Source organism: Pituophis catenifer, unplaced genomic scaffold (assembly GCF_029215685.1).
Source record: "Pituophis catenifer annectens isolate HBS135680 unplaced genomic scaffold, rPitCat1.0.hap2 SCAF_6, whole genome shotgun sequence".
NCBI classification, from domain to species: Eukaryota; Metazoa; Chordata; class Lepidosauria; order Squamata; family Colubridae; genus Pituophis; species Pituophis catenifer.
The window spans coordinates 55048107-55120195 of NW_027256886.1; the positions used below are offsets into that span (position 1 = coordinate 55048107).

The following is a 72089-nucleotide window of genomic DNA, read 5'->3' on the forward strand; positions in this document are numbered from 1 at the left end:
TATTATCATATCTTCAGAGTGGATGTTTCAGCCCTAGATCTTGCCAGATATGGTCCCTGAAGCTCTGTCGTTCTTGAATTTCTGTCTGCTTCACAACAGATAACAGCTAGACATGACTATTCACAGACCAGCCAACTGGGACATGATTAGTCCAGGAGAAAATTGTAGCTAATGCAACCTGAACAGCAGGATGTTTATTTTGTAAGAACTGAATAACATTCTACAAATGAGCCTGATCTGCCCTAAGGCTATTACATATGCTAGAAGCAAAAGTCAGTTGTACATTTGTAAATTATCTATGGTTTATTTCCCATTTTCCCCTCATGTGTTTTTGAAAGAAAAGCATTACATCTAGTTTTTTTTTATGTTTAAGGGGCGAAAGGCTGCATTGAGAAGTAACAAGCAGAAATTTTATATTACTCTAATAATGACTTTTTTTGTTGTTGGAATAATTTCTGAAGCTCTTTTTCTTTCTTTTTTAATTCTGTCTAAATTTCTTTACAAAAAGGTCTGTTAAATTCAGCAGATGGTAATGTTATTCAGTTCAGGAATGGATACAATTTACTAATTTGATATTATAAGAGTTAAGTCTTCATTTTTTATTTGTTATAATCCTAACGATTCCAGATTTTATTACAAAATATATATGATATATATATTCAATATATATATTCAATACCATCATTCCAGACATTCTTCTAACTAAACTAAACCAGCTAGTGGTAGCTGAAGACACTTGCAAGTAGATCATAAGCTTCCTAACAGACAGGAAGCTAAGCAGAACCACATCAGATACCTGTACAATTAGCACAAGGTTCCCCCAAGGATGTGTGCTCTTTCCACTTCTCTTCTCTCTATATACCAATGACTGCATCTCAAATTATTCCTCTATTAAAGTACTGACGTTTGCAGATATACAACAGTGATTGGTCTCATTTAAGAAAACAATGAATCTGCATACAGATGGGAGATTGAACAACTAGCCTCGTGGTGCAACCGGAACAATCTGGAACTGAACACAGTCAAAACCACAGAAATGGTGGTAGACTTTAGGAGAAACCCTCCCATACTACCACCTCTTACAATACTAGACAACACAGTATCAACAGTAGAGACCTTCAAATTTCTAGGTTCTATCATATCTCAAGACCTAAAATGGACACCTAACATCAACAACGTCATCAAAAAAGCACAACAAAGAATGTTCTTTCTGCACCAAGTCAGGAAGCTCAAACTGCCCAAGGACCTGCTGATACAGTTCTACAGAGGAATTATTGAGTCTGTCATCTGCACCTCTGTAACTGTCTGTTTTGGTTCTACAACACAACAAGACAGACACAGACTTCAGAGGATAATTAGAACTGCAGAAAAAACAATTGCTACCAACCTGCCTTCCATTGAGGACCTGTATACTGCACGAGTCAAAAAGAGGGCTGTGAAAATATTTACAAATGTATCTTTTCTTTTTATGTACACTGAGAGCATATGCACCAAAGACAAATTCCTTGTGTGTCCAATCACACTTGGCCAATAAAGAATTCTATTCTATTCTGTTCTGTTCTGTTCTGTTCTGTTCTGTTCTGTTCTATTCTATATTTCAAGATGTAACTTTATTTTGTCCTTTCTTATATTTACGTAATACTTTCTAATTCATTGAGGTCACTTATGGTTTGGGAATTGGGTATAAACTGATGGTATTCAGAAGTATGCCTTTTATGTCTGATTTAGGTAGACAGCATAAATCTCAATAAATTGAAATTTTATCCTGATGTAATAGAATATTGTTATCAATGCATTTTATATATAGTTGCATACTCCTTAAAAATAAGGGAGAGAGATTCCTATAGTTCAATTTAATATCTAGAAACTAAGTTGTCTCAGCTTCCTTCTCACACCAGCCACAATTATTACTAGACTGAGATAACCAGTCACTAGCTAGCCTATATGCAGTACAGTATAGACTCTATTTTGTACATTGGATGACTGAAACTTTCAAGATAATTCAGAAACTAATCTGTTTATGCAAAATGGTAGTTGTTCCTTAGGTGAAGCAAAAAGATTATATTATATTACACAAGTATATTATATTATGAAGCAAATAGTGTATTCTATATAGAAATATAAACTATAGCTACAAATTTATACAAACCTTAAGACAATTCAGTTCCACCCTTTCCTAACCATAGCTTTTCTTGCTCATATTTTCATGGAGTCAAGGGCCATATACTGAATTTAATAAACAAATAATTTCAACTTCTTATGAACTTTTTTTAAAGGGCAAATGTCTTCTATTATTTTATCTTTTTATATTGACTTTCAACCAGATAATCTACAAAAATGAAGCAAGCAAAATTATAAAAGCAGCACAAGACAAACTTATATCTAAAACCAAGGTTTAGAGGGTGGTGTGAGAAGACATATTTGCCAGGAATGTCAGAAACATGAAAAAAGTTACCCAGTGGCAGGCAATTTTTTCTACGGAAAGGTTGCTCATAACTTGTTTATCTGTGCAAAGAAACCTGCCTTTCTGTCAGCCACCTTTCTTACCTCAGCAAGTAGGGGCAGCAAGACTTATCAGAGGCATCTTATTGAATACAGTGAAGTCAGCTGGTCTTTCAAGTACCCTGATTTTATACTGTGAAAAGCTTTAAAGATCAATGTGGGGCCTTTGAACTGAACACAGATCGGGGGGGTCAAGATAACTGTGAAGGTTTAAAGACAATGTGGGATAAATCAATATCTTGGACAGGATTTCAGAGGGCAAGAAGCAAGGATCAATTCTTTGCTATGTTCAGTCATAGGCAGAAAAAAACAAAACTTGTGATGTATTTTTAAAAATGTGCTTGCAGACAACAACTCACTTTCCCTTGACACAGAATATAGATGTGTATGTTTGCATATACACACATCTATATTTATATACACACATCTACAAAGAAGTATGTTGGTTAGATTCTGTAAAACAGGGCTGCCTGCTGGCAATGGCCACATCTGCATTTAAGATATCAATTATTTCCAGAACTTAACATTGAAGCATTCCGTTGCAGGCTTGCTGCTTTCTTTAAAGTAATTAAAGAGGAGGCTTGTAGGAGCCTGCTGTCTGATGCATTTTGCTCAGTCTTGCACTTTTAGTTATTGTACACTGTGTAGGATGGGAGCTAATTTATTAGGAAATAGTTAGTCGTCTATGTGTATAATAGATGTTCCTGTGTTCATACTGTTTGTATTACTGTATCCCTGTAAATTCTTTTTCAACAGTACAAAACAATGTTTCTGCTCCCTCTGCTGATCAAGTGCAGGTACCTTTTGTCTCTTTTGGAACATGCCCTTTTCCAACTGATTCCTTGTCCTACCCTAGTAGATTGAAAATCCATCCTTACTTGCAGATTGATTACAAGGCCACTTTGTTTTAAGAATCCTGGAGCTGTCAAAAATACCATCCGATCAAGTGAGATATTTCCAAAGGTGTTAAGGGTTATATGTGCCTTCCTATTTCTGACATGTTTGTCCATTCTACTTTAGTTCTTCCTACAAATGAGGCTATACCTGCTGCTATCTCCAAATATCATATGGCTCGACAAGAAAGAAATAAAAACCTATCTAGGGTTGAAATTTCTAGAGGGATGATCTACTTGTAGTGATAAGGATAATGAAGATGACGATAACAATAACTTTTTTTCCTGTTCAATGATCACTTTTGGCTCCTACCTGTGACTTCTACCCAGAAGAAAACATAAATTATTATGCAATTTGCAAAGGCACTGAACTGATAGTATTTCTAAGCTCATTTCCATAACCTGCTTGCAGCTCATTTATCTTTTGACAAGAACACGAGCACATGTTCTCTTTCTGTTTTTCCATCCATCCACCCACCTGGAGGTGTACCAGGTTATTTGAAGGACTGACTTCCCAGTTACATCTACATGACCCCCTGTGTGTGGAAACAGGGGATATTATAAGTCTCGTCTTCTAAGGAGGTCCATTTAGTGGGATCAAGAAAAGGGACCTTCCTTGTGTTAGCTCCCTCCAGTGGTGGGTTGCCCCGGTTCACACCGATTCTATAGAACTGGTAGTAAAACCGGTGTGAGGCTCTGCCCACCAACCCCAACGTCATCAAAACGTCACACACGCAGAAGAGCATGCGAGCGAGCAAAGCCCCACTGCGAACCAGTAGTAAAGGTAAGTAGAACCCACCCCTGGCTCCCTCCCTATGGAACATCATCCATGTGGAAATAAGGGTAGTTCCCACCTTGATACTGTTTTGAAAGACCTTGAAGACATGATTTTTCCAGTGGATCTGGAGAATCCAGAATAATATGGAGCCCATCAAGTGACTGTCCCAAAGGTGCTTTTTCAGGACGTAACTGGATTTTTTTGTTTTTTCTTTTGAAGACATTTCGGTTCTCATCCAAGAAGTTTCTTCAGCTCTAACAGGATAGTGGGGAATGGAAGGATTTATATTCTTTGTAGATAGCTGGTCATTTGGATCCTTTTAGACGGTGGTTGAAGCACTTGGAAGTTTATCTGTGTCCTCAGGGTCACCTGAGTAGTGTCCTGGTTCCTGTGGTTTGCAAAAAGCACCTCTGGGACAACCATGACCTGGATGACTGAGACATCAAGTGGCTGGTTTGACTGTTTGGGGTGGGCAGAGATTTATTAGGTTTTGTATTAGGTTTTTATTTCTGTAAGCCATCTAGAATCACCATGAGTGAATTGGGCAGCCACATAAAGCTTCATAAATCAATCAATCAATCATTTATTTATTTATTTATTTGTTCAACTTTTATGCCACCTTTCTCCGAAGACTCAAGGCAGCTTACAATACATTTAAAAACCATATATAAAAACATTAAACCTTTAAAACATTAAAAACAATTAAAACCCATTCACACCATTCATGGCCAGATCTCGCCAGATCGCAACAGTGAGATCAACGGCCCCAGGCCTGCCGGAAAAGCGAGGTCACCGCTTTTCAGAAGGCCAATAGGGTGGGGATGGTCCGGATCTCAGGAGGTAACTGGTTCCAGAGAGCTGGGGCAGCCACAGAGAAGGCCCTCCCCCGTGGGCCTGCCAGCCGGCATTGTTTAGCTGATGGGACCTGGAGGAGACCAACTCTGTGGGATCTTACCAGTCGCTGGAAGCTATGCGGTAGAAGGCGGTCTCGAAGATAACCTGGCCCTGAGCCATGTAGGGCTTTAAAGGTAATAACCAACACCTTGAATTGTGACTGGAGACCAATAGGGAGCCTGTGCAGCTCACGGAGAATTGGTGTAATGTGGGTATACCTAGGTGCACCCACAACAGCTCGCACGGCTACATTCTGGACCAACTGTAATCTCCGAACACTTTTCAAGGGTAGCCCCATGTAGAGCGCGTATCAATTAATCAATCTACTCATCTTTCATTCATCCATGTCAAAATACATTTTTTATCAATTTTGGCAAGTATGCAATCTGTTTGCAGGGCTTCATTTTATTGTAGGCAATTCATCCATCCTAATTAGCTATTGTACGCTGTTGCAGGCATACCTCCTTTTCGACAATTAATGATAGCTGCCATTCATAATCATGAATCCTACACTTCTGGGCTGCCTGTTCTCTTCAGAAGGAACCTTCTTGTGTAATTGAAGGCTTTTTGTGACACCATCCTCAGGCCTTATGTGGATTGCTTATATATATATATGAAAACATTGACTTTTTGGAGTAGAATACCCATTTTGCCTTGTTATTGCGAAGGGGGAATAAGATTGGAAGTAAAGAAGAATTTTTTTAGCTGGCCTACTTTAAGATGGCTCTTGCATTGTGCTGGAAATTGCGCTGGAAATTGTGCTGGAAATACTTTTTTTACTAGGCAATAAACATGGCTTTAAGCCATCTACAAGAAACGACTACAAATTACTTCATTTTTTTTCACTCCTGTGATCAATTTTGTAGTCATTCTCATCTTAAAGGTTGCTATTACTAGATGGCATGCTATTAGCAATATTATAAATCACTTCTTATGTTCCAAAAAAAACCCTTACCACAATTGAAGGTCAGTTTTATTCTGTTAATGGGATTCCAAACATGTGATTGATTCTTGAAACATAAAGAAAATAGACAAATTGGAAGTTGCACCATAAGGTTATAAATTCTTGCAAGGAAAGAAAAAAATGACCAACTAATTTCTTTGCACATAACTCACTTTAATATATTGTTAAGGTGGCTCAATGATAAGTGGCTCAATTTATACAAGTTGACCATTTTTATTCTTTTTTTTAATTTAAAGAATTTTAGTGAATATCTAATTATTGTTAGAAATAATTACCAAATATTTTCCAGAAATGAATATGAGCCATTTTTAAATTTGTTATATTTGTAACCCCCTTATTGCAATGAATTTTTAGCAGGAAATCCAGCACTTCTATCCTATACCACTTCTTTTCATTTAAAATGAACATAGTCCATTTTTTCAGGGTTCTGAATACTGATGGTATATGTGCAACTTTTCTGAATTTAAGCTAAGAATAAGAAATGAAGATAGACATTTTGTAGGCTGTACAGTGATTCTATGGTGAATTTGAACAGTGTGGCTTTACAGAAGGTTATGATCTCTTCAACTTGATCCAGAGAATCTTCCTGTCCACTCCTCTGTATATTTGAACTGAATTAAGAATTAACTGAAAATTGTGCAACCTAGAGAAAAGCTTGCCACAACATGCAAATTCCCATCCACATGGCTTACTAATCAAACATGGTAGTAGTGTATAGGTAGTCCTTGATTTACAACTGTAATGGAGCCTGCCCATCATGGTTGTAGCTTGTGATGGATGAAAACCGGATCACCCACCAACCTGATTTGACAATCACTTTTGCAGCAATGGTTAAGTGAATGCCATGGTTGTTAAACAAACCAATGTTTTTCTATGGGTGCAATTTTGGCAAAAACTGGAAGTAAATGCTGGTTTTTAGTAAAAACATCATAAAATATGTGTCTGTGAGACGCTGCAAATGGTTTATTTGCTGACCACCCAAAGTGCAGTCATATGACCATAGGGGATGGCCACATGAGAACTTCGAATCCAGGACATAGGTACCCCAGGGAAGTCCACTGTAATTTTGAACGATTGCTAAGCAACTGTCAAAAGTCGTAAGATTACCTATATGCTGCTTCAAAAGAAAATCTGAGCAACACACAACCCATCATGCCAGCTGATGCAATGGTATCTTACCAAATTTCATATAGTATCAGAGTTTCCATGTTTTAAAAAAAGTTGTGATAACATAGTTTCTCCATAAGAAGCTAGTTCTCTTGATGTTACATTAACTGATTGTCCTGTGAATGTTAGGAAGAAAGTTCTTTTTCCATATAGTTGGAATAACTTGGAAAATCTTTCTGCTTTTTGGAAGCCTTCTGTTTAATAGTTTAATAGCCTTCTGTTTCACGGAGAAACCAAATTCTTACCTTTGAAGAAGGATTTTAAATTAACGTGGATTACTTTCTTTTTAAATTGCCTTTCATTGTTCTGGCTGCTTACCTGTGTTAAAAGTGGAGAGACACCTTGCACAAAACAAATGTCTAGGTGCATACAGTGTATAACACTTCTTAGAAGCTTATATAATAAGTCAACACAAAGGGCTGTGTATCTCTAGACAATAACATGTTGTCTAGGAAACAGAATAATCCTATATTTTTTCCAAAGCAGCATTTTGAAAATGTGTTGGTTTCTTTCCATCTAAAGGATTAAATCTGCCAATTACAGCAGTATAGTATAATTCCCCAAATGACTAAATTTTACAAAATTGCTGTCACCTTGTTTTACACTAGACTGTTGAAGTCCAACAAAACAGACCAGTCATCTTGATAAACAGCTTATTGAAACAAGACCAGAAGAGCAGTCTCTGGCTCACCACTAATGATTCATAGCACTGGCCAAAGATTGCCAAGAATCACACAGAAGCATAAGATTTCTTCTAAATCTTCCATAAAGCTGCTGTACTTTTCATCTGTCTGATCTTTTCATAATCTTCAATCAAAGATCAAACCAGCCTTTTCCTATTAGGAACAGATGATCTAATGTTAATTTTGAACTGGCTTTCAAATCATACAAACTTTGCTAAGTTATAAAAAAACTGGCAGAAACTAAGCAGAATTTTTTTTTAGAGTTTAGATATATGTCTCTTGCTTATTTTTTATATCAAACACAAAGTTAATAATGGCAGCTACATTCACATTATACTTGCTCTTAGTCTAGCAGGAGTATCAAACTAGTGGCCTGCAGGCCGGATATGTCACGTGCAGGCCACGCCCACCCCAGCTCCATGAAAACATCACAAAACATCACCTGACGGCAACATGATGCCACAAGTCTGACACCGGTGGTCTAAAGGCTGAGAAATGATAATGGCAGCTGACAGACCATTGTTGATAATCACTCAAGCCTCCAATGCCAATCACAGAAAAATGGCAAATATATGAAAAGTTCTCAGTTCAGAATAAGGGTAATGATTCAACTGTGAATTGATAGTGCATCTTAAGGATACTATGCAGAAATATTCATGACATTAAATTCTTTTTTTAAAAAACATTTTGAACTAACAAAAACTTTCATTTCAGTATTAAAAAATAGTATTAATCTTATTCTCATGACACTTTTCATGATATTAAAATACATATATATGTATTTTATATACATATGTATGTATTTTATATACATATAAAATACAATATTAAAATTAAAATACCCTCAAGGTTAGGTGGCATAATCAAGGATATTGTAGGGATTGTGAAAATGAATTGTGTGTGGTCTTGAGGCTGCAAGTTGCATACCTTTCTTATGGAAGAACAGATTTTAACACACATTTTCTGTTTAAAAACACAGATATGCATTTATCCCACCCCAGCAAATATTTGCTTTCACACTTTGCAAAATCTGTCTTTGCTTTGGCAACACTGAGAACCTCCACTATCTCAAGCTGCATTAGAAGCCAGTGGGAATTTACAAGCTTTTTTGTCAACATTTGCTTCAGCAATCATTTCAGGGGCTTAAATTTTCAGCCATTTGCATAATAGTCTTAATGTGAAGACCTCTCTTTTCACTGTCAGATGGAAATTCTTGGAATCTGTTCTTTATTGCATGTATTCATGTGCAATATGTTACTTATTTTATACTTATTTCATACTCAGGGAGTCCAAATAATAAATATGATCTTTCTTAATATATATCATGTCCTCCCCCCCCCCATTACCACAATCTACTGTACTTTATCTCATGATGGAAGATGAAATTATTTTCTGTATAATTTATGACTGTTTACTTGAAACATTTATACATAGTATGCATATATACATAAATATGAAACCACAGCAAATAAAACACATTGAACAGCATAGAAATAACCACTTGTTGTATTAAGCAGCATTCCACCAGACACACTTTAAATTGAACTTTAAATTGGTGATAACTACATTCCTTTTTGGAAAAGAGGTGACTTTTTGATAAAGTAATATTTCTCCTTTGGGAGAAAAAAAAATCAAGCTGAAAACCAATAAAAACATCTTTTTATATATACTTCTTGAAAACAATCTATGTTTATTAGTTTAGATTAATAAAATAGCTAGCAAATCCACTGCTTTTCTCCCAGGTAAACAAGACAGTTCTAATTAACTTCGAAATATGTTCACTGGGATTTATTCTAATTTGTGCATGATATGATTTTAGCTTGTTTGCCTGCCTGGATTCTCCAATACAGAGATAATAACAATCTTAATTGTACAGGTGTGGCAAATCATGTATTCCTTTTTTTCCCCTCTTGAGTAACGGAAAGCAAAGTTTGCATAAACACAATCCATCAACAGAAACAAGAGAAATACAACGCCTGGGAATAGTTCTTTCTGAGCATGCGCAAAAGAATGGATTCATGCGCCCGGACTGCCTCTCGCTGGTTTCGTTTCGTTTGGTTTCGTTTTTGTAAGCGCCGGCGGAACCAAAGTTCTGGAGCGACCGGGGCAAGTCGGACCAATTAGGGACAAGGATTAGCGGCGCTCCAACCAAGAGTGTGTTTCCTGGATTTCACCCTTTGGCCGTTTTAGTTCGCTCGTCCTTTTGTTTTCTTCTCGGCCATGCAGCCTTACATGGTAAACATCAAACTTTCGGCTCGGACCCTCACTGGGGCCCTTAACCCTCACAACAGAGGGGCGGCAGACTGGTAAGTAGAAAAAAAATAGGGAACGTCGGTGTGGGGTGGGGGGAACAGTAATTTTAGGGTATGCATGCAGACGAGCTGTGAGCGGAACTGGGTAGAAGATGATGCTTTGGAGAGTTAAGAGGCAGATTATGACTTGTTATCATTATCATCATAGAAGTCCCATAAAGCTTAGTGGGATGTACTTCCCTGCGTTTAGAAATTATTGTCCCTGTAATTATAGGGGAGACGTGACGTGTTAGAAATGTGATCAAAATATTGAGTATTATGTCTGTGGAGAGTCTCAGTCATCCAGATCATGGTTGTCCCAAAGGTGCTTTTTCAAGAGACAACTGGACTTTCTGGCTGTCTGCAAGGAGTATAAATCCTTCATATAAATCCACTCCCCACCATCCATTCAGAGCTGAAGAAGCTTCTTGGATGAGAAGTGAAATTTCTTCAAGAAAAAACAGAAAGTCCAGTTGCCTCTGGAAAAAACACCTTTGGGTTGACTTTATGGTTATTGTCTGAGTGTGACTTTAATTACGATAGAAGGAAAAAAGCCACCTGAATGATTTCATAAGCCTATTTTGAAGTGAGGCATATGCTTAAATAACACAGCACTCTGAAGTGAGGAAAACCAGAGACATGTACATTAGTGCTCTTAGAAGCTTTCCATGTGTAGGAAAAGAGAATAAGCATCCTATGTCTTAAGTTCGAGTGAAAACAAGAGAAATGTGGAATGGCAGCTGAGAGATCAAAATCTAGGAGAGGATATATTGCCCTTCACCAAAGTTGTTATTTGTAGTAGTATACAGTTCCTTTCTGGTGAAAATTTTGGGGAGGGGAGAGACATTGTGAAGATTTCATTTTAATTTGGTATCATATTTATATAGCAATCTAATAACGAAGCCCATGAGATGGGTTTTAAAAGCTTGGAGAAAATTAGTATAATGTTAATGATAATGCATGGTATTTACTTATTTATTATTTATTTCTAATATTATATATTATCCCAAACCTAGGTGTTGGGTACTGCATATCAACAAGAGATAAAAACAAAAGAAAAATTAAAAACTGTCTCAACTCAAAACAACTCAAAAACCTATCATATAGGTTCATTCCTAATATTGATCCACAAATATACTGCTTTATTTATATATACACACATATGTATATTTACAGTATTTTTTTTTAGTTTTCTTCACATATAAGCCTGCTTAAATTCTGCATCAGAATTTAAGATATCTTAAAAATGCCTTTATAAGAACAACAGTACCTTTAAGTTTGTAAGTCCTGCAATTAAAAGTGAAAGAGGGAAGGAGACTTTGGATAGGATATTGCAAGAACTGGTTTAGGGACTCTAAAATAGTTGGGATTATGTTTGATGAGACCAGTTATGAAATTTTGCAAAAATGGTAACCATTGGTTAAAGTACAGTATAGTGAAACACAATAAGGATGGAGAAAGAAAAGATTCTGTTCAATTGCCATGAAGCAAATGGTGTAAGATATTACTGCAAGAATAAGAAGAACGTTTATGAATAAGAACTATAGTTTATATACTTTTCCAGTTATTTTACCAGGATGTTTTCTGAGACTAGAAAAGGTGTATTTGAAACATATGAAGATATCCAAGAATTAAATACAATACAATAGAATATTCTTTATTGGCCAAGTGTGATTGGATACACACTTTATTTATGATTCAACATTTTAATAACTTCTCTGCCATTTCAGCAACATATATTTCTATGAAGATTCAGCAGAATGATTTTTTTTTGGTGTATATTTAATATTACAATTACTGTTTATGTAGGGGCTGGCAAGGACTGATTGCATATGGATGCCATTCTCTCATTCTGGTGATTGACTCCAAAACAGCTCAGACCTTACAGGTTTTGGAAAAGCACAAGGCTACTGTAGTCAAGGTACATTGAAAATAATAATTAGAATGCTGCAAAAGAAGGGTTCTTATACCAGCAAAATTAGTTAAGATACTTCATAAAAATGATTTATGAAATTTTAACCACATTTGCCTTTTACTATTTAACAAGAGTCCTTTAATAATTTGTATTTTACAGTCTGATTTTTTTAGAGGAGTATTCTTGATTCTAGTCAGCCATTCCATTCAAACTTTATTTCCACTCTTTAGATTTCTGTTTTCCAACAGATAAACATTATGTCGTTTTACTTAAACTTTGGTGGATTATTTGGCAAAGAGAGAAAGTTATACAAAAATATGTTTAAAAAATCAATTTTAGCAGGCATAGGTCTTATGAGTTGAGTACTGATATAGGTCATATTTGTGTCTAGTCAATATTTTAAGAAAGCAAAATTTTTATATTAAATTTATTTTATTTTTTAGTTTATTATATTTTCTGCATTAAAAATTTATAAATGCCGTAAATCAGTCTCTTTCAATTTGTAATGAACTTCACTATCTGAGATCCAAAAATGAATGCTATTAAGTGTCTTAAATGACTACTAGCTTTACTTACCTGTCTTAAGGTTAAATGGGCTAAAGAAAACTACCATCACAATGTTGGATCACCTTATGCTTTGCGTTTGGCTACTGCTGATGCTAGTGGAAAGATAATTGTTTGGGATGTAGCTACAGGAACTGCTCGCTGTGAAATCCAAGAGCATACAAAACCAATTCAAGGTAAGGAAATTTCCATATTGCATCATGTTCCAGTAATGAATAATTGTACTAGTTAGAAAAATATAATGCTAAATAGTTGATTTTTAAACTGTCATTTTCATCAAAAATGTTACATATGCAAATTCTTTCTAGTGTAGGAGATATACTTGGTATAAGGTCCCTATTTTTAATTTTTGTTCTGGAAACTTTTTTTTTAAATTAATATCAGTCACATATCATACTTTTTGTGGTTTTATTTCATATTATAAAAGGTTTTTAAAACTTTATGTAAAATATACCGTATTTTTCAGAGTATATGACGCACCTATTTCTCCCCAAAAAGAGAATGCAAATCCGGGTGCGTCTTATACTCTGAATGTAGCCCCACCCAGCTTCTCAAATAGAGGTTTCAGAGCAGTGGTGAAATGTAAAATTTGTTACTACCAGTTCTGTGGGTGTGGCTTGGTGGGAGGTAATGTGACTGGGTGGGTATGGCCAACTTTTTTTTTCTTTTAAAACCATTTTTTCTACAACCTCTTCAGCCGAAGAGATTGTAGAAAAAATGCTTTTAAAAGCCTCTGACGATCCCAGCTGAGCCCTGGGATCATCAGAGGCTTTTTTTTTTTTTTTTTACTTTTAAAAGCATTTTTTCGGCCAAAGAGGTTGCTGAAAAAATGCTTTTAAAAATAAAAAAAAAGCCTCTGATGCTTTTGAAAGCTCAACTGGGCATGGGGGGGCGGGGCGGCAGAGATTTTTGCTACCGGTTCTCTTATCCTGAAATAATACCTGCTAAAATAAACTTCTGAAATTATATTTGTACAATTTATAACTTTAAAAGTATTAAGCCTACTGAAAGTGCGTGTGGACATAAATGCTATTTTCTAAGAAGAAAGTATTATGTCTGTATAATAACTAGATTATGATCAAAGTTATGAATGTATCTTAAACCTGTCATTGCTACACTTAATCATTTCTCCTTCCAATATTAGTCTTATCTGTGTTCTCATAGCTTTGAGCTTATGGTCTCAAATAATTCAAATTCTGGACAATATAGCATACATAAACTATCCAGGATTTATTCCCTTGGAATATATTTTAGTAAATAAATTAATTGACTCAGTATTCTTCACTTTAAGGAAAGAAGCATTAAATTGTGAGGTGATTATAATGAGCTTTACTCAGTGGTGAAATCCATTTTTTTTTACTATCAGTTCTGTGAGCTTGGTGGGCGTGGCTTGGTGGGTGTGACAGGGAAGGATAGTGTAAAATCTCCATTCCCACCCCACTCCTGGGGGAAGGATATTGCAAAATCTCCATTCTCACCCCACTCTGGGGCCAGCCAGAGGTGGTATTTGCCAGTCTCCAAACTACTCAAAATTTCTGCTACCAGTTGTCCAGAATCTGCTGGATTTCACCCCTGGCTTACTCCTATTTATATGGCAAGTAATGTCACATTGTTTTGGGCAACCTAAATATGTTACTGTTTCCATAAGGCTGCTTATTTTTTAGGTAACAGTGAATTACCTGAGTACTAAGGTTGATTATTTGATGCTATAAATCAGTAAATGTCCAAAATGCGGAGGATTATGGGAGCGACGGGGCGCTCCCATGTGACACCTCTCCTGCGCGAGCTGCACTGGTTCCCGGTGGTATTCTGGGTGCGCTTCAAGGTGTTGGTGACCACCTTTAAAGCGCTCCATGGCTTAGGGCCGGGGTATCTACGAGACCACCTTCTGCCGCAAATAGCCTCTCACCGGCCAGTACACTCGCACAGAGAAGGCCTCCTCAGGGTGCTGTCCGCCAGACAATGTCGGCGGGTGGCCCCCAGGGAGAGAGCCTTCTCTGTGGCGGCACCTGCCCTCTGGAACAACCTCTCCCTAGAGATACGCACGATACCAGACCTCCGGACTTTTCATCGGGCCTGAAAACTCATTTATTTCATCTAGCCGGGCTGGCTTGATCCCATCCGTTTCGGTTTTAATTTGAAATTGGTTTTAATTGGGTTGTTTTAAATTGTGGGCTGAAATTATTTAATTACCTTTTAAACTGTTTTTTAAATTTTGTATGCTCTGTTTTATCTCGGCTGTTCACCGCCCTGAGTCCTGCTGGAGAAGGGCGGTAGATAAATCAAATAGATAGATAGATAGATAGATAAATAGATAGATAGATAGATAGATAGATAGATAGATAGATAGTGGAAACTGACATCAATAACCCACACTTGTGTGCCTTACATTCTGACATTCGTTTCTTAGTCTGGCATTCCTTATAGGGTTGCTTAGATAATTCCAGTCTTGAAAGGATGAGAACTGGATCTTATGAGAGTCATTTGCAAATTGTAAATTAAAAAAGTCAGCATGGGTTAGTGATTAAAGTGCTGGACTAGGAATAATGAGACTCATGTTTTAATCTACCGTTAGGTCTGGAAGCTCATTGGCAATTCCTCCCCCCCCCTCCCGGCAATCTAATGTACATCACATGGCTATAATTTCCAGGGGGAAATTGGGGGATGAAATACTATATATGCCATTGACAACTGAATAAAGGGTGGAATATAAATTGAAATGCATGCATGCTTACAATTATGGTAGCCTTTATGCTGGCTTGCCTCTTGTTTGGGCTATTCTGAAAAGATATGTATGAAAGAAAATTCAAGTAATTTGAAATGTAATTGGTACTTTTAAAACATTACTTCATTTTTTATTATATTTGTTACTCCCAAATGCAGATTCAGCCACTTCATTATTGAATTAGTAAGATTAATTATTGAAAACAATGATTAGATGGAACTCTGGCTTAGCAACAGATAAGTATATGCAGATTATCTGCATTTTTGTATCTAACACTTCTCATAAAGCATCATTGTCTAGCATCCAAGAGAAGTTATGGAATGAGTTTTAGGCTAAATTTTACTTCTACACTCAGGCATAAAATCATATTTATTTTCAGCCAGATATTTGGAACTGAATTACTACTACTAATCATGACTTTAGATATGTTATCACCCGATTAACAATTATTCAGTTTATATGTCTTTAAGATAAAAGATGATATATTGGAATTCTTCTTTAAAGCAGAGGTCGAGAGCAACTTGAATAATAATAAATAATTGGATTGTACATTATTTTCTTTAAAAGTACATTTTCCATGTTAATGTCCTTTAATATTTGTAAGCTCTCTTGTGACAGTTTTTTCTTATTGCAAACTGTGCATCTCCTGCTGTTTTCAGTGCTATCCCTATTCCTCATTAGCTTCACAGTTATAAATGTGTTTTATTCCTGAAGTAAAATTCACAGCATCTGGGTGAAATGAAATTTTCAAGATGAGCTTCATGAATAATTGATCATTTGTTTGCTAAGAAACTTTTAATGGCCTAAAATGACCCAACTATTTTTTTCCTTTAATGACATTGCATAAGATGCTGTAATTGCATTTTGAAATTGATCTTGATTTCTCCCTGTGATAAAATGGAAATGAGATGGTTACAATTCATAATTTAAATATAAAATACTGAGAAATTGGGTGTCAGGTTTTAAACTCGGGTTCATTATAGTTGCTTGCTCTCTCTTTCTCCCACACACATACACACAGTGTGTTTAATAACATATCAAAGTGTTTTCTTCCAATTATATATGGTTTGAGGAAGACAGATTTTTAAAAATTCAAAAGTTGATAAACAAGTTGAAGACTACACCTGATAGAGAATGAAAAATGAATTACTGAAACCAGAGGCAAAACTATCCTAATGAAAACGAAGAATGCAAAAAGTTTTAAAGAGTTGTGAGCTCATGGAGACACAGAGAAGCAAAATGTATATATAGGAAATGGAAATATATAGGAAATGGAATCCATTTAACTAATAACTAAGGCAGGGTACTACAGTAGTAGTTGTAGTAGTAGTAGTAGTCCAAAATTGTGAAAACCTTTTCACAAGTGTATTTTCTAAAACTAGCTAATAACACCACTTCTTTTTTGCGTAGTATCATAAAATTATATATAGGTGGAAAGATAATTTAATTAGGAATGTAATGCAATGACCTTTATGAAGGATTTGCTATTATAATAGTTACAGTGTAAAGAAGAAAAGTGAAAAAATGAGATATACAAAATTATCACATCAGTTAATACTTAGTTGGGTATCCTTTAGCATGAATTACAGCCTTAGAACATGGAGTGAACCAAGTCTTTTAGTTCTGCAGCTGTTATAATATGAAACCAAAATTGAATGATTGCTTCTATTAACTGGGCTTTATTGCTGGGTCGCTTCTGACTAACAAGTTTGTTTAGTTGGCTCCATAGATTTTTAATTGCGTTAAGGTCTGGGCTATTCTCAGGCCATTCCAGCAGTGGAATATGATTATCCTGAAATGCCAAAAAAAACTGGTGTTATTAGCCATTAAACCTCAAAAATATACTTTTCCCAAAAGGTTTCCACAATTTTTGCCACTACTGTAAGTGGTCATTTTAACTGTAGAATAGAGTGTGAAAGTCTAAAGTTTGAAATGGATTATTACCAGCTGAAAACCTACAATCTATTAGGATTTTGAAATCCTTCTCACAAAGTATCACTAAGGCTAGTCAATCCTGTACCTATGCATTTGATTTGTCCTATTCATTCAGATCTTGCTGTTATCACAATTGAACTCTCAATTTAGTCAATTTGGTCCAATGTTTGGCTTCAGTTCATAATGTAATTTTGTCTTCTGAAATATTAGCCAGACTCCCTACTTTGCTGTCACCTGAAAAATTGATAAGTGTTCCTTCTACTCCATTCCCTTTGTCATTAATAAAGATATTGGATAATAGTTACCCAAAGAAAGAACTTTCCAAGGGACCCCACCTTTTTACATTGCTTCTTGGAATATTTGGGGATATCTTTGTGCAATATGTATCATCAAGGTGTATGGGCAATATATTGTAGACCTCTGCAAATTTGGAGGTTTGTATATAAACAAGGCTGGTAACATTGCAAAAATGGTTTGGTGGGCTTGCAAGGCTTATTCAAAGAATAATAATAATATATAATGTTTGTTTACCATATGTTGTGAACAGTGGTGTTAAAGAATGCATTGTATTTTCTATTTAAGTGAAACTTTGCTTTATTAATAGAAATGGTTAACTATAGAATCAGTTGGTCTAGTGGGTGAGGCATCAGGCTAGAAACCAGGCCACTGAATTCTAGTCCTGCCTTAGGGATGAAAGCCCGGTTGGTGTCTTTGGGCCAGTCATTCTCTGTCAACCCTATCACCTCACAGAGTTGTTGCTGTGGGGAAACCAGGCGAAAAAAGGAGTATTAGGTATGTTGGCTGCCTTGATATATTTATAAAAATATTAAAGTTGGGATTAGCATTAGAACATCCCATACTAGACATATCTACTGCCGGATACTAAACATATCCGGCAGTAAGGATTTCCAGCATTTTCGGTCTTGGGCGAATACTTCAGTGTCTTCTCATGTGATGTTTAGAGTCTTTAAGTCTTCTATGAATGTATTTCACCATGTACTTTGAGGGCTTTGGTTGTGGGATAAAATAAGTAAAATTCATTGATCTGATTTACTTTAAAATCTGAGAAAATATTTTTTTAAATTTAATGACTGATAAATCTACCTTCTCTTTTGTAGACATGCAGTGGTTATGGAATCAGGATGCATCTCGAGATCTGCTCCTTGCTGTTCATCCTCCCAATTATATTGTGCTATGGAATGCTGATACTGGCACCAAATTATGGAAGAAAAGTTACGCAGAAAACATTCTTTCTTTTTCATTTGATCCTTTTGATCCTTCAAATTTAACATGTAAGTATGATACCAGAGAGCTAGTGGTCTTCTAATCCATAAGTATGACTATTGTTATTAATCAGATATTTGCTACCGGACATAACTGCCACTTGTATAGAAGTTAATAAAAATTAGGCCAAAAGCAATATAAAATGATTTAATGGATCTGGTATGACACTTATAGCTTGGAGACTAATTGTGATTTGAGGGTTGCAGTTTGAAACTTACGTTAAGTAAATACTAATGCTAAGTACTCTAGTTATTTCAATTTGTTTGATAAAATTTTATTAAACAAAAGGATATGTTTTTTAGATTCTAAAGCAGACAGATGATAAGAACAAGAGCTTTGAATTTGCAATGCTCTATCAAAATAAATGCATATAAAGCTATACTGGTTTGTAACTTGATATCGGAACATGACCGGTCTAAAGAAGCTTCCAAACTGCTCAGATAATGCCCATTTATCTATGGTTTGGTGCTTTGTACAGTTATGTTATTCTATAATACAAAGCATTATTTATTTATTTGATTCATATCTTTCTTATTGGAAACTACTCAAAGTCCTATTTTTTAAAAAGAAACAATATAAAAGTATAAATGACAAAGTAAATGCAGAAGAATCAATTAGTACGTTTACTCAAGACTCCACATGAATCCACTAGTACTCAGTTCCAAGTATGTAGTGTACTTATAGATAAGTGTATTGCAGGTTATACAGTTAAGAACACCTGAAGGTTTTGAAAAGATAATGCTTTGTTTACACTGCTTCACTTAGAAGTAAATACAGTATACTGAAGAATATTTTTTGTCGGTACTTATATACAATACATAAAAACTGTATAAATTTAACTATTGAGGCCCATAATCAATAAAAACAAAATAGTCCTGTTTTTTTTTTTGCCAAGAACACTCCTTTCAGCTGTCTGCCATCTATTTCAGCATTGCATGAAATCATTTGTATTTGAATTCCATTAGTATAGTAACCATGAAATTATATGATTTCACTACTTTGTGTATTTACTACCATTATTTTTTCTTCACGCAGTGCTTACAAGTGAGGGAATAGTGTTTATTTCAGACTTCTCTCCTTCTAAAGCTCCTATCAGTTCAGGAAAAAAAGTATACATTTCCAGCCCTCATTCTAGTCCTGTTCATAATAAGTTGGTATCTGCCACAGGAGCTAAAAAGGCTCTGGACAAAGTAAAAATTCTCATCACTAATGAAAAACCAAGGTATGTATTGACTGATTCTTCCTAAGGTTCTCAAGAATTATTCTATTCAAACTGGCTTACTTAATAATCATGCCCTTAACAGTCATAAACTTGATAGTTGCATTTTTTTCCCTAACAAACATTGAAATATATATTTTATTTCTGTCTCATTCCAAATAGTTTTCTTCAAATACTTAAACAAATGTGACAGTTTATACTGTAATGTGTTCTTAACAAGCAAACATTAATGCCAAAGTAGAATAAATACTTACAATATTGCTTCATTTTTCAATAGCTTTTATGGCAACTTCAACTTACTTACTTATGTCTAAATAAGAAATAACTTTCTTATGTCTTAAATTCTAGGGATTATGGTGTACAGAATTGTCAAAAATGAAACTAGGACTATCAATGCATTCTTTGTAGCTTAATAAATGGTACAGACAATTTTTTTGTGGTATTTTAAAATTTAAACTCTTAACTTTTAGTATTTCTCTTAGTCTGTATCTTCCAGTTGATTTACCAAATAAATTTTGGATTGGCTTTGGTGGAGAAAAATTATGTACTGCTGGAAAGCATTGGGAAATAAGGACGTTGTCCCCTTCCAATTTCTAATTCAATAATGCAAGGCAATCAGTCAAAATAGGGATTACTTGGATAAAATCTGCAACCCTATATTATCCCATTTGTACTATCATATTAATTTATATGTGTATTTTACCTGGACTTTTATAAAATGAATATCACTAGTCAAAACACCAGCAGTCAAAACACCAAACAATAGATTCATTATGGCCCGGTCAGAACTCATGAACAAAGTGGAATATAAAATTCCTTTCATCAGTTCAGAAATGAAAGTTACAATGCTGCAGTATATGTTCAAACAGTGTTTGCTACTTGCATTATCAATTAGCAAAAGGGAAAGATTAAAAAACAGTCATGGTAGCTGTCTGCCATGTAATTTTATATACATATACAATTATATATTTATTTTTATAATTTTATTTATTAATTTTTGATGCCACTCATCTCCCCTACAAAGTGACTCCTGGCGGCTTACAATTTATCAAAACAGATGAAAAATAATTAAAAGATTAAAACAAACCAATATTGAAATATTAAAAACTGCTAAAAACATGCCAAAAGAGCCAAGGGACTCAAGGGGATGGGTATGAGACCTACCATCTCAGCCACCTCTAGCAGTGAGTGCTATCTTTAAAACTCCAGGCTAAATGCCAAAGCCAGGTTCTGATACCTTTCCAGAAGGCCAAAAGGGAGGGGACAGTTCTCACCTCCAGGGGAAGAATGTTCCACGGGAATGGGGCCACAACAGAAAAGGCTTTTCTCCTGGGTCCCTTCTGCTTCAATACCTTAGCAAGCAGGATCCATAGCAGGCCTCTTCTGCTGGAACGAGTGGAACGGGCTTGTCTCATGGGGGAGAGACAGCTCGTCAGACACCTGAAATGCATATGTAATTTGGTTATGGATTTAATTTAATTATTTGATTATTAATTGCTTGGTAAAACATATCCCACTCTCAATTAAAAGCCTTTAATAAGTCTATTTGTGGTCTGTTTAGTGCTGAATCAGTAACATTGAATGACTGCCTTCAGCTATCCTACCTACCTTCCAAGCGAAATTACATGTTATTACTGTACCCAAGAGAAATCTTGGTTCTGGATCTTGAAGTCAATCAGACAGTAGGTGTAATAGCAATTGAAAGAACAGGAGTGCCTTTTCTACAGGTAATAATACCACTTACTGTTAAGCATACCTTAGACAAAAGTTTTAAATTTCACTTTCTTCTTTCTTTAATACGTAAAAATTCTAAATAAAAAGAAATCTGGCTTCATTACCTGGTTTTGGTTTGATATATTAAGTGCAGTCTAACTTCTTTTCAGAAAGCTTCTTCCAAAAACATGTTGCTTGCTTTGTATTTTCTATGGAAAGCACGTGCCTTTGAGTCAGGCAACTGCTTGGAATCAATTTGCCTTCAGTTTTTCTGATAAAATTTTTAAAAGTGGTTTGCTATTGCTGCCTTCTTAGGATTGAGAGACAGTGGCTGGCTCTAAGTCACCCTGCTGGCTTTGTGCCTAAGGCATGAATGACTATAACTCACATTCTCTTTCCATGTATATATATAAAATAAATTAGGTGACCAGTCAGCCCATTTGGTTTTAAAATCCCAAAGCAAATTTAATTATGTTTTCTGCTTTGGTTGTGTTGTGTTTCCTACAATGGGAAAAAAGTTGGATATATTTTCACAGAGGTGAACTGAGTGAATCTACCAGTACTGTATAATATAGATTTTTCTCACACTAAATATTTTTACTGTTTAAATGTATGTATAATTTTATACTGTGTTATTGTTAGCATTTTAAGTTGCAACTGGTTGTTTAACAACTGTTCAAAGTTATAACAGCCTTAGAAAGAGTGCTTTACAACTTTACAACTTGTAAAGTACTTCTGGCCTTCATAAAATCCCACACCCTCTCTGTGGTCACATGATTGCAGTCTTGAATGATTGGTGATCTGTTTGCATTTAGGATCAGTTGCAGAGTTGTCTGCAATGTTTTCATTGCCATTTGCAGTTTTCTCTGCTGATTTCCTCAGAAAATCAACGTTGCAAACTGAGCTGAGCTTATCCTGCAGTTCTTTGAGTATGAAAGGGCTGCCTGCCAGGAAGGCAGCTGGGTGGAAATTTAAACTTCATGTGGAGTTGAGGTTGCCCTACCACTACAGGCAGCCCTTTGAAATCTGGAATGTGAGTTCCCTTTCTGCAACTCTCCTCCTCCACAGATGGAGCGGAATTCCTCGGAAGAGCTGCAGAAAAGGAGCTCAGATCCTGAAGATCTGACTTCCATTTCTGCAGGACTCCAAAGGAGTCCCCTTTTACACATAGAGGGGAAAGCAACTCCTCCAAAGGGCTGCAGAAAGGGAGGTCAGATCCCAAAGATCTGAACTTCATTCTGCAGCCTTCGAAGGAACTGTCTGCGCATAGAAGGGAGGCAATTCAATTCCCTTCAGTATGGAGAAGGAAACTGTTCCAGGGGGCTGCAGGAACAGAGCTGGGAACTTCAAGACTAGAGATTCACCTCTCTACTCTGTTGGAAGAGTTCATCTCATTTCCAGGCATGGAAAACAACTGTTCCAGCGGACTGGAGAAACAGCTGAGATCCTAAAAAATCCAGCTCCGTTCCTACAGCCTGCTGGAGCAGTTCCATTCTTCATACCGAAGGGATTGAATTCAATATCAGCAAACCCTTCACTGGGTTTGCTTAATGACTCAGGAGATCTCTTAACAAATGTAATCAAGAGAAATGGGATTGTGGTTGTTGAACAAACAAGTCACATAGATATCTTGCTTAATGATCACTGCGCTCCGTGTCTGAGATTCCAGCCCCAAATGTAGTCATAAATCAAGGACTACCTGTAATATTACATCATTCACATTAAAAGGATTTTCCCCCTTTACCAGCTCCTGACATATGTATATTGTGTTTCTACAATTAAGGGAAATAATCTAATAAAATAGTATTGCTTGGTACCCTTTCATTTTAGCATTGATGATAAACAATATAAAATTCAGATACAATGTTCTATTTTTAAATATATTTATAATTCACTGTTCATTCTTTATTTTCTTTTTTACAAATAACCTGTAAAAGTATTGCTTAAGGGATATATAAGGATATTTGAAACTATTGGAAAAATAGGATGGGCATTCCTTAAAGTGTAAAGTTAAGTTAAACTTAAGACTTTAAAGTGAAACTGGTGAGCTATAGGTGAGGTTTAGGATAGCCTGGTCCATTCAGTTTCAAGAGGCAGTGTAGAAACACTTCATACAACTATGACAATTCCTACTCATTTATGTCCATTAAATTTATATTTAATTTTTTAATACCTTTGTCTAGGTAATTCCTTGTGGCCAGCGTGATGGATTGTTCTGCCTACATGAAAATGGCTGTATAACTCTGAGAGTTCGCAGATCTACCACTAATTTAAGTGCTGTACCAAATGAAGAGTCAGCAGGTAAGTTACCACTCATATGCCTTGCATCAGAAACTAGGAATTTATGTTTTTAACTGACATTTGGTTTCACTGTTATTCAGATTACATGATTGTTTAGATTGCAGATGAAATTAAAAATTAGTACAATTTTAGTGTGATGATATTTCATTATTTAATACAGATAACATGCTGATAATCCAATATAATAAAGCTTTGTGTGAATACAGATATAGAAATAGATCGACAGTAATCAAAGGGCACAATGCTGCAATATATATGCTGCAATAATGTACATTGTATGCTCCTATATCTAAGTCTCTAGCAACCATTTACTGAGTCTTTCATTATGTTCAGTTATTCTCCATAATATGGTGTATGGTAAATTAACTTCCTCTGCTAGAAAATATCCAACCTCTGACATCAATATTACAAAATAGTTTGAATTCATGTTATGTTAATGTGATAGTGAAAAACAAAAGACTAACATGAATGCATTTAATTCTAAGGACTGGTAGCCACAAATGCTTGGTATCTTACATTTTAACATTTACAGATCCTGACCCCATTCAGGAACTCATCTATGACTTACGAAGCCAGTGTGACGCCATTAGGGTTACCAAGACAGTTCGCCCATTTAGTATGGTGAGCTGTCCAGTGAATGAAAATTCTGTAGCTCTTATAGTCAGTGATGGAAGAGTAATGATATGGGAGCTGAAATCCACCATTTCAAGCCAAGGTATACGTACCAGGTAACTTGGTGCCATTTTTATCACAGTATATATATGTATATAGGGAATGCTTGAGAATAATTATTACATTGTATTTCTGGCATTAGAAGAACTGATGACAGATGGACTAAGGCTGTCGTAGAATGGTTCCTACTTGATAAAAAAGTGTCCGTGAAAGAGACCTTAAACAAAATGGATCGATGATGTTAGCAAGTATTGTGGACCCAATTGGCAAAAGAATACTCAAGACCATATGGGTTAGAAACATGCAGAAGAGGTCTTCATATTGCAGTGGATAGACAATGCTAAAGCGATGATGATGATGATGATGATGTTTATGATGATGTTTTCTGGCATAAATAACCAAAATCATAGCTTGCTTGTGGTACACCTTTCTAGAGCCAGAAAGTATGAAGGTTAATACAAATGCAATCTTCAAAAAGTAATATGAACCATAGTTTGCAGCTAAAACTTGCATGTGATTTATATGGATTGCAGCTGTACCAAGGTTAATAGTTTCATTGCCGCTTTATGCTACATTAATCCCAGTACTTTATTCTTTAAGGAACGATGCATGTTATGGATAAAGATGGTCATTGTTCTAAATGTTTGCCTTCCCATTTTCCCAATGCAGAGCTGCTCAAACCTGTTTCTCTTTGTCCTTCAACTTCAGGAAAATTCTTAATTCTTGAAGCAGAAATTTTTGCTATATTAGGTTTTAGATTGTGTCAGATGACAGGCACTTGGATCCAAGTAACATAAGAAACATTAAGCAAGTCGTATAAAGAAAGCCATTGGTAGCATTTTGGACTTGGTTTGCTGCATGCTGAGAATCTATGTAGTCATTAAGAGCCAACAGCAACTTGATAGCATGTAATCAGTCAATCAATCATTCAGTGCTGAGCTTGCTACCCAAATCTAATAAGTTATTAATAAAGCAAACTGTAAATTTTGCCAAAAATTCTGTAATTTCTATGATTGTGGGCAGAACTTTTAGAGTAATCTTCTTTTATATAACTAGTCATCAAAAGAAAGTGAATTGGTTTAATAAGCTGGTAGCTTCTGCCATATCCTAACAATATATTGTTTTAGCCAGCACAAATTAAATTCAATGCATTAGAAAGGAATTAACATGTTTATGTATCTGCAAATTTATGAAGTAAATATATTAAATGGCAACATTTATCAAATTTCACTGGATTTTGTTTACCTCCTCAATACATTATCTGTTGACAGATAATTAACACTTGCTAAAACACTAGATAATACTTAAAATATTATACATGAATTTTGGTTAACAGTTCTTGAAAATTAATTACTTTATCCCTGCCATGAATAATAGTAATAGAGATACTTTTAATAGTAATACAGATACTTTTATTGGAAAATAAAAAAAAAATACATGCAGGAACTGTTAGAGAAGAGATTAAATCTGTTGTCTAAAACTTTCATTGTAACAAGTGAAAATCAAGGTTACTTCATTCTGTTTACCAATCCTCATACAATTTCATTTGGGTTCTATTTGTTAGTTATACTAGAAGATAATTCAGTACATGCTGAAGTTTTCTTGTTGCTATTTTAGCCATTCCAACATATCACCCTTGTATTCACCTATCTCATTTTGTGGGATTCCTGTTGGGACCTTGCAGAATAAGCTTCCAGATCTGTCACTGGATAATATGATAAGTAAGTATATAAGTATAAGTTTATCAACTTCTGGAGGAAAACAAATATAGAACAATGAATAAATAGCTTATACACATGAATATGTGTGCATACCATTAACTTTTCTCACAAATAAAAAAATATTGAAAGTATTATTTTTTTTAAATGAACAATGCACAACTTTTCTTAAAAGACAGTAGCTATACTTCTACAGTATGTTTCATGATTTGATTGTGAAGTATGATTGAATAGTTAACTATGTAATGCATGAACTAAGTATTACTTTTCTTAATTACTAATAGCTCTTTTAAATAAGCTGATTTACTTTAGTCATTAAAGCATTACATACCTTGATGAATGGCAGGGTATACTCTTCTATATATAGAAATAAACATTTCCATATACTGCATATTTAAAAAAAACTTGATACCTTGTACTTCCCAGATGGAATATTTTCAATTATTATTAATCATAATTACAAAGGCTTTTGTTGCACCTTTCATTGCAACAATGAATGGATAAAGTCCAGAAGGGCAAATGCAAGAAATGTTACAACGGATGATAGAAATGCCCATACATAAATATTCAGAATGATAAATCTACAAAAACTTCATCCCAGTAAATATTTTCTTACATTTAAGTGTCAAGACTTTTGAAAGGTATTGCTTCTCTTGCATTTTCTAAGGAATTTCTGTGTTTTCTTCTCTCAATTATAGTCAGGTGTCTTTTCCTTTCATTCTTTAATAACAAATGTTGGGTCATGGCAATAAAATAAAAAGATGTGAGAGAATTATTAGTTGGATATGTTCAAGGTTAAATTATTAGGAAATGAAACATGAATTATACTGTGGGTGATTTTGATTAAACACGTGCATTGTTAAATAAACAAATACACAATTCTCGCAAATTAATTCAGGTTCTTAGATAACGCTAATATATAGTTCTTAGATAATGCTAATATTAGCCATGGTGGCACAGTGATTAGAGTATAGTACTGCAGGCTGTTTGCCAGCAGTTTGGCAGTTCAAGCCCCACCAGCTCAAGGTTGGCTCAGGCTTCTATCCATCCGAGATCAGTAAAATGAGACCCAGATTGTTGGGGGCAACATGCTGTCTCTGTAAACCGCTTAGAGGGCTGTAAAAGCACTGAAGCGGTATATAAATCTAAGTGCTATTGCTATATAAAGCTAACCTTTCAGTTCAAGTGGATTCATCCTTGTTGAATGCAGAAGCAATTACCTATTAAAACCATTACTGTAATGGAAATATTTTTTCTGTGTGTGTGTGTATACATACACATATACATACATACACACACACACACACACACCATGTTTCCCCGAAAATAAGACTGTATCTTATATTAATTTTTGCTCCAAAAGATGCATTAAGGCTTATTTTCCGGGTAGGTCTTATTTTTGGGGAAATGCGGTGCTAAATGCATCCTTTTGGCTGATGATCTTAACTGGGGCTCAGGGTGGATTTGATTTAAATCAAGTTGATTTAAATCATTTAAATCACTACTAAAAAGGCTTGATTTAAATCAAGTTGATTTAAATCATAATTTTTAAAAAGCAACTGTCATCTCTGTCCCACAGTGTCTCCTCCTCTGACCTGCTGTTGACTCACTGACAGTCCCAATATTGCAGAATATACAGCCTCATGCTACATAACTAAGCTCCATTTCATGCTGAATACACTAAATTATTAATGTATCTTAAATAGAAAACTATCTTTAGATAGATTTTTGCTCCAAAAGCATTTTATTAAAATAAATTTGATAAAAATCAAAAAAATCTGATTAAATAAAAAAAATCCAATTAAAAAAAATCTAATTTAAATAAAAATCCAGGTTTTTATTTATTTTTTAATCAATTTTTATCCACCCTGCTGGGGCTTATGGTAGGGCTTATATTACGAGCATCTGAAAAAAATCATGCCATGGCATATTTTCCAGTTGGGTCTTATTTTCAGAGAAATATAGTAGGTATGTATGTATATATGTATTACTTGCACATGCACACACATGCACACAAAGTTGCATAATGCCAGAAACAACTTCTTTGTTTTCTGTTCTACAATAAAGGTGCACTGTCTACCGAAGATCAAGCAAAATGTTATTGTTTGCAAGAAGTGCATTTGAAGTTCATTTTAACAGGACTCCTTTCAGGACTTCCTTTGCCTCCATTTGCTATTCGTATGTGTCCACCTCTTACCACCAAAAATATTAAGCAATATCAGCCCCTGCTTGCTGTGGGTAAGTATTTTTTTAAGCAGTAAAGTTCAGTGTATTGTTCAGTTTGACTATGAAAGACCCTGTTTCCCCCAAAATAAGACATCCCCTGATAATAAGCCCAATCAGGCTTTTGAGCACATGGCAATAAGGCCAAGCATTTATTTCAGGGTTCAAAAAATATAAAACAGGGTCTTATTTTCAGGGAAACACGGTATTAGCTTTCGTAATAAACTCAGTGCAGTTTCAGAAAATATTTCAAAAAATATAGAAAATAGCATGTCACTAAACTGCTGTAATACTAATTTTTAACGTAAACCGCTGCTTTCAACATTTCATTAAAATATAATCTTACTTCCTTTTGATTGTAGGTTTATCTGTCTCATATTTTAGAAATTGCAATTACTAACATTTTTCAGACTATAAACCACTAAAAATGTAATGTTCTAAAATGAATCTGACCAATTATCTCTTTAATTTTTGCTATAAAACACTGCTGCAGAAAGATGTGCTTATGTTTGGCTATATTTTCCTAAACAATATTATTTGTCACCCAATAAGAATTCTCTAGGTCACATATAAAAATACTTACGTATTATAGAATTGTTGTCATAGATAAAATTTTATATAATTGAACAAATACTTAAAATTCAAATGCCTAAGAAGAATTCTATAGACACTAAAATCCAGTATAACAGTTTATAAAGTAATATAATTTAAGAGAACTGTGAACATCCATCAAGAGCATGTAGGGCAAATAGGAAGCAAGAATATTGGGTAATAAGAAAGAAGAGAAGTCTGGATAGTGGACATTGCAGTATCTGGACACACCAGAATAGAACTGGAGAAAATTGCAAAATACAAATATCTCCAAATAGAAGTGTAATGACTTTCACCAAAAAGCAAAGATAATACCAATAGTAATAGGCACCTTGAGTGCAATTCCAAAACATATCGAACACCACTTGAATATATGACATTGACAAAATCACTATCAGTCAATTGCAAAAGGCAGCTTTACTTGAAATAGCTTACATTCTGAGATGATACCTCTAACGCCAAAGAACGATATCTGCCTATCCCAGGACCTTGGAAAGGACTCAATAAGTGGATAAAAATGCCAAATGCAGTCTAAACAACTGGCTGTGAAAAGATTGGCTAGGTGGATAAAAATGCCAAATCTATCTAAAATCTGTCTGACTGCGTGAAGAACCATAATAATAATTCAAACGAAATCTGCCTCTCCCAGGTCCTTGGGAAGGACTTGACAGGTGAATTAAAATGCCAGTTAGATACAGATTAACAGAGTTGGAAGTTAGTCCAAACCCCCACCCAAGCAAGACCCTACATCATTTTTGACAGATGGCAGTCCTATCTCTTCTTGAAAGCCTCCAGTGATGAAGCTCCCACAACATCTGAAGGCAAGTTGTTCCATTGGTTGATTGCTCTCACTGTCAGAAAATTTATCCTTATTTCCAGGTTGAATCTCTCCTTGTTCAGTTTCCATCCATTATTACTTGTCTGGTCCAATCCAATCCAAACATCTGGATGATTGCAACAAATCATAATAAATAAGATAAAATGTAAGATGCGATATAAAAATTTGATTGCAGAACAAACTATAATTAAAAACATCAACAACAATAATAATTAATGATAGGTGAAATTCTCTGGTGTGCCACTTCAGAATTCAGAGTCAGTACTAAACAGGTTTATTTAAAGCTGTATGATGAGGAGCTGATTATCTTCCCAGTATTACCATCTGATTCCTATGATCCCTATCCATGGACCCATACAATGAAGTTTCTTCTTACGCAGGTTAAAGAAAACATTTACTCTGATTACTCTGTAATAGTGTGTCAGAAAGTTCAATACCCACCAATTGCCTTGAATAAACTATTCATCTTCCTGGAAAAATAGACTGTCTTTATTTTTGAATACTTTCTTGATCCTTGATTAAGTAGAAATTTTGAGTGTTAAGGATGTCTCTTTCCTCAGCAGCCATCCATATAGAGGGTTTACATTAACTTTGTAAACTGACATTGCTAATTTGCTATGGATAATAGCCTACATGTTCATTGTTGCTGTAGAAGAATCAGGAAAATTAATTCAACAGGCTCATTTTTATTTGCAAAGTAATAATAATTTAAATATAAATTGTTATTTTTATATATAATGAAAAATGATTCTTTGCAGGAACAAGCAATGGGTCGGTCTTGGTGTATAATCTTACTAGCGGATACCTATATAAAGAATTAAGCATTCATTCCTGTGAAGTCAAGTGAGTTACTTTTAATTGTTGGTCCTAGAAGCGGTTGGGGAAGAAAATAAAATATTAAACGCAAACATTTGACTTCTGAGATGATATTCCTTTGGTAAAATAATGTTACTTCCATAAATAGAATCATGATAGATTGGTTGTAAATATGGTTTTGCATAATAAATATTTGAATTGGTAACTACTATGCATTCCTGAACACAAAAAATTGCTTTTTTTAGTACATTGCAATATAGACAGACCTGCCTGGTTCAAATGAGATTCAAACCATTTATGAGAAGGAGTTTTTTAAGTTGTTCCTTGTAAAAAAAAAAAATTCTTGTTCCTAATAGCTAGCAGAAGTTGGGATCATGAATACAGTATCACTTGGGAGAAAAAGACTGCTTAACGTAGCCCTGTGTTTGTTTGCTTAAAATCATTCTGTTTTTCCTGTAGGACAAAATAGAGGTTTTTTTTTCATTTAAAAGGATAGATCAGGACTATCCATCAAACTGACAAACTGAGATAACTTTTTAGTTCTGTTTGAGGTTTTTGAGACAATAATAATAAATGTTACAACTTAAATAAGATTTGAATTTTTCCTTCCTGCTTTCCATCCTTCCTAATCCTTTCTTGATTTGTGCATTAATTGTACTGTGCAAAATCTTACTGCATGTTTCTGCTCCTGGAGGTTTTTCTGGCTGGAGACCAATGTCAGATAAGCACGTGTATGTAGCACGTGGCAAACCAAATCAGAGTTTGCCTTATTTAAGTACTAAAGATGACAAAACTGCAAGAAGTAGATGAAAACTTAATATGTACTTTGTTGCCAAGAACATATAGACGATTCCTATGTACTGTATCAATGGTGGTTGCTACCGGTTCACACCGGATCGGGCGAACCGGTGGCAGCAGCGGGAGGCTCACCCACCCACCCAGAAGTGCTGCACGCATGCGCACATGTGCACGAGCAAACCAGTAGCGATGGGATTTGGAACATGCCGCTGTACTGTATGTACCTCATATTTTAACTAGTGAGTCCTTTTGGAACTCAGGGCTAAGAAGGGGGAAAGAAAGGACTAGAACACAACTTCTCTAACCGCCCATATCCAGATAAGCAGAGATTAACACCAGACAAAACTATCAGGCAGAAAACAATTCCCTAATCAAGAAACTGCCAAAGTGAAAACAATATCCTCACCAAAACTGACAGAGTAAGCTACATAAACAGGGAACAAATTACACACTTATTCTCACTGATGATATTACCTAGCTGGGTGATGAAACAACCAAGCTCAGAAATAAACATATATAGACAATTTGCATTGCTCATAGAGGTCACTGGGGAAAGTAGCCATTCAGTGTTGCTTTTAAGTTTTACATAATTTGTTCTCTGCTATCTTCTAATTGTTACTGGCATTGCATATTGGATAGTCAAATGCTGTTTGCAGCATCCCACAGTCACATGTTTTGGTTTTTAACGTTTTTGTCTGTTTCTTGTATTATGGTTTCTGGCAAAAATGCCCATTTAATAAAACAGATTCGCTGAATGATTACCACGTTTGCTTAACAACCATTGCATCTGCTTAGTGATTGCAGCAAAAACTAGTAAAATCAGGGATTGTCATGTGGTGATCCAGTTAACAACTGCAAGGACTTACAACTGTGATTCCAGGTTCAATTACTGTCTTAGTTTGAGGACCATCTTTACTAAAATGACTTAGCAGTTTTGGACTGCTGGATGAATATAACAAAGGAATTTGATTTCTTCATTGTTTCTTTACAGCAGCTAGAAAGGAACTCATGAAATAGATTGCCTTGAATTATTCAGAGATTTTAAAGCTCGGGGACTCCATATTTCTGTTCTATAAATCCACTGCAAAGGCTATTAATAAAGTTCACGAGTGTTACATTTTAAGCACAGAGTTGTAATCTATAAAACAAATGTAGCGTGACCCTTAATTGCATTAAATGTCAGTTTTTATGCCAGTGTACTTGAAATTTGGAGATTGAAAATTGACTACTTCCGAACACTTCCAATATAATTGGAATACTTACTGTGATACAAAACTTCAAATTTAGTTTTTGCATTCTCCATTTATATGAAAATACAGATTTGTGTTCAGTGGTACATGCTGCATGTTTAGCTTTTAATCAAATTAAATCTATAGGCCTGTGCAAAAAAGGGTATGAACAACAGAGCTAGAAAATACCAAGCTTGCTGAATATTGTTACCTTCAGGAGATCTTGAATAACTTTGCAGATACATTTTTTAATTTACTAGAAATACTACTAGAAATAGTCGGGTTTTTTTTCAAAATTGTACATGAATTACAACATTTATTTTTGCAAGAAAATTATACATATGCAAATGAAAGTTTGCTTCCATCCACGTATTCCATGTATTTATCTGTAGATTTATATTATTGAGACTTCTTATTTTAATGGAAAATATATACAACAGTGCCGAATGTAAAGTAACATTAATAATCCTTGCCTTATATCTTCTTATAATACTATATTCTTTAAATTATTGCTAAGTTAGCTGCTGTGTTACTGCTAGTAATAATGCAGCTTATTTAAAGGAAACTGGTGTACCGTATTTTTCGGAGTATAAGACACACCGGACTATAAGACGCAACTACCTTTTTTTGGTGACGAAAACAAGAAAAAGAAATCTCCTTCTGCCTCTGCCTCTGAGCAATCTTGCCTCGTTACAGCAAACAGCCATCTGCTTTACTTTCATTTTTGTTTTCAGCATAGTTTGATTAGCACAAGGGGGGAAAAAGATCTGCTCTAGCAATTTTCTTCCTTGCAGCAAGCAGCAGAGGTCTGCGCAAAACAGCTGAGAGCAAAACAGTTGAGAGTCGGGAAACCGATCCAATCAACTTGTGCTAATTAGGCTGTGCTGAAGCTGAAAGGAGTTGTTTTTTCTTGCTGTTTGCTGCAAGGAGGTAACTGCTGAGAGGCAGAGGCCAAAGGGTAGGGGCCGGTGGGTGGGCGGGGCTACATTCGGTGTATAAGATGCACCTAAATTTTCACCCCCTTTTAGGGGGCGAAAAGGTGCATCTTATAGTCGGAAAAATACAGTAATTATTCAGTATCAACCCAGTGGTTTTACAACATTTTTTAATATTCTCTATTTTCAATTTATACAGAACAACTTTAAAGTAATGGGAGTTCTTTTTTTTACCTGAAATTTTGAATTAATTTTTAATAACCTTTTTAAACTGTTGAAAATAATCTGTATTACTGTTATTCATAACTTTTCTATATACCGTGTTTTCCCAAAAATAAGACCCTGTCTTATATTTTTTTGAATCCTGAAATAAGTGCTTGCCCTTATTGCCATGTGCTCAAAAGCCCGATTGGGCTTATTATCAGGGGATGTCTTATTTTGGGGAAAATAGGGTATTAATATTTTTGTATGGTAAATCCATGGAATGGTAAAAAAAAATTTTTATTTCAAGGGAAACATTGAATGTTGTATATTTACTCTCCCCTCCAATGCATATTGAGTATTTTTGCTCCTTGTCCCATAAAATTATACTATTTCCTATACTTCAAAATGCTTGTATAATATACTTCAATATTATTCCTTGATAGGGGTATTGAATGGACAGGCTTGAATGGCTTCCTTTCATTTGCTACATCTACACCTAATAATTTGGGATTAGTGAGAAACGAATTGCAAATGGTTGATCTTCCCACAGGTAAATTCTTTGCACAATATAATATTTGATGATAAGATAGAGGAATGTAGCTGTGCAGAGTGGATTTGTACTGAATTCTGTCTGATGGATTTAAAACTTTACAATAGCAGAAATAGATGAATGGCTAACACATTTTAAAAAACAGATTAAAAATTTTAGATAACTAAAGCTCAGCAAGTTCAATATATTTTAAATTTATATTTTTTCTTCAAGACATAAATTGGAAGATTTTGCCATTATCTATAAAACTGTTGAACACTGTTTACATGAAAAGCTTTTTGGCTTCCTTTGAGAATACACATTCAAAACTAATTTTAAAAGCTTGCTAGTTCAGTACTTCTTATACTTAATAAATGTATTGTTACAACATTATTATATTATTTAATACCCAATTCTTCTTTGTACATATTAGCATTGATGCTGAAGCTTCTGCTCGGCTGGTAATAGTGGGAGATATAAAGATGTTTCCATATGTGGATGCACATATGGAAATGCATAATTGCTTGGACCTTACAGTAGAAAGATCAATGATTTAACTTTGAAATGTTGGTTTGTTCAGTGCATTCACCACTTGTCTTTGTGTCTAAATTAGGATTCAGACCTTGATCTTATGCTTAAATGTTGTGACTTTTACATTATTGCACAATGGTTTTCATATACTATTAGCTTGGCCCTACATTGGTATGGTTCCTTTCATTTTTATTTTTTTTTAAGAAGCAAGAAGCAAATACTAAGAAATGTCACATTATATTCAGCAAAGTATTCAAATGGATTAAGTTTTAAATTCATTTGGATGAGTTTTAAATTTATTTGGCTGGAATTTAATTTTTCTCCATAGTCTATAACTGCTGTGTTGTATGTTGATCTCACTAATTAGAGAAAACTGCTACCACAAGAAAGTACAGTTTTAGAAACGTGATGAAATAGAAACTGACATATTTTCTGATAGATCTGTTCCACAATATTTCAAACACAGTTTTATATTATGTATATTTTATATTATGTAATACTGGTGGGAAAGAAAGATGGACACAAAAATTCTAATTTAGTATATCCATTTTCTCATAAATAAGCATGGGAGAACCATACAGTTATCGGTGTATGAACTAGTGGCTATTAATATCAAATTATCTGCACAACATTCTGAACGAAGTGATTGAAACTCATTGTAAATTGGGATACATAGATATCAGTGAGAGCAAGTGGTTGCTCTTCAGTATGATGAATGTAATGGGTGCAGCAACATTTACATGAAGAGAACCTCTGCTAGCTGTCTGGGTTATCTTTAGATCATAACATAATTTTTTGCAGAAATTATTATGTCATGAATCTGTAACAAAAGTAGCTTGTGTGAATAAGACACTTAAGAAACTTTCAGTACTGGGAACTGATTGATTCAATACAATTAGAATAGAGTTGGGAGGAACCTTGGACGTCTTCTATTCCATCTGTCTGCGCAAGCTGGAGACCCTGTCCACCTGTCTGGACTGAACAGCTAGGATTAGTCCAAGATCACAGAGAAAGTGTTTGCATTTACTATAATTTACACTGAGCTTTTAAAATTGGGGGAAAAAATTGGGGGTTATTTATAATACAGAAAACAATGTTATGGAACTTGGAAACTAATGTTAAGAAGGGAAAATGTAATGGAATTAAAATAAGAATTTGAAAGATCAGCCACAACAGGTTTGCTTGTGTTGGATAGTTTACATATGTTGTGCATAATCTTCCTAGGTAGGAGTATTGCCTTTCGTGGCGAACGAGGAAATGATGAACCAACAATTGAAATGATAAAGGTGTCCCATTTGAAGTAAGCAAGGTTCTGTAGTGGGTTATGTAAGATTCCTTTAGAAAGTTACTCTAATTATTTATATGTTTATATAGAATCTATTGTTTAACCCTCTGAATGGATTTATTTCAAGCAAATAAATTTGAATGTTCAAGTGAAAAACTGGTGCATATAATAGTGCTGTCTATCATTCAGATACTGAGTAGTTTGTTGGTGAAAAGCATATAAAATTAATCTTATTCTTCTATTCCCCTTTCTTTAGAACAGGGGTGTCAAACCCGCGGCCAGTGCGCCAGATGCGTCACGCACTGGCCACGCCCACTCCTGTTTTAGCAAAGGCGGGAAAAGTCACAATATGTCATGTGACAATGTGATGATGCAAGTTTGACACCCCTGCTTTAGAACCATTTCCTATTGCTTTCTGCAATAATATGACACTAAAAATATTCTGTTTCAAAGTACTGTATTTTTCAGAGTATAAGACACACTTTTTTCCCTCCTAAAAGAGGCTGAAAATTATACTTATATTCTGAATGTAACCCCGCCCACCCACCGGCCCCCACCCTTTGGCCTTCACGCATCCTCTTCCTGGCTGCAGAAGTTGCCACTGACAATGACTTGTGTTTTTGGGCTCCACGCCAGAGGTGGGTTCCAGCAAGTTCTGACCAGTTCTGGAGAACCGGTAGCGGAAATTTTGAGTAGTTCGGAGAACCGGTAGTAAAAATTCTGACTGGCCCCACCCCCATCTATTCTCTGCCTCCCAAGTCCCAGCTGATCGGGAGGAAATGGGCATTTTGCAATAACCTTCCCCTGGATTGAGGAAGAAATGGGGATTTTGCAGTATCCTTCCTCTGCCACGCCCACCAAGCCATGCCATGCCCACCAAGCCACACCCACAGAACTGGTAGTAAAAATTTTTGAAACCCACCACTGCTCCACGGGTCACGCCTCCAAATATTCCGTTTGAGAGCCCTTCAAGGCTGCGAGGATCGCCAAAGCACATCGCTGCCGATTGCTACCTGAAAACGCAACGCATTTGGGGGCTGAAAACATGACGCACAGGGCCCAAAATGCCTATCCAGAACAGCTGCTGCTTTCTCTTACCCCTTTCGCGCTTTGCCTGCTTTAGTCACTGGAGCTCCCTCCGATGATCAGCTGTGCTTTTGAAACTGTTTTTCAGCCCCAAGGCAAGCGAAGCAATCGTCTGTGCTTTGCCTGCTTTTCTAATTGCTGCTCCCTCTGACCATCAGCTGTGCTTTAGAAGCTGTTTTTTAGCTCCAACCAGCCCCAACCTCAAAACCAGCGAGCAAACGAATGTGCTGAAGCTGACCAGACTAAGGATGCTAGCCAGATGAATATCTGGTAGGCAGAATTTTTCTTTCCTATTTTCCTCCTAAAAACTAAGATGTGTATTATACTCCAGTTCGTCTTATACTCTGAAAAATACGGTAATACTAGAATTTATCCACAGATAAATCTAGCCTTGTTTTCTTCATTTCCCATGTTAACATGTATTAGATGTTAGGATTTCGTAAATTGTTTTTCATAAATGCTATGTTATTGTTAATTTCATCTCTTTAAAGAAGTAAATTTAAGCTTCTTTCGGCCTTTATCAGCAGAGTCATAGGGTTTAGTTATTAGGAGCAATGTTGTGATGGTAAATTGTTTATCTTAATTACTTACAACCCACTTAAAACCAACTCTGGGCACTAATAATCAAAAATTATTAGAATTATTTATATAAGAATATAAATATATATACAAATATATTTACATAATGAATATATAAGTCATTTATACAAAGCCCTTAAATAGATATTTTAGGACAGTAAATAAAACAAGATGAAGTACAATCATATTTGCTATGAAATTTTCTTATGTGTTTCTAACCTTGGGTTTTTTCCCCCAATTTTAGGCAGTATTTGGCAGTTGTTTTCAAAGATAAGCCTTTGGAATTATGGGATATCAGGACATGTACGCTTCTAAGAGAAATGACTAAAAACTTCCCTACTATTACTGCTTTGGTAAGATAGAAATTTTATCTAGCTTCATATATAAGATATATTTTAAAATCCATTTGGATAAATACATACATTATTTTCTTTTTTGAATTCAGATTATTAGAAAAACTGCAGTAGTGATTTGTATAGTATTCTTTTTTTTTTTTTTATCCAGATACATTTGAGTGAGATTTTTATTGATAAAACTTTAGATGTTCTGGGTTTTCTTCTCTTAGGAATGGTCTCCTTCTCATAATCTGAAGAGTTTAAGAAAGAAGCAGCTTGCAGCCCGTGAGGCGATGGCGAGGCAAACAGTGGTATCAGATACAGAGCAGAGCAGTCTGGAGTCTTCAATGATCAGGTATAAATACCAGTCTAAATGAAAATTCATATTAAGTATTTGTTAGAGAGGTCATTTGTCCAAGATTATTCTCCATTAGCATTTCTAGCATTTCACTAGTTCTGGACTATGAAAATAAAAAGTTTAGCTGGACTTTAATTTAAACCAGCTATCAACCTGATAATGTTGCAGCATTTGGACAGCAACAGAAAGAATTAAATGTTAAAATGTGTTGTACAGTGCTGCAGTAAAATACATCCTTTGTTTATTTCATATAAAGGGACAATTTAATATTGAAATACAATTTTATCAATCCACTTTTTTTAAAAAAAAATTACAGATTGTATTTGATATATTTTTACTTATTTCTTTCAAATAAATATGGCTGCCTATCTTACACATGATAGTCCTAGGTGGCTTACAGCAATAGTAATATATCTTTATGATAAATTGCTTAATACATGATTACTTTCCTGTGATGTATATTTTAAGCATTTGTGCATATGCACCCATATCATATTACTGATCTAGACTAAATAAAACATTCACTGCTTTCTCTTTTAAAGCTTGTTGCAGGAAGCAGAGTGTAAATCTGAATTAAGTCAGAACATTTCTGCTCGGGAGCACTTTGTTTTTACAGATACTGATGGACAAGTTTATCACTTGACAGTGGAAGGGAATTCTGTCAAAGACAGTGCGAGAATTCCTCCTGATGTAAGTTCATTGCTGAATGTCTGTTTTCAATAGTTATAGATTTAAAAAGTTTGAAGTAGATGTAATGAAAGTTCCTACTTTCTTTACCTTTTGTCTACCTATTGATGAAAGAGAAAATAATTCAGCCTTCCATGAATTTGTTTTAGTTTGCCCATTATAGTCATGCTACAGAGTGCAGCTTCAAATCCCATTACAAGATCTTGAAAGTAAATCTGAATTTTTGCTCTAAGTAATCCAGAAAGGTTTCATCATTGGGCAATCTGATACTGTGGGTACATTCACTTTATTACATCAGTTACACTTATTTTGTCAATTCCAAGTTGATAGAATCTCATTGAGTGGAATGACTCAGCAGTTAAAGATGCTTAGGTTATCTGCTGGAAAGCTGATTTTTTGGGTTCAAGACCCAAGTGCCATGCAGTGGGGTGAGCTCCTGTTCCTGCCCCAGCTTCTGCCCACCTAGCAGTTTGAAAGCATGCAAATGCGAGTAGATAAATAGGTACCACTTCGGTCGGAAAGTAACAGCACTCCTTGTGCCTTTGGCCTATAATCATGCTGGCCACATGACCACAGAAAATTTCTTCGGACAACTCTGGCTCCCTCAGCCAAGAAATGGAGATGAGCACTGCACCCTAGAGTTGGACACGAATAGACAAGGAAAGCTTTACCTTTAGAATCTCACTACAATTCTCTAACATGTATTTGTGTTGTATCAAAAGCATCTGAGATTCATAGATAATATTTATCTTGAATTACTGCCTCATGCTATTCTTAAAAGTGCAATTGCTTGTCTATACGTCCCCCTGGCTAGTTACGTATATTAATAAATGAATTAAAATTCCATTGTTGGGATTAAATAATGTTACTACCTCCTCTAAGTTTATGTATATTTCAAATTACTATTTTGCTGATTTTTAATCTTTGCTTTTTAAATTTTTGTAGGGAAGTATGGGCAGTATTACATGCATTGCCTGGAAAGGTGATACCTTAGTTCTGGGAGATGTTGATGGCAATTTGAACTTCTGGGATTTAAAAGCTAGGGTATCCAGGTAATTTGCTTAAAATTCTATAAACGCAAAATCATAAATGATTTGTATCTTGTGACTGACTTCTTGATGGTGATCTACATAGTACAAATCTCCTCGACTTAACAACAATTTTTTATTGTTAATTCAAAGATACAACAACATTAAAAAAAACCCTAATGACCAGTCCTCCCACTTATGAACAGCAAGGCATCCCCACATTCATGTAATCACGAATGGTGTAATCTGGTTTGGCAACTGGCATATATTTATGATTATTGCAGCATTCTAGAATCATGTTGTCCCATTAGCAACCTTCTCAGCCAGCTTCTGACAAGCAAAATCAATGGGAGATTAATCAGTTATACCCATCTAGATGGTGAGGGTTATAATATAACAGTAACAGAGTTGGAAGGGACTTGAGAGGTCATCTAGTCCTGCAGGAAACTTATATTAGGGATTCAAACTGCCGAACTGCCGACCTTTCTGATCAACAAGCTCAGCGTCTTAGCCACTGAGCCACCTAATTGTTAAAGTCAAAGCCTGTGCATTTTACAGCCTTTTGGGCCATATCCATCCTTTTGGATATCCCTGTCTGGCCTGCAATAGCAGTGGTGGGAGGCGGATCCCTCCATAACAGTCCCAGTTTCTTATATGGTCCCTTGAAAAAATGAATTGCCCACCTCTGATTTAAGCAATTTTCCCATCTGTTCCTTGTTCATCTTCTGCCAGGGGCATTCCCACCCACCGAGGCTGGGTGAGGAAGATACGCTTTGCTCCTGGGAAAGGAAACCAAAAGCTGATAGCAATATACAATGATGGGGCTGAGGTTTGGGATACAAAGGAGGTAAGATATCAACTCGGCTGATTTTTGTTCTATATAGTAAAAATAATTTTTAATTAACTAAAAGACATAGATGTCACATAGACAATTAAGGCCTTCTTTAATTCAACAAACCTCTTGATTGCATGTAGAAATAAAATTAGAGATAGTATATTAATATTCAAGTTATTATAACATTCTTTCCAGTGGATAAAGTGCTGGAGACACAAATTCAGTCCGCAATTAAAGGGTTGTTAGGGAGAAAAATAAAATGAATCAATGTAAGCTTCTTTGGACTCCTGCAGAATAAACCAATGAACTCAATCAAAAATCATATATTGTTTATTTAGCATATGGCATTTGCAGATATATTAACATGTATGTATGTATGTATGTTATATATCTTAAAAAAGGGAATACATGAAAAATCACTCTGAAATAAAAGATGTTCTTTCACTATGAAAGAAGAAAATATTACAGGGTTTTTGTGATTTTTTTTAAACTCAGGAAATAGTAGATGTCTTTAAAAGGTAAGCTGAGTTATAGAGATGAAATAAATGTCCATAAATTATAAAGTAGAAATGAATACTAGTAATTAATTTGTATACAGAATAATTAGCAATCCACAAAATCCTTTTTGGTTTATGTTTACATGAAGTACCCAATAAACATTTTAAAGCTAAGATTTTCTGTATCCTTTAGGTCCAGATGGTAAGCAGTTTAAGAAGTGGCAGAAATGTCAGTTTCCGTGTACTTGATGTTGACTGGTGCACATCAGATAAAGTGATCTTAGCTTCAGATGATGGTTGTATCAGAGTGCTAGAAATGACAATGAAACCTGCGTGCTTTAGAATGGATGAACAAGAATTGTCAGGTAAGGTTAAGCTCCAGTCTGCCCCCACCAACCCCACCCCTTTTTTTGGGGGAATTGCATTGTACAATATTGCTGTAGTAAAATGGGAATATTTTAGCCAGCATTGAAATGAGGCAGAGATATTTCATTTGTAGATATGGCATGAATTTCAAATTGTGGGTGTAAGAACTGGGGTGATTTTTAAACTACACTATAAGAACAATGTGGAATTGCAAAGAAAACTCAGAATTGTAGACATGGAGTACATGAATTGTAAAGCCTGTTTTTTAACTCTACTTTTAGTGCAGGAGATAATTTTTTTAAAAAGGAAGGTCTTTTAGCCAGTCCCCAGGCTCACAAGTTAAATAAGTCATAATTTCAAAGGGTTTATTTGTTTCCAGCTCTTGCTCACAAAATATTTACTGGAAAAAAAATCATCTATTCATATGTTGAATTGGATATAAAGATCCCAATTTGCAAATGGAAAATCATGGTTTACACACTCTTGATCTTCTTTCTTTCTCTAAACTCATGGGGAACTCACAGTCTGCCTGATATTGCTATATTCCTATTTTCAGCATCCCTAGCAGCATGGCTGATCATGATAATGGATGCTGCAGGTTCAGCCCTTTCCAAGTCACAATTCTCTCTACACTGGTTGCATTCTTTGCAATACCTTGTATGCTATTCTGGAGAATCCATTAGCTTTGTAGTAAGAAAAGAAGGCTAGAAAATCTTGTGTAATTCAATGCAATCCCATATGGGATTGTGCTTCAGCTGGACAATTAACAAAGGCATAAATTGTTGTGTACAATATACTTGGTCACAGTAAAAAAATATCCTGAATGCACAGTTGCCATCAAATTGTTTGTCTGAATCTTTGGGGAAAACTTATGTATCACATTTTTTTTATTTAACAAAAGCAAGGAATTATCATTCTCTAATGATAATCATTAATTTAGTAATTAATGTGTTGTTCAATACAAAAAGACACAAAATACTTTACAAATATAAAAATAAAATTTAGAGGATTACACAGATAATAACGTCTTTTGTTTCACATCCATTACATTCAACATTTACTTCCTGGAAAATAGGTGTATAAAATGTTTTTATTCTTTATACTTCTAACTGTAATATTTTTTATCAATTCAGTCATTCATTTTTTTAATTCTCATATATAAATTACAAAAGTGTGTATAATGTTCCACTTTAAAATAAACTCTAGTTTTCTATTTAATACAGAAAGATAATATAATCTATAATTTCTGCAAAATTTTTACTTGCAATCTGAAAATCTAAAATACTGCTTTCTGCTTTTTACTCTGCCATTTGATTACCAGACTGTTGAATATATAAATTACATCTATTGTTCATAGGCTCACTCATATCCAGACATTCTAATATTAAATGTTTAATTTATTGCCAGATATTTTTGTGAAATATTAGATTATCTGTATAGGAAGGATTTTCCCTTTCCATGTGATAAAATCACTAGCACTGCTTTACCATATGACTGTATGATTGACTTTTATCTTTACTGCTGAAAAAAAACAGGTCAGGAAATCCTGTGGCTTGTAGATATGTAACCTATTTCACATCTGTCTATAATTTTGTATTAAGTTAATGGCACTGACAGCTTAACTGAAATAATAGGTTGCACTAAAAAAGAAAACATTTTATTTCAAGCTCTGAAAACAAACCCACTGATTTTCCATAATTGATGTAAAGTAATACAACCAAATGGTTTGTCTCTTGTGTTTTGATGGGGCAAAAATTGAAAGATTTAAGTATAGAAAACAATAGGAACTCCGAAATCAAACAAACAGGAAATCATCCTTTTCCGCTTCATTTTCACCCCAAATTCACAAGAGTAAATGAGTTGGCATTCCATGCTGACGGAGGCATAAAATCGTTTTTCCAAATTTGTTAAAACCCATGTAGGAAACAATTGTTTCTGCTTGCATATTACTTTTTGTCCTGCATGAATAACAAACTCCCACCTTTGTTTAACTTCTGTGAAATATAGATTCATGCTGTTTGCAAATGCTTTCTTCCTAATAATAGGGACTTGATTTTTTGTTTCTTTTTTGAAAGCAGTAATTTGCATACCTGGCAGGCATGAAGCTAAAAACAGTATTTATCTGTCAGTGCAAATGCAACTAAACATAACCTGCATTAGCTTTTCAGCCCTAATTATGTGTTTAGTAACTGTTTCTTTTCCCAACATCTTCCCACATCATCCCTTGTAATCTCAGTCAATAATATGGAACAGAAAAGGTCTATTAAATTGGCTATACTGATTTAAACAAACAAACAGAAAGAGATTAAGTCATGAAAATGTCTTCTGAATTGTGAAATAGTTTATATAATCCTCAGTGGGAAAATTTGAAATGCTTTAACCTCAACCTGGTATTTGTATAACTAACTGGGAATCTACATTGTGATACAAACAGAGAAATACCTTTCAGCCATATATTTCCAGTAATAATCAGTCCAGTTATCTGCATAGTTGAGAGACCAAAGACCAAAAGATAACAATCAGTCTGGATCACTTATGAGTTGGAAGTTGGATTGGATTTTTTTTTACAGCCTTATTATCATGTCCCTGTTCATTAGGAATATGCGAAAATGAAGTGATCAAACCATACAAAAATAATGTGCCAGGTGTGATAAAAATTCTGTGATCATATCTAGTCTTCTTTCCTATTAGCAAAATTCAAATATTGCCTTCAACAAATACAAACTTTCAATGGGAAGAATTATTTTAGTAGCTTAACCACCAAAAAGAATCTTTTACATAGATTTCTTCTAAAGGCCATTAAACGGATTCTGACATAGCTAAACCTCTTAATGATTTTAAAAATAAATTTCTTTATTAGTTATGTATCGTATTTTTGTTGTTATGGTTCTGAGAAGCTAGTACAAATAACATTCTATAAAATGTTAAAATCTATTTCTATATGAATGTCTACAAAGGAGAATCTGTTCTAAAATCTAAACATAATGTCAAACCCTTATCCTGAAAAAATACTGTTAATACACAAAATCCCTTCCCTCCAAAAAATAAAAGTATATTCACTTTTTAAGATGTACAATGAATATTATTTGCTTTTAGTTGGAATTTTTATCTTTTTTATCCTGAATAACTAAGTACACACAAATTCAGTTAGAAATTACTCATTTGTTCTAATCCAAGTGTGTCCAACCTTGACAGATTTAAGACTTGTAGACTTCAACTCCCAGAATTCCCCAGTCACCTCTGCTGTAATCATTTGTTCTTGCTATGGCAATAAGTTTTCTATTTCATTTTTCAAAAAAGTTCAGTAAAGGTAGTTATTAGTTAAGGGTAGAATAAATATTAGCCTTATCATCAGATTGATATTGATTTTAATTATTTTCTTGTCCTATTTTTATTTCTAGAACCCGTATGGTGCCCATATCTTCCTCCTCCAAGAGCATCCTTAGCTTTAAAAGCTTTCTTACTTCACCAGCCTTGGGATAATAAGTATTCTTTGGATATATCATATATGTAAGACTTACTTTTAGTATGAAGCATTTGGTTTTAGAAAATAGCAACATGTATATAAGGGTTGGGTTCAGTGTCTGAGTGGTTAAGATGCTGGACTTTTCAACAGAAGGTTGGCAGTTCAAGACCTAAGTACTACGTGATGGAGTGAGTTTCTGTTCCTTGGCCCAGCTCCTGCCAGCCTCACATGTAAATGCAAGTAGATAAATAAGTACCACTTTTGTGGGGAGGTTACAGCATTCGTTGTATAGTCATATTAGCCACATAACCACAGAAGCATCTTTTAGAGAATGCTGGCTCTTCGGCTGTAATTCAGAGATGAGCAATTCCCCCTAGATTTGGACACGACTGGTAGAGGGAAACCTTTACCTTTTTATGTAAAGGTAAAGGTTCTTCTTGTGAGTCTGACCAAATTGAATTTAGGAACAGCATGTAAATTTAATTTCAGATTGTCAGAATTTGACTACTGAAGTCATTAGGAGTTGAAGCAACTTGATGTCACATAAGCAATCAATATTGATTCTTTAGCCTTTATTCATTTGTTTTTCAGCAATTATCCAGAAAATGAAAATATTAAAAATGTGTTACAAGAGCAGTTATATTCATTGTCCAAGTAAGCATATTTGAGTTTCTTATATTATATCTTCAAAATGGATTAATAAAAGTGTCTTTGTTTGCTTTTATCATACTATCAAGCTGCATTAGGTTTTTATTTTCCAACAGTCTGATTCAATAATTTGACATATTGATTAAAGTAGCTTTCTTAGTTTCCAACATCAGTTTTTCTTGGATATATATATTAATACATGTAAGCATACTGATGTGATTGTTGTATTACTTCCCATTTTGTTCAGCAGATATGTAACATATTTATAACAATATTTTAAAATATTGTAATATCTGTGGAGCCATTATATAATCACATCTAATGAGAATTTGATAACAATTGTTAAGACTATGATGAAATTAATGTACTATGGGTTTGTGCCTTTAGCAAAAATTGTTGCTAACTCACATTTATGAATTTCAGGATATTGAACACGAAGTTCTTGCCTTTCTATTGCTAATAAAAGACTAGAAAAATATTTCAGTAGAAAAGTCAAGACTCTTTACAATATGTATTTGGCTATATACTATTCTTTCATACCAACTAGGCCAAATTGTCCTATATGGTTACACAGTGGATACAGGTTCTTCCATAATGATAGGTATTCATTTCATAAAACTAATAAGTCATTAGTTGAACAGTGTATATAATTGTGTGTTGTATGTAATGTTTATAGGTATGCCTAGGATATGGAAAAATAAGTTCCTTTTTGCACATACATTTTTAAACATGCAAAAGACTTGGTGCAGTAGTACAATACTTTTATCTTCACTAGTATGTAAAGTTAGTAAGGTACAGTTCAGTTGTATTTTTTATTTATTGTTTTCATTCTGTTAAAATGAATGTAAATAGTTTGCTTCTCAACAAAGAGCTCTTTGTTTTTGTTCTTTTTGAAACTGTCTTTGGTAAAAGGGGAGGCACTCATAATATATGCCTGAAATGGTTTAACTTTTTACAGTGATGTCAAGAAACTTTTGCTTGATCCAGAGTTCACTCTTTTGCAGCGATGCTTATTGGTTTCAAGGTAATATAATATTTCCTAAATAACCTCAAAAGGTTTATTTTAATAATAGTTCTTATATAATTCTAAGCCTGAATATTTTCTGTTTCAGAATTGGTACATTATTTATGTTTAACATCGTAGATTAAATACAATTAGTGCTGCATTAATTTTTGCACAGAAATGAAAAAAATAAGGACAATTTCATTAGGGTAATATATTGGTTTGTTTAGTTTTAATTATTTACCCCAACCATTGTAAAATTAAGTATAATAAGTCTTGTAAAAGAAATGCTTCCCATTTACTCTATTAATTCTGAGTTAGTATAACATTGGTTAACAATCCATTATTTTTTACTGTTGCAGATGATAGGCAAATTATAACATTTATGGGATATTGCTATTTTGATATCTGTGAAGTACCTTGGCTGGATTTCTGCAGAATGCTCAATCAATTGCACAGGTTTTTGGAACAGCATGTTGCGGAATCCCAGTCTTAGTATTTAGTGTAAACCTATCCATGACACTAAACCATAAGATGTCTATGGAGATTTTTAGTCATCCAGATCATGGTTAACTTAAAGGGCAAAAGTGCTTTTTCAAAAGGCAACTGAACTTTGTTTTTCTTTCCTTGAAGATGTTTCACTTCTCATCCAAGAAGCTTCTTAAGGACAGAAAAGAATAGAATAGAATAGAATAGAATAGAATAGAATAGAATAGAATAGAATAGAATAGAATAGAATAGAATAGAATAGAATAGAATAGAATTTTTTTAAAATTCTTCAGGTCAGAGCTGAAGAAGCTCCTTGGTTGAGAAGCGAAACATCTTCAAAAAAAAATCTAGTTGCCTTTTGAAAAAGCACTTTTGGGATAAACCATGAGATGGCTTATTTGGGGAGAGGGGAAGTAAAGTATATTGATACGTTTTCTTAAACTGGATTTAAGATCTTTCATGTTGGGTGAATTCTACCCTACCTTAAATGGGGAACAGAGTTTAGAAGAGCAATAGCAATAGCACTTAGAGTTATATACCGCTTCACGGTGCTTTACAGCCTCTCTAAGCAGTTTTACAGAGTCAGTATATTGACCCCAACAATTTGGGTCTAAGTAATGTGTCTGTGATACTATTTCATAATAATGCACAACTTTAAGAATAATACTTTTTTTTTATTTGATTTATATGCCGCCCTTCTCCAGAGACTCAGGGAGGCTTACAATGTGTTAAGCAATAGCCTTTTTTTTTTTTTTTTTTAAATTTGATTTATATGCCGCCCTTCTCCGAAGACTCAGGGCGGCTTACATTGTGCTCAGCCTTCATACTTTTGTGTATATATATATATATATATATATATATATATATATATATATGTAGGTCTTTGGTTATTCGGGTCTTCTCCCACGTAAAATTGGAAGTGTCTTGGCGACGTTTCAACGAAGTCTCATTCGTCATCTTCAGGCTGGTGTTCTCGGCTTCGTGCTTCCAGGAGCAATGTGAGATTGCTCCTGGAAGCACGAAGCCGAGAACACCAGCCTGAAGATGACGAATGAGACTTCGTCGAAACGTCGCCAAGACACTTCCAATTTTACGTGGGAGAAGACCCGAATAACCAAAGACCTACATACAAACACCCGCGAAAACCTGAGAAAACAAATATATATATATATATATATATATATATATATATATATATATATATATATATATATATATATATATATATATATATATATATACTTTTAGCACAACGTTTTCCAAATTTCCAGATCTGTGGGTTTCTATTCCCAGAACATTTTAGTCAATATGCTGAGAATCTTGGAGGTTATAAGTCTACTGTCCAAATGAAGCAAGGACAAAAAAAGTCAGAAGTTTTGATTGACTTTATTTCTGCTTTAAAATTATTAGAAGTTTCGTAATTTAAATTTGGGCATCATAACAAACTGTCATAGTCAGATATTTCCTGATTCTTCTCTTTGACATCCTAGAAGGAGGAAAGCGGACATAGATTCCAGCTTTTGTTTCTTACAGCTTCCGTAACTCCCTCTCTGCATATTAAATAGTCAAAGATGATGGGAGTTCAGTTATTCCAGCTTAAGTTATATCATCAAGAATTATATTTAGTGCCGAATCTTCCTGCTTTCAGGAAAATAGTTCAGAGGATTCTCTTCAGTCAAGCCTTTTTATATTACATCACTGATAATTTTAGTATTTTTCCTGATTTTCATATTTTATTTTAATGTATTAATTATGTTAGGCTCCTAAGAATAGAAAGTCTGTAAATAAATTTAAAGAAATAAAATACATCTGAGAGTGCAGCCTGGATTCACAAGATATGTGAATGCACTCATTGATTTTAAATTTGAACTATTAATGTAGGTTTTTATTTTTCTCAGGCTGTACGGGGATGAATCTGAACTACACTTTTGGACTGTTGCTGCCCATTATTTGCATACTTATTCCTGTAACAAATCATTAACCATGAAGGCAGAAGATGTACTTGCTTCTCAAGAAAACTTGATCAGTCCGCTAGATATATGTTATGATATTCTCTGTGAAAATTCCTATTTCCAGGTATTGCTTGATTTTTAAAATCGTAAGTCCATTCAAATCCACAAAATATTCTTTAGTAATTTTCACAAGCAGGTTCTCATTTCATTTGAAGCTTTCGGAGGTACAAACACAATGGTTATTATTTTTTAATTGAGTAGAACTCACATATCTGCATATATATTAATACTATTTATTGCAATTTGTGCAATGCAAGATCCATTGAATTTGTAGAAGTTCTGTCAGGAAGAAGTATAGGAAATGTTATACTTACAGTCACATAATCTTACAACCTGAGACTCAATTACACTTTTCTTTATGCACAATCATTATCCTAATTAGTTCGGCTATGATGAATTTCAGAAGCTTAGAGAGAACTTTTCCATCATAATTTCTGTTTACTAACGTGTAAGAAGTAAACAGTTGTTTCACTTCAGTGATAAGCAGAAATCTTCATTTTTCTTCATAGCAAAATGAGGTCGCATAATTGGATTATTATACTATTGATCATTAAGAAAAGCAGTATTTTTATCATAAGCATATTCTACTTGTACCTACAGACATAATCCTTGTTAATGCTCACTTAATATTTCATTCGTTCTTATTCCTAATTCCCTTTGCGCCTCTGTTACTATTTGCTTAATTCTAATACAAATTTGGTTCCCTTTGCTTCCCAGTTTATTTTAACTTCCTTATCTTGCATTTAAACATTTTTTCAAAAGCTTTTCATACGTTTTTATCGCCATATTTTTACCTACATACATGAATATGGAACTGAAACATCAGTGTAAATTGGAAGAAAATTTTATTCTATGCCTCAATGCCAATTTGCTTTTGATTTTATCCTTTATCAAAAAATGTATTTTTTTCTATGATTCCTGCAGAAATTCCAGCTTGAAAGAGTCAATATTCAAGAAGTTAAAAGATCAAATTATGATCACACAAGGAAATGCACAGATCAACTCTTGCTTTTGGGCCAGGTTTGTGCTGCCAAATTTGGCTTTTTGTATTGATTTAATCTTCTTTGATACATGAGGCGTTATACAACGCGCATGCTCGAAGATGGCGGTGCTGGGTGAGCTCCCGATCTGATGATGGGGGCTATTTGGCCTTTTCGAGGGGTGTAGGGGCGCTAAATCCTCCTGCGACCCCGAGCCCCAGTGAGGAGAGCCCCTGCCCAACCTGGGGAGGATTTTTGCTCCCCTTGTGACATCATGGTTGGAGCGAGGGGCTAGCGGTTTGGGAGAGGTCCTGAAGGGTGCTTGGGACGCCGAGGACGCCGCGGAGTGCCGCAGGGTTGGTAGCGGCGGCGGCGGCGGCGGCGGCGACGCTGTGAGACCTTCCTGGGCGCTGTGGGACTGCCTGGAGCCCCGCGAGGTTGTGGCGGCGGTGAGGGCGCCGTAAACAACTGAGGGCGCCGAAGAACAGCTGAGGGCGCCGAGAAAGCATCGGCGGTGATGGCGGCGGCAGCAGCAGCAGCGGGAATGGCGGTAGCAGCGATGGTGGGAGCAGCTTGGCGTGGCCGCAAAGAGTCATCTAGCTGCGGTCCTTGTTTTTTCCATCGGAGAAGAGGGGCTGGAGGGGGACGGTGGCTCCGGCGGTGGTACGAACTGCCGTGGGGCGATGCCCCCCCCTCCTCCCCCTCCCCCCCCACTCAAAGCAGCAGAACCAAGGCGGTGCTGGCGGTGGAGGCCAGTTGGCGGCGCTGGTTCCCCCCCCCCCCATGCATCTGTTATGGTGCTGGGGTGGGGGGTGACACTGGCTCCGGTGCGACGTCTGCCACAGAATGCTGCAGTGGTGGCTTGCTGAGAGTGGAGAGGAGAAGCCGAAGTGAGGGGGCCTGGACTTACAGATCGGCAGAGGAGGAGATGTTACCCTCCTCTGGGGATATTGTTTCCCCCCCCTGCCTTCCCCCCCCCCTTTTTTATGGGGGGTGGGGCTTACGAACTACTATGCTCTGGACATCCTGGACCCCCCCCCCCCACTATGTTCCACTCATGCCCTCGCTGGTAGGAGAGACTGAACACCATTTGAAAGAACTGAGGGATTTTTGTATCCCAACGGGGAGGATAGAACATTGTTCCCGTTAACCCTTGTAACGGGACCGGCCATCGTGAGAGGATGGTTGGCTATTAGCCTCTGTTGGAGAAAAAGAACATTGGACCTTCTCCCTGTCGTGAGAGGACAGTGGAGTCCAGCTCTACAAATGGACATTTTTGTGATCTGTATGTTCAGTCACCCCTTTGGACTATGATAGACCCCCGGACTGGCCTTTTTCCCATCTTGGTTCGGTTGATGCTCCAAAAAGCCGACCTTCTTGCGCTGCGAGACTCCCCCCTCTCGCAGGCCTGGCCCTCCACATTATCGAGGGCCTATCTTGATGACGGGCTTTGGAACCCCGAGAGATGGCATGTAGCGAAGAGGGGGTTGAGGGGTTTTTTAGGAAAATTTTTTAAAAAAATTTTAAGGGGACCCGGGAGGGAGGGGGGGGGGTTGTAAAAGCGGACCTGGGGGGGTCCAGATAGCAACCGAGCGGGATGATGGGTCGATTAGTTGCAGCAGGAGGGTCGCGAAAGGAAATTCAACCGGGAAGCAGGGGGATGACAGGAAGGGCTGTGAAATTGAAATAATGAGTGGGAGGGGCAGGTATGACGGACGCAGGGGGCCATATCAAGTGTCGGGGGTGCGCATACGCTGTTTACGAGCGATTGCGCACTCCGGCCCCCGATGCGTGACTCGTGTCCTGGGTTGTGTAGAGTCTCAGGCCCTGGGTCCGCGGCTGATGTTGTGTAATGCCAGGTCGGTGGTTAATAAAGCCCCCCTCATTTGTGACCTTATTTCGGAGGGGGGTGCGGACCTGGCAGGTATCACGGAGACCTGGTTGGGCCAGGAGGGGGGGGTCCCCCTCGTTGAGATGTGCCCGCCAGGTTTCCGTGCATTTCATCAGCCAAGGGCCCAGGGGAGGGGTGGGGGAGTGGCGGTGATTATTAGGGAAAGTCTTTGTCCGAGGGAGACCACTGTTCCTCAGATAGCCGGATGTGAGTCCCTCTGTGTAAAGTGGGGCCGTGGGGTGCAGATGGGTTTGCTGACTACGTACCTGGCTCCCTGCCACGTGGCAGCGACCCTGCCCGAGCTACTCGACGTCATTGCCGGGGTGGCGGTTGATACCCCCAGACTTATTGTCATGGGGGATTTCAACCTTCCATCCGCGGGTGAGGCGTCAGAGGTGGCTCGGGAGTTCATGGCTTCCATGACGGCCATGGACCTGACCCAGTTAGTTCAAGGCCCCACTCACATAGGGGGACACACTCTGGACCTGATTTTTGTCTCTGGTCAGTGGTTGAATGATCTTGGTAGAGGGGACCTAGATATTAAACCCTTGTCATGGACAGATCATTCGCTCCTCCAACTAGACTTTCCTACCGCCGCCCCCCGCCGCAGGGAGACGGAGCCAACTAGATGGTTCCGTCCCAGGCGCCTGATGGAACCCGAAAGGTTCCTGACGGAGCTTGGGCCGTGTCCTGAGACCCTAGCACACGACTCGACTGAAGAGCTGGTGGCCGCCTGGGAAAGGGCGGCCGCTGGAGCTTTGGACCGCGTCGTGCCTTTGCGGCCTCTGACCCGATGCCGATCTCAACTGGCTCCTTGGTTTTCTGAGGAGCTGAGAGAGATGAAGCGTCGGAAAAGACGCCTAGAGAGCATTTGGAGGACTAGCCAATCCGATTCCGACCGGACACAGGTGAGGTCTTATATCAAGACCTACCTAGTGGCGATAAAAGCGGCAAAGTCTAACCACTTTTCCGCTCTTATCGCATCTGCAGAGAACCGCCCAGCCGCCTTGTTTAGGGTGACCCACTCCCTCCTCCGGGGGGGAGTGCGGGAAGATCCCTTGCAGGGTCGCGCTGAGGATTTTGTGCAATTCCTGCACGATAAAGTCGCTCGGATTCGGGATGGCTTGGACTCCGACTGGATGAGTCCACGGGAGGAGACGAGGGCAGGTCTTGAGAATGTTATCTGGGAGGAGTTTGATCCTGTGACTCCCGAGGATGTGGACAGGGTTCTGGGTAAGATTAGTGCCGCCACGTGTTTATTGGACCCGTGTCCCTCCTGGTTGGTGCTGGCCTCCCGGGAGGTTACACGAGGCTGGCTCCAGGGGATTATAAGTGCTTCTCTGAGTGAGGGTGCCTTTCCTGCCGCCTTGAAAGAGGCGGTAGTGAGGCCCCTCCTCAAGAAGCCTTCCCTGGACCCGGCTGAATTAGCCAACTATCGTCCAGTCTCCAACCTTCGTTTTGTGGCGAAGGTTGTTGAGAGCGTGGTGGCACGACAACTTCCCCGGCACCTGGATGAAGCTATCTATCTAGACCCGTACCAGTCGGGCTTCAGGCAGGGGTACAGCACTGAAACGGCATTGGTCGCGTTGGTGGATGATCTCTGGAGGGCTCGGGACAGGGGCTGCTCCTCTGTCCTAGTCCTATTAGACCTCTCGGCGGCTTTTGATACCATCGACCATGGTATCATGCTGCAGCGGTTGAGGGGGTTAGGAATAGGGGGCACCGTTTTGCGGTGGTTCTCCTCCTTCCTCTCCGACCGCTCGCAGTTTGTGTTGGCAGGGGGACAGAGGTCGACCTCGAGGCATCTCGCATGGGGAGTGCCACAAGGGTCGGTCCTCTCGCCTCTCCTGTTCAACATTTATGTGAAGCCGCTGGGTGAGATCATCCGTGGTTTCGGGGTGAAGTGTCATCTGTACGCTGACGATACTCAGCTGTACATCTCCACCCCAGACCACCCCAACGATGCCCTTGATGTGATGTCCCGCTGCCTGGAGGCCGTGCGGGCCTGGATGGGGAGAAACAGGCTCAGACTCAACCCCTCCAAGACCGAGTGGCTGTGGCTTCCGGCGCCCCGATATGGTCAGCAGGTGCCATCGCTGACTATTGGGGGTGAATCTTTGCCCCCCACAGAGAGGGCTCGCAATCTGGGTGTCCTCCTGGATGCACGGCTGTCTTTAGAAGAGCATATGACGGCCGTGGCCAGGGGGGCCTTTTATCAGGTTCGCCTGATTCGCCAGTTGCAGCCCTTTCTGGATCGGGACGCCTTGCGCACGGTCACTCACGCCCTTGTCACCTCCCGGTTGGACTATTGTAATGCTCTCTACATGGGGCTCCCCTTGAAGAGCACTCGGAGGCTCCAACTGGTCCAGAATGCGGCCGCGCGGGTGGTTATGGGTGCAACCCGTTGTGCCCATGTGACACCCCTCCTGCGCGAGCTGCACTGGCTCCCAGTGGTCTTCCGGGTGCGATTCAAGGTGTTGGTTACCACCTTTAAAGCGCTCCATGGCATAGGACCCGGGTACCTTCGAGACCGACTTCTGCCACCAATAGCCTCCCACCGACCAGTTCGCTCCCACAGAGAGGGTCTCCTCAGGGTGCCATCAGCCAAGTTATGTCGGCTGGCGACACCCAGGGGGAGGGCCTTCTCTGTGGGAGCTCCAGCCCTGTGGAATGAATTGCCCCCCGAAATACGAAAGATTTCCGACCTCCGGGTGTTTCGCTGCGCTCTGAAGACCCTGTTGTTCCGCCAGGCAGGGCTATTAACATAATGTTTTAAATTGGGGTATTTTAAATTTCTGGGATTTTAATTGGAGCCTAATTATTTAATGATTTTAAATTTTAATTGTTGTCGTGTTTTTTGTGTTTTTAAATAGGCTGTACACCGCCCTGAGTCCTTCGGGAGAAGGGCGGTATAGAAATAAAATTATTATTATTATTATTATTATGTATTTATTAGAAATATAGAAGAATATTAAGCAATATTGCTGATGTTAATTGTTACACTGATAGTTATCTTTTTCCTCTTTCCAGACTGATAGAGCTGTGCAGTTGCTTTTGGAAACCAGTGCTGAGAACCCTTATTATTATTGTGATTCACTCAAGGCATGTCTTGTCACCACAGTTACTTCCTCAGGCCCTTCCCAAAGTACCATTAAATTGGTAGCAACAAACATGATTGCAAATGGAAAGCTGGCAGGTATAATTTCCATTCTCCATATTGAGTTCTGATAAGAACGCCTCAAAAGTTTGAGCATACAGCTATTAAAATGCATGTTACTATTTAGCTAAGAGGGGAATGTTAGACCTCACATTTTCTTTTTAAAGTACAAGAGACAAATATATATATAATGTAATGAAATATAATGGTATATAGGAAGAATTTTACAACATTATCAGTTCCCCCCTTTAGATTTAGTTTAATTTCATCTAATAATGTGCAGGGGAGGCCTGTTTTCTCTTTCCTCTGATAAAGATTGACAAACATGATCTTATTTCTACAGGTCTTTGATTTATTAATGCGTTAAAAAGAATGGAGGTGAAATAGAGGCAAATATTGTCAACAGTCAAATACTGTGACTAAATGAATTCTGCTTTGAAATTTTTATTTACAGGTAGTCCTCGACTTGCAACAGTTCACTCGGTGACCGTTCAAAGTTACAACGGCACTAAAAAAAAGTTACTTATGACCGTTTTTCACACTTACAGCTGTTGCAGCATCCCCATGGTCACGTGATCAGAATTCAGATTTTATTTTATTTATTTTATTTATTTTATTTTAAATTTATATACCGCCTTTCTCCCTGAGGACTCAGGGCGGTGTACAGCCAGAATTAAAAAACATAAAATACAAATATTAAAAAACAATTAAAATATATATAAATTTGGCCCAAAATTAAAAATACAAACCAATTAAAACATTTAAAATTTCTTCTTAAGCCAGCCCGACTTGCTGGAAAAAGTGGGTTTTAAGGGCACGGTGGAAGGCACTAAGGTCTTAGATTCTCCTCATCTCTGGGGGCAACTGATTCCAGAGGGTAGGTGCCCCCACAGAGAAGGCCCTCCCCCTGGGGGTCACCAGCCTACATTGATTGGCTGATGGCACCCTGAGGAGGCCCTCTCTGTGGGAGCGCAAGGGACGATGGGAAGTCGTCGGTAGCAGCAGGCGGTCTCGAAGATAGCTAGGCCCGATGCCATGGAGCGCTTTAAAGGTGATAACCAGCACCTTGAAGTGCACCGGAAGACCACTGGGAGCCAGTGCAGCTTGCGCAGATGCTTGGCAACTGGCATGTGTTTATGACAGTTGCAGTGTCCTGGAGTTATGTGAACACCTTTTGTGACTTTCTGAGAAGCAAAGTCAATGGGGAAGCCTGATTCATTTAACAACTTTGTTAATAACTCAACAACTACAGTGATTCACTTAGCAGCTATGACGGGAAAGATTGTAAAATGAGACAAAACCCATTTAACAAATGTTTCACTTAGCAATAGAAATTTTGGGCTCAATTGTGGTTGTAAGTCAAGGACTATCTGTATGTCTTTGGGGGTTTTTTGTCATGTGTTGAAGACCAAAACAGTATTAAATGGTTGTGAATGCCCTAAAATTGAATCAGAAGGTTATAAGTTAGAAAAGTGTTTGTACTTTCCCCTCCACAAAAAGCAGTTGTCTATCATTTTGAATTGGAAAAGATGTAATAACTTTTTTTTTAAATTTGAACTGTGACTCATTAAGATTTGGTACACACACATCCCTTTCCATCCTCCCCAGAGGGTGTCCAGTTATTGTGTTTAATAGATAAAGCTGCTGATGCCTGTCGTTACCTACAAACCTATGGGGAATGGAATCGAGCTGCGTGGCTTGCAAAGGTAGGATGCTTCGCTTCTTTATCAGAAATAATGGCATGTATAACTATATTAAAAAGTTGAGAGCAATAGTAGCTGGTGTATCCATATGAAGTTTTTTTTTTTTTAATTTGATTTATATGCCGTCCTTCTCCAGAGACTCGGGGCGGCTTACAGTGTATTAAGCAATAGCCTTCATACTTTTGTATATTTTATACAAAGTCAGCTTATTGCCCCCACAAACTGGGTCCTCAATTTACCTACTTTAGAAAGGATGGAAGGCTGAGTCAACCTTGAGCCTGGCAAAATTCGAATTTACTTTAATTGCAGACAGCTGGTGTTAAATTACAGTGCTTAGTTTGCAGAGCTATCCAGGCTCCAGGAAGTGTTTGCAAATAGCCATAAACCGTGAATAAACAAGAGTTCTGGTGGATATTCATTGATGTCATTTTTCAAAAATTGCAGACTGTTTCTCATTATTCTCTAAATAATTTCTAAATAGAAAATAAATAGAAAATAATTTAAAGCAAGTGATATAAATTAAGCGTTATTCCATTTACTTATATTACCGGCACATGTGACTTGGCTTCCAGAATGTATTCAAATACTTTGAATCTTTCCAAGGTTCGCCTGAATGCAGAAGAATGTGCAGATGTTTTGAAGCGTTGGGTGGATCACCTTTGTTCTCCACAAATCAATCAAAAATCCAAGGCAATCCTTGTTCTACTTTCCCTGGGTTGTTTCATGAGAGTGGCTGAGATGTTACATAGGTCAGTTCATATATTCTGTTTATTTAACAACATGAACCATTTCTCTGTATACTTTGCACTTTAAAAAAAAACAACAACATTAAAATAATACAATATCAACTACATGCAACCTCTTGAAAGTCAAAACAGAAGTCATTTAAATGTCTGTCTGAATAAATATGCCTGTCAGTTCAAATATATATGTTTTCAGAGAAAAAGTATATTCTATAAAGAATCTGATTTAGGCTGACCAACTATCTGGGAATTAGTCTGAATGAATTCAGTGTATGAATATGATATTAGGTATTGGGTTGCTTAAGGAACAATATCAACAAAAATAGTACCTTCTGACATAAAGTAAATGGGAGTTGTGAGGTCTTTGCAGTATTGCCTATTCAAGTTTTATTCTGACTGAAAGTCTAGTGCAGAAATATATAAAGAAAATGTAACTAAAAATAAAAATTCCTTAGTAGGAACTATGTTTTTATAGAGGGTTGTAGTATACTTTCCAGGTGTTGGTTACTTTTTTGTAAATAATTTACATAAATATATACAAGTTGAAAAATACTGAAAATGAAATCAAATGACATAAAATGGAAGTGATCCAAGTCTTATGTCCATCACCATACATTTTTCCATAGTGAGCACATATTTGAATAGTAATATATTTATTTGCTTTTATGAATAGAAACACATATATTTTATTGATTCTTATTACATTTTTATGACTGAACTTAGTTTTGCATCAAAGGCACCATTGTGTCTGTTGCATGTAGGGTAATTTGATTTAAATTACGATTCACTAGTAAATCACTAGTAGAAAGGCTTTTTAAAATAATTTTTAAAGAGCAACTGTCATTTCTGTCCCGCAGCAGCTTCTCCTTTGACCTGCTGTTGACTCACCGATAGTCCTAATATTGCAGAATATACAGCCTTATGCTATATAACTAAGCTCCATTTCATGATGAATAAAATTAATTCATGATGAATTAATGTATCTTAAATAGAAAACTATATTTAGATAGATTTTTACTCCAAAAGCATTTTATTAAAATAAATTTTATAAAAATAAAAAAATCCGATTTGAATTTAAAAACTCTGATATTTTTTTAAAAAAATTATCAATTTTTATCCACCCTGGTTGCATATATCTGAAGAAATATTTCTGCACAGTGACGAAAAAAACTATCTAACATAATCATTTATTCTTGTTTTCAACAGCATGAGGCATTTTGACCGAGCTGCATTGTTTCTTGAGGCCTGCCTTAAGTATGGTGCTATTGAAGTTAATGAAGATGCAAATATCCTTTTTTAATTATGCATAAATTCAAGCATAGAAATCTACTAATAGTGGCTTTATGGTGCTGTGCATGTAAAAGTTTTTTTTCAGTCTAAGGCAAAAATAAAAAGGATAACATATCTAAAATATCTTAAGTGATAACAGGCAGTGTGTTAAATTGTGGAAACATTTCACTGTCAAATATTTTCAGATTTAACAGCAGGATTAAACACAGCGCCAGCTTTAAGCATTTTCATCCAGAAGTCTGATATCTGATTGTTCATTTCTATATTCCTTAACCTGCCTTTCACAGAAATTAATCCATGCAATATTCGCCGATTATGCCAGAAGTCTGAAGTCTCTAGGGTTTAAGCAGGCTGCTATTTTGTTTGCCACAAAAGCAGGAGTACCAGGCAAAAATCTGTTGAGTGAACTTGAACAACAGAATGAGGGAGTCAAAGAATGAGAACTCTTTTGAAGACAGCTAGAAGTTGTGATTTCCCATGGGATGAGTCATTGGTGCAATAATACTTAAGAAACAAAGAAGGTTTTTTTTAAAAAAAAACGTATCTTTTATCACAATAGAAATATAAGTAAAGAATGTCTTGTATTTTGTTTTAACATTGGTAGAAACAGTTTTGGTATTAAGCAATGCTATATTGGTCTTTGACTAACAACTGTGTTGGTAAAAGCTTTTCAGCAACTGGTTATTTATCTTAATGTATGGTTTAAAATTTGTGAACTAGGCTCAGCCCAATATTTTCCTGCTCCTTGTGATTTAAGATTGCCTCCACGTGTCCCATGAAGTTATACAAATAATGCTGAAAAAAACCTTCACTGCACAAGTCCCACAGATGTATCCCATCATTCTTTGAAACCATTGCGTCTGGTTTTTCTGTATTGGTTTAAAATTACTTATGGCAGTCAGCACTACAGCTATACTGACGTTTCATTGTGAAATGTGCATCTGCGGGAAAATTCTTTTGCCCCAAACAAGTTGCATAAAACTGAGTAAATTCAGAAAGTTTCTCAAACAATCCTGGAGACTAATCATATATATATACTTGTAGTTATATAAAGCATCTGGTCTACCCCAAAATGAGAGGGAGCATACTGCTTCCCTTTCGCCTTTCAGCTCCAATCCAGGAGCCCTCAAGCAGTCGCATTCACAACAACCCATTTTATACCAAATTTCTCCCCTGGCTCAAGCTGATAAAGGGAGGAGAACTTGTGGTCAGAGGTTAATACAACTGCCTAATATGGAGGCAGCCCAAGTTCGAATCTGAATAAGGGTATGGCTAGCTGATGAGAGCTAAATAGCTTGAAATAGATCTATACTAGTCTCCCTTTATTTCTTTTTCAGCAAATATAAATTTGATGTGTGTGTGTGTGTGTGTGTAGTTATATAAAACTGCAAAATGGCCTTACACTATTCTGTACAAGTTTCCTTTGAACAAATATATATATTTGTTCAATATATATATAACAAATATATATATTTGTTCAACTATATATTTTATACGGTATTGTTCAACTGCCATTTTGCAGTCCCCAAACCTAGTTGACCATGCCATTTTATTCCCAACGGAGGTAAATCTTAGACAAAACTTTTGTAGTTTTTCTCCATACACCTCAACTTGTGTTTAATAATTAATATTGTAAACCAGGGAATTTGGAAAAAGTCAGGCACGAAATTCTGAGGGATCAACTGGTTGTGCTTTGCAATAATAATGTAAAAAAGGCTATCAAGTTCATCATCCTGTTTATCCCAACAGCCCAAATCCTGAAGGGAGAAGCATGCTGCTTCTGCCTTTGGAAGTAGCTTGACAGCATCACACAAAGTGATTTCTTATCATTTAATTTTCTATGAACTTATTTTAATTTCCTTTAAAGCTTTCTAAATAGTGGCCATAATAAAAGAGAACCAGATTCAGATAATTTTGACTTAGTTGCATTTAGTTTTACTCTAATAGCTACTTAATAGATCTTTCTGTTTTAGCTTTTTAATACTTTATATTGGTTCTTTCCTATGTTTATCATTTCATTATTTGTGTTTAATTAGATACTTACAAATAAACTACAAATTGCCCCTTTTTGGTTGCTGAGGTTGTCAAAGCCTTCTAATTCTATTGGGCTGATTATCTTATAAAATGAATTGGTATGGTATAAATCTAAATATCAGAATATATTCAGTCTTTGGAGCAGAGAGAGATTACTATAGCTGTATCCATCTTGATAAGCCACTCCATAAGGGCATCATTTAAATCTATGGTGATAGGAATAAATTAATATATAGCAGCTTTAATAAATTCTGCTTCCAAGCCCTCTGAAATAAACTTACTTGTAGGATCATATATTAACCAAGGGTGTATTATAGCATGGCAGGCATATTTTAGCATTTAAACTTGTCTACAATATTCAGTCGAATGTGCTTGCTGTTAGGTTCTTTTTCAATTTAATATGTTTAAAATTTCACCATTTGCAGTAGAATTGAAGCTCTGCTGATGTTAGCAAGCTGACAATGATTGATTATAAAAATCAATCAATTAATAGTGTTGTATTGAAGGACTATTGCGGAAAAAAAGTTTTTACTTGGATCGCTACAGTTGCACTGCTTAATAGTAGTACATTTGGAACAATGAAGAAATAGTGAAAAGGTAGAGGAAAAGCCCAGTAATTCCTATAAGTTTTCAGAGAGAAACACTTTTACACTTGGATCGGTAAATACTTCTGGTAAACTAGGTAATCAGTTCTGGATGTGGTGTAAATGCATGAGACTGAGAATTCATTTTAACGCTTGAAATTTAATCAGTCTCTATATCACACAAAGCAGTTCACAGATTAGTAGAGTAGTGTATGTTTTTATACTTTATGTTATTTAACTGATTTCAAGAGCACTGGGGTTTAAGGTTGAGAACACTTTAATCCTGAGCTGTACATTATTTCAACCACAGGGGACTTTTTACTGTTTCAGGTCTCTTCGTTAACAAGGTAGCGTGAATGGGTTAGTTAGTGATAGTTTATAATGAGTATGATTGAATTAAAATAGCTGTTAATCACATGAAACTAAAGGTAATTGGATTTTATATAAAGCATGGCTGAAAATAACTATTCAGAAGTTATTTGTGGTACCTGAGTCCATTTATACAGTATTTCCAATGCAGCGATTTAGGAAAATTCAGCATAAAAGCATTCTTTTCAATTTTGCAAGACTTAATTCATTAAATATATTTTTTAAAAAAATTAAGTTGTAGCACATTTATATGTTGTCAATCATAGCTGTTGTTCAGATAAATAAATGTACTTGCATACAGACATAATGCTGTAACTACTGTATACTATAAGTCAATGCAATAGGAAATTAAGATTTCACTTCATTTGGAAAAAAGCAGATAAATGTAACTATTCTCTTCTAAATCAAGCCATCACCATCACTAGTACTGTGAAGCTTTATACTGCCTGGTCATGCTAAAAATCTGGATTATTGCATGCACATGCCTAACTAGATAATTCAAGGGTATTAACCACATTTTCCTGACAACAGCTAGTAAAAATGTATATGTTGTTATTATATAATGACATTAGTGTTACCTTGCCTGCCCTCTACAAGCTACGATGAATCATTGCGGAAGCCTGATTTTCAGTTCTGAATATTACTCCCAGCTGTTTCTATGTAACTTGATAAGAAGGTAAACATTATATGCAGACAAACTCTGCCTATAATGTCAATTAGGCCTTTAACAAAAACCATATAATATTTGAATGAATGCCTTTGCTTCAATGAATATTCAGATAAAGCAGTGATGGTGAACCTTTTAGGCAAAGAGTACCCAAACTAGAAGGTATGCGTGCGCATGCACACCAGACTGCTGGAAAATTGACAACCAGCTGGCAGGCGCACAGGCACGTCTCAGAAACCCAACGACCAGTTGACTGAGCTGGAGTGATGGCGTGCGTGCCCACAGAGGGCTCTGCATGCCAACTCTGGCACGTGTGCCATTGGTTCGCTACCGCAGAGATAAAGCATCCTTTATGAAGTAACATAGCCACTTCTTTTCTAAGTTACCATTTTGCATTACTTTGCTTTGCAGCCCCTCCCAGGCTTCTCTACAGAGCTTGTAGTGTCTTCCAGGCTGGACACTTTCATTAAATACTATGGGCATTGCTGACACACCAAAGAAACCTACCAGAGGCCTTCCTGGTGTGCACCAAAGCTCTTCCATGATGGACAGAATCAGAATATGCTGAATTCCACCACATGCATTCATGCTGTCCAACATTGAAGCATTTTGGCCAGTTCCAAGGAACTGTTTACTTCGGGCAAAAAACTTGTCAATACAAGTCTAAATGACTTTACATAGGCCTATTAATCAGCTAGGTCTTGAGGAAATACACAATAGACTAGGTTTTAGATGAAAAAAAGGTACGCATAAAATAAGTGTAAGTAACATTCCTAGCTGTATTCTGAGTAGTAGTTGTTTTACTGTGAAGTGGAGCTAATAAAATTAGCTAATTGTTAATTACAGAATTTTAAATTAGACTATTGTCATTCCGTAAATCTGTGTGATGACATTAGGCACTTTTAATTGGTACTGTGTTGTTTAAAATAAGCCTTACTTGTATTACATGTACACTTCATATGTTTACTACAAGTACGGAATACTCAGAAGTAAATCCAACTGGACATAATGGATATATTTGCAATTATATGTGTGTAGGGATGCAGCCTTATTGCATTATTTATATATTTTGTACAAGTTGGAAATTGTTTCCATCAAAATCTTGTTCAAAAATAAAAATTATTATTAAATGTTTTGTTATGTTGAAAAACAGAAATTAAAATCAATTTTTAAAACTATATTTTCCTGTGATACTGACTTACCATAAGAAGAGCATGTCTAATTTAATTCGATGTATTCATTTTAAGCATTGCCCAACTCAAAATGATTCTGGGCAGCTCACAAAGTAACAAAAGAAAATACAATAAAACCAAACCAATAAAACGAATAAGAAGGAGATAATGATCAAGATGGTGACTTCGGCTAATAACAAAACTCAAAAGGGTTTCTATTCACCTTAGTCCAAGCCTGGGGACTAGGTTGATTATAGGTGTGTAATTTCATTCTGGAGGATAGATATCGTGACAAAGGCTTGCTTCCTGCATTCCAAAAGATGATACTGTTTATTTGAGAATTAAAGCATGCCAACCCTGTCAACTCATATTGCCTGGTTTAGACCACAGAGGATCACTCAAATAAAAGATTCTATGCCATGGACGGACAGTTGGTAGTAAGCACACCAACTGAATAAAATCACACTTGGAAAATTGTTCCATTAGTGGCCAAAACATAACTGAAAGCCATATTGCATCTCAAACTATAAAGATCATATAGAACCACTGTGGCTCTACTGGCCATTAACAGTTTTATCCTTAAATGAACTTTTTGAAGTAATTTAAGATACTGTAAGGATAACTTGTTTTGTTGACTAGTTCTATAGTATAAGAATAAGTATTTTCTTTTATCTTGCTAGAACATCATATGCATTTTCTGTAAAATACGAATATTTATATAATACTACCACCTCACTGTTTGTCCAGAATAAAACAGCCCAACTAGTGTAAATCCTAAGAATTGTTCTATTCCCTAATACAGGTTGTCCTCGACTTACAACAGTTCATTAGTGACCGTTCGAAATTACATCACTGAAAAAAGTGACTTTTGATTGCTTTTCATATTTATGACTGTTGCAGCATCCCCATGGTCACGTGATTCAGAAGCTTGACAACTGAGTCACATTTATGACAGTTGCAGTGGTCCGGGGTCATATGACCTCTTTTGCAACCTTCTGACAAGCAAAGTCAGTGGGGAAACCAGATTCATTTAACATCTGTGTTAGTAATTTAACAACTGCAATGATTCATTTAACAAATGTGGGAAGAAAAGTTGTAAAATGGGGCAAAAATCACTTAAAGTTTTCACTTAGCCACATAAAGTTTGGGGTCAATTTTGGTCATAAGTCAAGGACTACCTATAATCTTTTGTGTGCTAAATGCTTTATACTTTCTGTATAAGATGGGCTGTTGACAGGTGCAGATATCTTCCAATTTCCTCCAAATTTGTGGAAGAAAAAAGTAACTATCATTATGAAATACAAAAGATTTCTCTAAAATTGTACTGTATTGGTTAAGGTTAATAGTTGTCTCTTCTTTTAATGTAATCTCACTGACAATTTATCAATCCAATGAGATCTTTTGACAAGAATAAAATAGAAGAATAAAATTACCCTTTACTTTCCCGTAAAATATGAGGAAGCAATATTTCTAACCATTGCGGTATGAAATCTGATAAGAAGCCATTATCCGAATGTGACTGCTGCTTATTGTGGGAGCACACTATTTCATTCCTTTTTTTTCCAGCAATCTGTATTTGCAAAGCTATCAGAGCAATCTATGCTATTGTTACAAGGCTCCGATCACCTTGAATCAAATGGCAAGGCCAGAATTTAAATAGAAAAATGCTGGAAAAAGCAAACCAATCCATATTACAGGGTCATTGTCAGAACTCTGTGAAACCAATGAAATACCAGTTCAAGTAACCATTTAGCACAATAGTTTTGAGAATATTCACATTCAGTGCTCTTAGTGTCAAGGAAAAAGAGATTACACCCCACTGATATCCTATAACATGACCTTTCAGAAAATTTTGTTTTGATTAATCTTGATTAAATAAATCAGTACAAAGAGATAGAAAGACAGCCTTACATGAATTCTCTTTCATTGCAAGGGAGAAAGAACCTGAGGTATCTTTCTGAAATTCATATCAATCTCAACATCCTTTTTCATTTATGGAATCTCGTGTTGGCATCTCGTCAAGAGTTTTTGCAGGTGGGAAAAAAATGTATATAAAATCTTTTTATCAAAATGCTAATCACTGAGTTGGAACTAGGTATTTGAGTTACAAAAGGAATTTATAAGCTTTCCAAATGAGGGTAGGGTGCTAATACCAATTCATGGCTTTCACAAAAATCTCATATTACCGCCTTTTGAACTCTAGGGCTGAAAAAAGCTGAAACTTATTGTCAACCTATTTTTAATATATAGAAATAGTTTATTAAAAACTAATTGAAGGATGGTTAATTCAGGTGGATTATGGAGTTTCTGTATATTATTTTCACAAGAAAGTCCTTTCAAAATTCTCAGGTAACAATATAGAAAATCTCAATCTTCCCAATATTACGTAAAATGGATTTTGTACATAATGTATTGTTCTTATGTGTGCTGAACATACACTCTCCCCCATTTCAGTGTATTCAATGTGGCTCACGTGGTTAGGATATTGGTTTGACAATTTGCAAGCCTCAATTGAAGCCTGGCTGCTGTGTGTCAGGGTAAGCTCCCGTCATTTAGTCCAGCTCCTGCTCACCTAGCAGTTCAAAAGCATGTAAATGTGACTAGATAAAGAGGTACTATTTTGGTGTGCTCATTAATGGGGAAATGAAAGGAGTCCCAAACTGGGTGTGCCCCTGGCAATGGTAATGTCACCGGCTGATCCTTTCACCACGGAAGCACTTTGGTGCTTCTGACATGGAAGTGAGTCAGTGTATATGGTGGGACATGTTTCTAAGATACAATCTGTTAGATCGTGGGAGGCAATGAAGAGGCAGGATGACAGACAGTAACTTCAGATTTTTATTTTAGTAAATGACTTCTGCAAAGGCTTAGCCGGCAGCGCTTCCTTTTAAAGGGAGCTGTCCCACCGATTCAGCCACTGACAACGCTTTACTTTTCCTTCCGTTTGAATCCACCAATCAGCAGTGGGCATGCAAATGTCCAGCTAACCCAGACCTGAATGAAGCCTACATCCCTGGCTTCACTTACTATTTACATATGTAACACAGTCCAAACCAAAAACTCTAAAAGTGCTTTAAAAGAGCCTTCGTAGTACAGTGGTCTAAGGCACCCTGTTATTAAGCTGGTTATTAAAACCAGATGCCTGCAATTACTGCAGGTTCGAATCTCGCCAAGGCTCAAGGTTGACTCAGCCTTCCATCCTTTCTAAGGTAGGTAAATTGAGGACCCAGTTGTGGGGGCAATAAGCTGATTTTGTATAAATATACAAAAGAATGAAGGCTATTGCTTAGCACATTGTAAGCCGCCCTGAGTCTCCGGAGAAGGGCGGCATATAAATCAAATTAAAAAACAAACAAACCAGGATTGTTACCGTTAATATAATAGTATGTAAATGACAATATCTCCAGTCTGGGGACATGGATCACAGACAAACACTAGACAAACACTTGGCACCTTTGAATCTGATTATCACTTATAACTAGCATTTAATAACATTTGTTTACATCATTACTTCTGCAGCAAAAATAATTGATCCTATCTTTAAGCAAAGTTTGCTATTATTGGACAAAAAAACCCTAACCTTCTCTTTGTTAGTTACAAACTTAGTTTTCTGAAATAGCAGAGATAATTAGGAAACACAATTTTTGCTTAGAATTGGGAATAACTTGTTCTTAATGGATTAAAGGTTAGGAATACATAGATAATAGAAGTAGGGTCTGAAACTTAGGAACAATATTTTTTTCCATTCTAAGAGGTCAAAATATAATGTGACAGGTATCAAATCCAAATAGATTTTTATTAAGACCTCAGTAGTTCTGGAAACCCAGTTTATTGTTGTAAGGACAAAACAATATTTAGGGATGAATTCCTGATGTAACCTAAAATCTTACTTTTCACCGGTGGCAACTTAATGCTGGTGGCAGGTGGCATGTCTTTAAAACCTAAAGTTTTAAATATTATTGAACAAATCATAAATTACAATCTATAATTTTATTCTCTATATTTCTGTAATAATTGAAAGTCTACAAATGGCTGTGTTTTGCTATGAAATACCTGCCCAAGAAGTGAACTATAGACAGAAGTGTATTGTAAAAATAGCTAATACTATATATGGTAACCCTGTGACCAGGTCTTGATTTGCACAATCAGCCAATGCTCTCAGCTTATCAACTTCTTTTTCAAAAAGTTGCTATGAAAATAATTTCTTTGTACATTTTCTTTATCAATCTATCTTCTTATACTTTTCTAAATTTGAAATTATCTGCCTAAATTTGAAATGATCATAACTTTTCTTTCACCAACCTTTTCTCACATAAGCAACTTGTAAAATAAATCATTTTGTCATGATTTGTGAGCCCTTTTTATAGACCCAAGGCTGCTCTACTCCTATACAGGGCAGAGAAAGGCCCCTTTAAATTTTCATACCAGTAATAATTCTAGTTGATGAAGAATTTACTTTTGAGATTTCTTTCCCAGTCTAATGTCCACATATTCATTCAGCTATCTGGGGGCCAAGAGGCATATGCAAATGGCTCAAAGCTTCATTGCCTGAGCCTTTCTAACAGTTGCAGCCTTTATGTTTGCTTCAATAAAATTCCCAGAAAAATATGATGAAGAAATTTCTCTCATGAAACCTACATATTTTGCCCTTTGCTGCAAAAATTTTGAGTAACCATCCAACCAATTTTTATACCTTTTAGACAGTAAGAAAAATAACTGATGGAAATACAGGTTTGCACGAATGATTACTGAAGCAAAAGGATCAAATTTTTTAAAGGGCAGAACAAAGACATAACATTTGGGAGAAGTTCACGTAGCTCCCTCCCCAATTTACTGTAATATAGGATAAGTGGGAAGGATAAAGAGAATCTTGAATTTTTTTTGCTACTGACTCTAAAAGTAAGGTTGCGACTACATACATGTTTCTTGTGGGATATGTATAGTATATTATCTAGCCTTAGAGAAATTTGTTAGAATTGTATGTATTTGTTTGAAATCAGAATCTATTGTGGATCCTATGCGTTCATGGAAATTTTTCGGGAGGTTAAAAATGAAAACTTTCATCTCTGCATCTGTTTTTTTTTTAAAGTTTATAATTCAGGAAAGCATTTTGGTGATCTAGACTTCATAAAAGAGAATTAAGGTGTCAGAATCATAATGCTACCAGGAATGACACCTTGTTATGCTTTCTCAGCATCATTTACATATTATTATTAATTTTGACAACAATATTTATGAGATGCAGCATCCAGATGAGATGGGCAGCATATAAATTTCATAAATAATTAAAAAAAATTATCTGAATGGTAGGGAAACTTTCCATATACAGCACATCCCATATTCTCAATGAATAAAAACCTTTGATATAGATCAGCGTACCCCCTCGCATGCACCTCTCCCCTCCCGCATGCGCATGTGGCCCCCATGCATGCGCCCCATGCATGTGCATGTGGGCCCCCCGCATCCACCCCTGCACATGCGCTGCAGAGACCCGAAGACCAGCTGGCTGGTGGAAGGTGCGTGAGCATGTGCAGCAGAACTGAACTGGGGCAACGGCTTGCATGCCATCAGTAGGACCAGTAACTCCAAATCTGACCGAACATTGTTAAGAGCCTTTATTAGGACTTATTTAGTGGCGATATGGGCGGCAAAATGTTCGCATTTTTCCGCACTTATTGCATCCGCTGATTCACGCCCAGCCGCCCTATTTAGGGTGACTCACTCCCTCCTTAATGCAGGGGGAGTGGAGGAGCCCTTGCAGGGTAGAGCTGAGGAGTTTGTGCAGTTTCTGTCAGATAAAGTCGCTCAGATTCGGATGGACCTGGACTCTGATTGGGCAATTACGACCGAGATGACGGTGGCAGGTCTTAGTCCTATTGTGTGGGATGAATTTGAGCCTGTGACTCCTGAGGAAGTGGACAAGGCTGTAGGAGCGATGAGTTCCTCCACTTGTTTGTTGGACCCATGCCCCTCCTGGCTGGTTTTGGCCAGCAGGGAGGTGACACGAGGCTGGCTCCAGGCTTTAGTTAACGCGTCCTTGAGGGAAGGGGCCTTCCTGCAACCATTAAAGGAAGCAGTTGTAAGGCCCCTCCTCAAGAAGCCTTCCCTGGATCCAGCAGAATTAAAGAACTTTCCTCCAGTCTCCAACCTACCCTTTGTGGGAAAGGTTGTAGAGAAAGTGGTGGCACTTCAGCTCCTGCGGTCATTGGAGGAAATGGATTACCTAGACCCTTTTCAGTCTGGCTTCAGGCCTGGCTACAGCACGGAAACTGCCTTGGTCACGCTGATGGATGATCTCTGGCGAGCCCGAGATGGGGTCATTCCTCCATCTTGGTGCTACTTGACCTCTCAGCGGCTTTCAATACCATTGACCATGGTATCCTTCTGGTACCACTAAGGGAGTTGGGAGTGGGAGACACCGTGTTACGGTGGTTCTCCTCCTATCTCTCTGGTCGGTCATAGTTGGTTTTGGTAGGAGAACAGAGGTTGACCCCTAGGCCCCTAGTTTGCAGGGTGCCTCAGGGCTCAGTCCTCTCTCTCCTCCTATCCCATGAAGCCACTGGGTGAGATCATCCGACGATATGGGGTGAGGTATCAGCAATACGCAAAGAACTAACTTTATATCTGAAAGGCTCTCTCTCTCTCTCTTCCCCTATACACACACACACATACACACACACGTACATTGTCAATTCATACAGTAAGGATAAATGAGTGTAGCTAATAAGATGTATTTTGACTTCTTGATGAATGGTTTATGTTCCTCCTTTAAGAAGGATGTGTGTGGTTTCAGAAAATAGGAGCAACAGCATTTAAGAAAACCAATTACAGTTAATTTGAGTGTAACAAGATAATGAAAGGATGTACAGGGAGAAAAGCTGGAAACAGAACATAATTCAGGGGAGATAATTGGGTGCAGACTTTACAGAATTCTTTCCCTTTATAAATACAATGATTCCTTCATTCCAGTGGTGAAATCTAAATTTCTTTCCTACCGGTTCTGTGGACATGACTTAGTGGGCGTGGCTTGGTGGGGGTCATGTGACTGGGTGGGCATGGCTATGTAACCATGTGACTGGGGAATCAAAAGACAGAAACCCACTAAGAATGTCCTGCTGGAGCAGGACTAGATGACCCCCAGATCCCTTCCAGCCCTGGATTATCCTCTGAAGCTGCATCTAGTGCCAGGTTTGTAGTCCTTCCTTCCTCTCCTTTTTCTTTCTTTCCTTCCTTCCTTCCTTCCTTCCTTCCTTCCTTCCTTCCTTCCTTCCTTCCTTCCTTCCTTCCTTCCCTCCCTCCCTCCCTCCCTCCCTCCCTCCCTCCCTCCCTCCCTTTTTTATCTCTTTCTTTCTTTCTCTCTCTCTCTCTCTCTCTCTCTTTCTTTCTTTCTTTCAAAACCCACCCCCCATTTTTGGCCTACGCCCCACCCCCCACCCCCGTTTTTGGCCTAGCAGGCTTCAGGGAAGCCTGCTGGAAGAAAAAATATACACACACACCACCCTAGTAAAAAAAAAGTTCTGATGATCATGCACCACAGCTGTGATCCTCGGAACCTTTTTTTTAACCTTTTAAAAGCGTTTTTTTACTACCGGCTCAGGCAAATCGGTAGTTAAAAAATGCTTTAAAAAGAAAAAAAAAGGCTCCGATGATCGCGTAGGTCAGCTGTGATTTTCGGAGCCTTGTTTTTACTTTTTTAAAGCATTTTTTTTACTACCTATTCTCCCAAGTCAGTAGTAAAAAAAATGCCTAAAAAGTAAAAAAAAAAAAAAAAAAAAAAAGTTCCGACGATCAGCTGAGCGAAGTTGGAACTTTTTTTTTTTTTTACTTTTTAAAGCATTTTTAACTACCGGTGCTGGCATGGATCCCTACATGTGCAGAGGGTACAAAACACATTACTTCCTGGTTAAAACCAG

At 36.7% G+C, this 72089-nt stretch overlaps 1 protein-coding gene across 1 annotated transcript; it reads left to right on the forward strand.

Annotated features, from left to right (window-relative positions):
* The first annotated feature begins 10101 nt into the window (after nt 1-10101).
* WDR11 (WD repeat domain 11) lies at nt 10102-59845 on the forward strand. Its single transcript, XM_070945540.1, has 29 exons — nt 10102-10187; nt 11982-12093; nt 12674-12827; nt 18430-18603; nt 19631-19817; nt 21376-21541; nt 23711-23828; nt 24361-24556; nt 26118-26233; nt 28286-28456; nt 30629-30713; nt 34296-34402; nt 36137-36212; nt 38107-38215; nt 38428-38552; nt 39098-39245; nt 40188-40294; nt 41003-41117; nt 41796-41967; nt 45370-45478; nt 46026-46088; nt 47041-47106; nt 49473-49650; nt 50511-50606; nt 55488-55653; nt 57223-57320; nt 57921-58066; nt 59267-59346; nt 59636-59845. Exons 1-29 carry the CDS (start codon nt 10102-10104, stop codon nt 59788-59790), a joined length of 3681 nt encoding a protein of 1226 aa, XP_070801641.1. The 3' UTR covers nt 59791-59845.
* Nucleotides 59846-72089: the final 12244 nt, after the last annotated feature.

Excerpts from the sequence above, each read along its gene's own strand:
- WDR11 (XM_070945540.1), top strand. The coding sequence starts at position 10,102 with ATGCAGCCTTACATGGTAAACATCAAACTTTCGGCTCGGACCCTCACT. Across the intron at positions 40,295-41,002 it reads TTAAAAGCTAGGGTATCCAG|GGGCATTCCCACCCACCGAG; the intron begins GTAATTTGCTTA and ends ATCTTCTGCCAG. Across the intron at positions 46,089-47,040 it reads CAGTTATATTCATTGTCCAA|TGATGTCAAGAAACTTTTGC; the intron begins GTAAGCATATTT and ends AACTTTTTACAG.